At 40.6% G+C, this 72,089-nt stretch overlaps 1 protein-coding gene and 1 pseudogene across 1 annotated transcript; one reads left to right on the top strand and one right to left on the bottom strand.

The window, feature by feature from the left end:
* Nucleotides 1–22,569: 22,569 nt before the first annotated feature.
* Nucleotides 22,570–47,181, bottom strand: SMIM13 (small integral membrane protein 13). The gene is made up of 2 exons (XM_021697025.1): nucleotides 46,724–47,181; nucleotides 22,570–24,218 (listed from the first exon to the last, which is right to left on the bottom strand). The coding sequence occupies exons 1-2, from the start codon at nucleotides 46,797–46,799 to the stop codon at nucleotides 24,031–24,033; spliced, it is 264 nt and encodes an 87-aa protein (XP_021552700.1). The 5' UTR covers nucleotides 46,800–47,181; the 3' UTR covers nucleotides 22,570–24,030.
* Nucleotides 32,623–33,469, top strand: LOC110586893 (annotated as a pseudogene).
* Nucleotides 47,182–72,089: the final 24,908 nt, after the last annotated feature.

Genomic DNA, 72,089 nt, shown 5'->3' with positions numbered 1-72,089 from the left:
TTTGACTTTTATCCATGTTGTAGCATGGAGCAGTATTTCAGTCCTTTTACTGCTGAGTAATATTCTAGTGTATGGTATACCATATTTTGCTTATCCATTCATCAGTTGATGGACAATTGGTTGTATCCACTTTTGGCTATTATGAATAATGCTGCTCTGAGCATTTACATACAAGATTTTGTGTGGATGTATGTTTTTCTTTTTTAAGATTTTATTTATTTCTTTGACAGAGAGAGAGAGAGAGCACAAGCAGGGGGAGCAGCAGAGGGAGAGGGAGAAGTAGGCTCTGCGCTGAGCAGGGAGCCCAGTGCAGGGCTCGATCCCAGATACCCTGGGATCATGACCTGAGCCAAAGGCAGACGCTTAATGGACTGAGCCACCCAGGTGCCCCGGATGTATGTTTTCATTTCTTTGGGGCAGATATCTGCCTAAAGGAATTGCTGAGTTATATGGTGTTTAACATTTTGAGGAACTGTCAAACTCCTTTCCAAAGTGACTGCACTTTGTGTACTTACACTACCAGCATACAAATGAATTTCCAGATTCTCCCCAGTTTCCTAACCTGCTCCCCCATTCCCTTCCTCCCTTCCTCCCTCCCTTCCTTCCTTCCTTTCCCCTCTTCCTTTCTCCCTCCCTCTCTCCCCTCCTCCCTTCCTTCCTTCTTTCCTTTTTCCTCCCAGTTGCCCTGGTTAGGAGCTCTAGTACAATACTGAAGTGGCAAGAATGAACGTGCTTATCTTATTCTGAACTTATGCATTTTTATATATTTGGTATGTTTCTATAAATTGCAGCCATTATTCTCTTTTTGAGCTAAAATTTTCCCATTTTTGGTCGGTGGGAGCCTATTCTACTTAATTTCTGTGAACTTTTAATATGATTGCATTAGTCTTTGATTGCTTTCTCACTTTCTGATATGATAAGATCCCAAATCCAACTAGTATTTCCCTGCTCTGGTCCTGGAATCATCAAGTTTCCCAAAATGCTCTACTTTAAATGGGAAATGATATTTAGAGACCACAGTCTGGGCATTAGGGGTAACCACTGCTATGAGTCATCATTTCATCTAGTCTTCATATTTGACAGAATTAGGAAATAAGATTTTTTATATAATAAAGGGAAAAGTCACAAATCCATATTTATATTTTAATTTAAATATAAAATTACAAAGTTTTACTTAAAGTCTTTGATTTTTTACTTTTATCTCATTTCTCTTACACTGAAAATCCTGATGCCTTTTAAGGGTGATATACTTAGATATTTACTTTATCCTGCAATATTTATATAACAGTTTCAAAGTAATAATAACAATAGTATTACTAAAAATTAAATACTGAATACCATTTGAGTTTTTGAGGGTTTTCTGTAGTTATTTTTGTCATTAGGATATATCCCATGAGAGATATACAAATTACTGTAATTTAAAGTCACATAGAGTAATTCTTTTATCTTTGTGATTATGGTACCAACTTGATATACATTTAGGTTTATTTGCTTCAATTAACTCACCATTTTTTTTTTAAGATTTTATTTATTTATTTGACAGAGAGAGACACAGAGAGAGAGAGAACACAAGCAGGGGGAGAAGGAGAGGGAGAAGCAGGCTTCCTGCTGAGCAGGGAGCCTGATGCGGGGCTCAATCCCAGGACCCTGAGATCATAACCTGAGCCAAAGGCAGACGCTTAACGACTGAGCCACCCAGGCACCCTTAATTCACCATTTTTATCACTTGCTTTCACTCCTTCTTAATTTTTGTATTTTAATTATATAAAACATTTATAGTTCTCCAAAGTCCAAACTATCTAAGAAGATATTTTCACAGAAGGTTCACTTCCATCTATGTCCCCTCAACCCTACTCCCTCACTCCCCTGTAGATAACTTTATTCGTTTTTGTTTAGCCTTCAATTTTTTTCTTTTGAAAATTATCCTCATACAGTATGGAAATGGCAATAGTTAACAATCTTGCATACTTATCTAAACCCAATAGATTGGGTTGTATTATATTACCATTTTCCTATAACACTAGCTTCAAGCTGCCAAAATTTTGTTTAGAAATTTTGCATCCATGTCCATAAGACAGACTAACTTGTAATTTTCCTTTCTTGTAATTTTCTAGTCAAATTATGCTGGCTTCATAAAAATAGTTCACGAGTGTTTCTTCTTTGTCCATTCCTTTTATGTAGTGAATTAAACTAATTATTTTTAAAATAACAACCAAGCATTATTCTTGGAATAAATCCAAACAAAACAGCATACAGTTATGTTTTGTTCTTAAACCTATCATGACAATCTTTATTTTTTAATTGGAGTGTTTAGTACATTCATATTTACTGTAATTACTAATTATTTGTTGTTTACCTCATTTGTTTTAGGTTTCTTTTTCTTTCCTTTCTTCCCTTCTTTTAAGTTAAGTAGTACTTACTATTTTTACCTCTCCATTAGCTTTTCAGTTATACATTCTTTTACTATTCTTAAAGTGTTTCTTCTACTATTCTTATATAAAGTGTTTCTTAGATTACTGTTATACTGTTTATCTTCAAGTTTGCAACATGAATTCTTGACTTGCAAGAGTCTAACATAAATTAGTATTTACACTTCCCAAAAATGTTCATTTGTTAGAACACTTTTCTCTATTTACCCCATCCTGACTTATGTGTTATTATAATATATTCTGAATCAACATAAATTTTTTAAAAGATGCTATTATTTCTGTAGAGTCAATAACCACTTAGATTTTCCTATATATCTATTTTTTTCTATTGCTCCTCATTCCTTCCTGCACTTCTGGATTTCTATCTGGGACTATTTTCCTTGTGCTGAACGCACTCCTTTTTTAAAATAATTATTGACTTTTTGATGTACAGTTCTATGAATCTTAATGCACATATAGATTTGTATGCACCACCACAATTGTGATGCAGAACATGAAAACTCCATTTAATACTTCTTTTTTTTTTAAGATTTTATTTGACAGAGAGACACAGCAAGAGAGGGAACACAAGCAGGGGGAGTGGGAGAGGGAGAAGCAGGCTTCCCACTGAGCAGAGAGCCCGATGCAGGGCTTGATCCCAGGACCCTGGGATCATGACCTGAGCCGAAGGCAGACACTTAATGACTGAGCCACCCAGGTGCCCCATTTAATATTTCTTCTAATAAAAGTCTATTGGTGACATATGTAATATATACCCTCAGCTTTTGTTTTCCTAGAAATACCTTTATTTTGCCTTCATTTTAGGTTATTTTCATGAGGTATAGAATACTAGACTGGCTGTTACTTCCTTTCAGGCTTTTAAAGATGTCATTTGATCATTTGGTTTCCATAATTTCTTTTGAGATATTAACTTTCAGTCTTGGTGGTTCTTTGAAAGTAATGCATCTTTTCTTTTCTTCTATTTGCTTTTATCATTTCTTTTTATTTTTAGTAATTTGATTATCATGTGCCAATGCATAGGTTTTTGTTTTTGTTTTGTTTTGGTTTGGTTTTTTTTTTCCTTTATTCTGCTGAGGATTCTTAGTAATTTTTGATTCTGGGACTCACAACTTTCTATCACTTTGGGGAAATTCTTGGTTATTATCTCTTCAAATATTGCTTCTGCCACATTCTCTTCCTCCCTTCTTGAACTCCAATCACATATGTTAGAATGTTTCATATGATAGATCATGTCTCTTAGACTCTTTTCTGTATTTTCCATCCTTTTAGTACTTCAGTCAAAATTTTTCTACTACCCTATCTCCACCTCACCAGTTCTCTCTTCAGCTGTGTCCCACATGCTGTCAAACCCCATTTATTGAGTTCTAATTTTGATTACTATATTTTTCAGCTCTAAATTTCTATATACTTATTAAAAATATAGATTCTTGTTCTTTAACAAAAGTCTTCCTTTTTCCATTTATTTTCTTGATCACAGCAGTTATAATTATTTTTAAATCTGTTTCCGATAACTGTAATAATCTGGAACACCTGTGGGTATATTTCTATTATGTTTTTCTCTTGGCCCAATTTCTTGGATCCTAGTAATTTTGGATTGAATGCTAATCACTGTGCCTGAAAAAGCATAGAGGCTCCAGATGAAGTGATTTTCCTACAGGGAGGGAATATCTATGGTCTGGCAAGCAGCTAGAGTAGGGACAGTTTATCTCAACCCAATCAGGTACTAAGATGAGTCAAGGCTGAGTTGTAACAAGGCTTGATCTACCCTAATGTACCCCCTCGTAAGGGTCTCAGCTGAAAGTCTATGACATTTACTAGATGCTGCCTCCTAGTCAGTTCCTGATTTCCAGTTTTACCTCCACAACAACCTAAGACTGCTAAGAATTCCACTCTGCATTCCAGCTGCTTTTCTTGGCTTCTCAGACTTTTACTTTATGGACTAAGAGTCACCAAGTACTTCAAAGAGAACACCATCAAATGTCAGGCTCACTTCTCTGCACCTCCCTTTTTTTCTGGAACTTTGGCTTCTTGAGTCTTGGCTGATTTGGAAATCTACTCCAAGTGTTAGCTCCTCAGACCTATAAGACTGCCGGGAGCTCTGCCGATTCTCTGCCCCTTAGTGCCTCACCTCCCCCCGCGACCCCCCCCGCCCACCAAAGCTCTCAGCTTCTTTCTCAGTGCCAAGGATCATGGATGCCAAGAGGAGGAAAGCAGCTTTCAGGATGTTGGGCTTACTTCAGTGAGGTTCCCTCACTCTGATATCTGGACCCTTCACCTCCAGGCTGTCCCAGAGGCTCTCGGAACACTTCAAAAAGATCAATTTCAGTTGTATTCATCTTTTCCAGTTGTTCTCCACAGAAATCATCAGTTTTCCACCACCTACTCCATCATATCTGGAAATGGGAGTTGCCCCTTTGTTTCCTTCAACAACTGCATAGTACGTCACTTCATAGATATGCTATAGCTTTGACCAGTTCTCTGCTGAGAAACATTTAGGTTGTTCCAGCCTTTTGCTATAACACATAAGGTCACAGTGAATAGCCTTCTGTATCGATCTTCATATATTTGCAGTTGAATATTTGAGAAATGCATATGAAATTTTGCTAGACATTCCCAATTTCACTTCATAGACATTGTACCATTTTGTGTCCCCATCTACACTGTGTGAAAGTGCCCGTTTTCACATAGCCTTGTCAAAATTTACATTGTCAAACTTTGTAGATTTTATTTCAATCTGATAGACGACAGTGTCTCAGTAGTTCTGAGATGCAGTTCTCTTACTGCAAATGAGAGCCATTTGTGTACCTTTTCTGTGAACTCTCTATTCATACCTTTGCTTATTTTTTAAATCAGGTTGCGTATCTTTTTCTTCTCAATTTTTAGGAAATCCTTATTACATTAAGCATATTAGTATTTTGTGATATAAGTTACAAAATTTTTCTCAATTTGTAATTATCTTGTGACTCTACTTATTTTGTTTTGTTTGCAATGTTGTCAATTTTTTTCTTTTATTGAATTTTTTTTTTAATTCAGTTAGAAATTTTCACTCAGGTTATAAAATAAAATTCACCCATAGTTTTCTTCTAGTATTTGTGTGTTTTTTTGTTTGTTTGTTTGTTTCTGCCTTTGTTTTGTTTTCATTTAGATCTCTAACACATTTATAATTTATCCTGGACTACCTTATGAGAAAAAGATCCTTTCTTTTTTTTCTTTTTTCTTGCAGTTATCTATTTGCTCCACCAGTATTTAAAGTAAAATTTCCCCTCTGATTCAGTGCCTCTTTTGTCATACACTATATTTTTCTTAACTGTATTCTGGGCAATCTATTATGATCCTTCAGTTTAAAAGTCTTTTCCTGAGCCAGGATATCAATGTTTTAGAGGATTTTAAATGTTTTACTATATTCTAAGAGCATTAGCCATGCATCAGATATTCCTTCCAACTATTTCCTGGCTATTCTCAGTTGTTTATTCTTCCATATAAACTTCATAATCGACTTGTCTAGTTCTGAAGGAAAAAATCTGAGGAAATTTTTATTGAGGTTACATTAAATTTATAACTAACTTAGGGAGAAATAACATCTTTATGACGTTAAGTTTTCCTATTGAAGGATAGGTATTTTTTCAATTTGTTCAAAGCTATTTTTATATCTTTCAAGAATGTTTTACAGTTTTATTATTTTTGCATATTTCTTATTAGCTTGAAGTCTAGGTGTTTAAATGTTTGTTATTGTATACAAGGTCTTCTCGTTCATTATATCTTCAAATTGCTTATCAGTTATATATGAAGGCTAATGATTCCAATGTGCTCATATTACTACTATCATACTACTTTATTATCTCATGCTTGGACTTCTCCATTGATTCCTTTGGTTTTTCCAGATACACAATTATATTACCAACACAGGGTTTGCCTCTTCCTTTCCAATTCTTAGGAGTCTAATTGTTTTTGCCTGTTTAATGGAAGTAACTAACATTCAAATGCAATGTTAAATAATTGTAGAGGTAGTGGGCATCCTTGTCTTCTTCCTGACTTCAGGGAAATGCCTCCCTAGAGTGTTTGACATTTGACAATCATAAGGAAGCTGGTTTTTGGACTGATACACTCACACACACACACATACACAAATTTTATTAGGCTAAAAAAAGTTTTTCTGTGCTATTTTTTTCATTATATGCTAGACATCTGTATTTGAAAAATTATTTGTAGAAATGAGGCCTAGGATGATATAGCTTGCTCCAGAGAGTTTTTGTTGCTTATGCCATAACTATGAGGGCACTATTAACAATCTAGACTAATCCTATTCTAATTTTAGGTTTTAGAGTTTCTAGGTCTTTCAAATGACTTGAAAAGAGGCTGTGCTCCATATGAGGGCCAATTTAGTTCTAGTCCACCCTTACTTTTAGGGGGCAGCTCTTCATGGTTCTGATCCCAAAGTACAGGGCATGACCCAGGGCCACAACCTTGTCAAGCCCTAGACCCAGAGCTCTTTTGATATAGCCTCAAGAAGTTTTTAAAGGTGTAGCTCAATATTTCAGTTCCCCCTTCAAGACCTGCAAATGTTCCCCAGACAAAGGTAGCTCCAATACTACTCACACTCTTGATTTCTGTCTTCTCCCAGATCCTGACCAGTAATTTCTCACTACCTTAATTCTTTGATGATTTTAAAACTGAATTTTTATTTTATCTAGCTTTACTTTAGTGTTATCTTTAGCAAGAGGGTTGGTCTGAATCATTTCATCCTCTGTTACCAAGAGTAGCGCTCCTAGTTGATGACAACAAATTAAAAATAAATTTAAATCAATAAAGAGAAAAATGAAAGAAAGCAGACTTTTTGAAAATCACATTTTTCAATGTGTGGAAGACTTCCAGGTGTGTCTGAACAATCATTTATAAACAGATACTTCTCCACAAACAAATAACAGCATGAACTTCTTATGACTAAAAAGTAATAAAACAATACAATTTATCTCCACAATATGCCCCCCCAAAGTAGCATAACTCCGTAGTCATACCTTACATTTTATCCAGTTTATATATCATCTAAGCTCTGCTAGGCTTACCTTAAGCCACATGAGATGTTACGAAACATCTTTGCTCAGAAAATGCTGAGCTATTTCTTGATTCTTATCTGTTGCCTAAGCAAATCTTTCCAGGGAATAATTTCTCCTCACATACATAAGCAAAAAAAATAAGCAAACAAAAAGAAACAACAACAAAAAAAGCATAAGACACTTCCAGCTCCTTGCTCCTTTACTGCTCTGCCAAATACAATGTGATGTGAGATCTCTTGACTTGACCACATACTTCTGTGGGACTCTATCCCCACGTTCCTCAATCTCATTTCTTTCAGTCACTCAGAAGCATAACTCATTGGTTTAACAACAGTACTTAAGAATTTGAACCAAGTACTTTTGTAACAGTTTGCAAAGCAACGATGCAGGGCAGGCTGGCTAATATATTTGGAACAGGATCTGACATTTAATGAGAATTGGCAATGCTGAAACAAGCACTTGAAGGCAGCCACTGTAGGGAACCTCGGGAGGGATGGAGAGTTAGACCCATTTCAGGCAAGGCCTGGAGGTGCTATATATTTGGCTTCCAATGTTCAAAATATATATCCATTATTGGGGATCTCTTCTGGGAACAGAACAAACTAAGGTGATGCAGACAAGCCTTCCTTTCCATTGCAAACACACAGAAGAGTTGGGTGTAATAGCAGTTGTTTTTAAATGCAGTATTTCATAATTCAGCTACAAAGAAAGTATGGGAGATGACCAGTGAGAGGGAGCTGAGGCAGCACAGGGGTATGGAGGCCCACTATAGACAGAGTCCTGACAAAGGCCCTGGGGCCTGGAGTGTGAAGGTCCAACATGGGCAACAGACTTGGCCTCCAAACTGCAGGGGGTGGAGGAACTGGAGCCAAGCTCAGGCATGAATCACTAAGCCTCATTTGTGAAAGGAGAACTGGCAGTTTCTGTGTACTGGCCCAGGAAGGAGACAAGAAATTTGGTCTTTTGTGCATCTTGGGTGGGGGAAAATATTACCCTTGGGGAATCAAAACCTCAGGCATCTGCCATATATGGGTATGAAAGAATATACACCCATAGCACTATCTTATACTGTATAAAAATAATTTCAAAATCAATTAAAGACTTAAACATAAAAATTAAATAAAAATCCTGCAAGAAAATTGAGGCAACTCTGCATTCAGAATAAGGATAGTAGAGACCTTCTTAACCAGGACTGGAAACCAACAAGTTACTTAAGAAAGATTGGTATATTTGGCTCTGTAGTCTTTTAAAATGCTTTATGGCAAAAGATACGATAAACAAAATTAATAAAAATAGACTCAGAAAAATTTTTGTCACAGATGACAAAAATTCAAATGGCCAACAAACATATGAAAAACTGGGCAAACTTAATAATACTAAAGGAAATGCACATTAAATTTACAGTGAACTATTTGTTCCATAGCCATCCGACTGGCAAAATTTTTAAATATTCATAATATCTATTTGTTGTTGGGATTCAGGGAAAAGGGTAATTTTAGATATTGGTGAGGGATATGTGAATTATTATAGCTTTTTTGGAAAGCAATCTGGTCACTACTATTACAAATTTTAAAAATATACATTATATCTCACTTCTGATCATCCATCCCTGGGGCCAGCAAACTATGGCTGTGGGCCAAATCTAACCCACTACCGGGTTTTACAAATTCAGTTTTATTAGAATACATCCACTCATTTGTTTACATTTTGTCTATGGCTGCTTTGGGGCAAGGCAGGGGAGGGGTAAGAGAAGACTGCATGACCCACCAAGCCTAAAATATTTACTATCTGGCCTTTTTCAGGGAAACTTTGCTGACCCTTGATCCATCCCATGGAAATAAAAGCACAGGTCTATAGCGCTATTTGTACAACAATGCATATTGGAACACTGCTTATAAGAACAAGCAAAATGAAAGTCCATTGTTGGAAAGTGTTTCAATAAATTATAGTATGTCCACACCATGGAACAGTAAGCAAGTCTTAAAGCCAATGAATGAACATTCTACCAGTAGATTTGGAAGGATTTCCATGGGGTATCTTTGAGTAATATATCAAGAAGCAAGTGTACAATTCTATTTTTTTAAATAAACAATAACCATAACTATGTGTCAATATATTTGTATATAAAGGCTTAGTTTAAGATGATATGACCAAGGCAAATACACAGGAGAATATACACTGCATTACTCACAGGAGTTACACAGAATAGGGAGAGGATGAAGAAAGGGGAGGGCTGAAGGAAAGAAGCACATATAAGAGAGAGAAAAAGATTACACACACATACACACACACACACGTATGTCTGACAAGGTCACATTGATGTATTTATATAAAATATAATTTTGTGTATGCATATAAGCAGACAATGAAATGAAGATTTAAATGGAACTCAATTGAAAGGTTATACCAATTAGACATGGGTGAAGAGAGAATTAACAAACTGAAAGGGAACTACGAGGAAATCCAATAAAATGGAGCACACAGATAACGTTGAAAAATACAAAGGATCCAGCATTAGTCTACTCAGAAGCCCAGGAGAGAAGAGAGAGGATAGGGTAGAAATGATTTCAAGGCAATGAATGAGAATTTTCCAGAAATAGGGAGGCCCTAAGAAGCACCACAACTCCAAGCAACATGAATCAAACACATCTACCCCTAGCAACTTGGTGGTAAAACTGTAAGACAGCAAAGTAACTGGTGTGTGTTGGGGGAAGGGGGCCGATAGCTTACAAAGGGATGATCATTTATAGCTTTCCTAATTTCTGCAACAATACAGCCCAGAAGAAAATGGAATCATAACTTCAAAATGCCAAGGAAAAATACTTCCAATCTAAAATTCTAGATGCAGCTCATGTCATGAGGGAAGGCAAGATAAAGATATGTCCAGAGCAAGACAGAGTGTGTACCACATGAAGACCTTCACTGAGGGAATTTCTTTTCTTTTTTTTTTTTTTTTAAGATTTTATTTATTTATTTGAGAGAGAGAAAGCATGTGAGAGCATGCGTTTGGGGGATGGTGCAGAGGGAGAGAGAGAGAGAGAGAGAATCCCAAGCAGACTCCCCGCTGAGCGTGGAGCCCAACGCAGGACTCGATCTCATGACCCTGAAATCATGATCTGAGCTGAAACCAATAGTCAGCTGCTTAACCAAGCCACCCAGGAACCTGCCAAGGGAACTTCTGAAGGAGGTAAAGTCTTGGGTGAAAATAAACTGAAGCCAGAAAGAATAGATTGCAAGACACAACGAAGAGTAAAGAAATTGGTAAATATGTTGGCATAAGGAAAGAAGCATAAACTCTTAAAAAGCTATAATAATAACGATGACTAATGAGTGATTAATAATAATTTCTTAGTTAAAACTAGGGCAGAACAGGGCACCTGGGTGGCTCAGTTGGTTAAGCGACTGCCTTCGGCTCAGGTCATGATCCTGGAGTCCCAGGATCGAGTCCCACATCGGGCTCCCTGCTCAGCAGGGGGTCTGCTTCTCCCTCCACCCTCTTCCCTCTCGTGCTCTCTGTCTCTCATTCTCTCTCTCTCAAATAAATAAATAAAATCTTTAAAAAAAAAAAAAAACAAACTAGGGCAGAACAAATACACTCAACCACAATGGCATGAAAGATGGGGAGGACGGAACACTTACCTACTCCCAAGGTCCTGCCACTGAAGAGGGAACATTACTGTCTAGCTTTAGATTTTGTTGAACACACATCCTTGTTTTTTTCAAAAAAAATTAAAGGACAAAGATTACAAATGCCCACCCACGGACAATCAGGCCTTTAAGCTGCTGGCAATGTAAAACACCTGGGGCTGAGTGAAGCAGGAAAGAGATGGATTCAAAGAACGTCAGACCAGAGTGAGGGCTCCCTGAGGTAGGGGGCAGGGCGGGAGGCAGGGGAGGGGGGCACCCACCGTGGGGCCCCGAGCTCCCACCCAGGTGACAATGCTAGCACAGCAAAGCTGCCCAGGGGGCAGAGGGTTCTTTCACTTTTATAGAGTGGCCTCAGCCTCCCAAAGACACAGGAGGGAAGGGACGTGCCCCAGGAGATCATCCACGAGTCCACTGAACAACTTCACACAGACGCACTCTAACACTAAAACAATCTGAATAGGAAGTATAACTTCCTGTAGCCAGAAAGGGGAAAGGAAGACAGTTTAATCAAGACAATGGAAGGTAGGAAAGGGGAGGGTGTTATCCATTTCCTAGGGTTGCAGTCACAAAGTACCACACGCTTGAAGGGCTTCAAACCAACAGGAATGCATTCTCTCAGGGTTCTGGGGGCTGGAAGTCCTGAAAGCAAGATTTCAGCAGGCCTGATTCTTTTTTTGGAGGCTTTGAGGGACATGCCGTTCCATGCCTCTGTCCTAGCTTCTGGAAGTTGCTGGCAATCCCTGGTGTTCCATGGCTTGTAGATGCATCACTCCAGTCTCCGCCTCCACCTTCCTTCCCGTGGGGCTGCCTCCGTGCCTTTGTGTGTGTGCATTTCCCCCTTCTTACAAGGACACCAGTCCTTGAACTAGGGCCCAACCTAATCTTGTATGACCTCATCTTGGCACGATTACATCTGCAAAGATCCCACTTCCAAAAAAGGTCTCATGTGCAGGCCCCAGGTGAACATGAGTTTTGGAGGGACGCTATTTGACCCAGTACAGGGTGGGGAGGCAGGAGGTCGGAGGGGTCAAAAAAAAAAAAAAAGATAGTAATCACCTGGGGGAAAACCTGTTAAAAATGCAGATCCTTAGTGCCAACCTCCTCGAGACTCTGATTCAGTAGACCAAATGAGGAAGGGCCGAGAATCTACATTTAGCAAGCATCCCCGTGATTCTTGCTAAAAACACTGGTTGGGCAGGACACACAGAGGGGAAGGGCTCTACTAGAGGAACCCACACCAGGCCCCAGGAGCACGGGATCCAGGGAAGGCTACGTGGGACAGGTGGTTTTGGGGGGGTAATTAAAGGACAGAGAAGGTCTCCGGGCCGGTGATAGGCTTTTGCAGTAGCACAGAGCATAGTGCTAAGAACCGATGGTTTGGGGTAGCGAGGAAGGTGAGAACCGCCAGCGCCTTGGGTTTCTTTCCTTGTTTCTTTTTTGGGTCTGAGGAGGAGCGCAAAGAGCCTGTTGTTACATGTCATCATTAATGAGGATGAATTAACGTGACAACACTCAGGGCAAGACCTGTTATGTATTTTGTTTTGAACTGTTTTGTGTCTAAATCAAATGTCTGAGTCTCTTGGCCAGGGCTGGTGAGACATTCGGTATTAGTCATGATTGGCAAACACATCTCCCTCCCTGAGAGCCCAAAGGGTCCTTCACAATCCAGAAAAGTTAGCAAAAGCCTTTATCCTTCAGTGCAACAGGGCTGCCTTCAAGAATGCTCATCATGAGGCACCCATGAGAGCCACACACAGCATCACTATCCGGGCCACGGAAAACCTGGTTGCAGTTTTCAAAGCTGGAACTTAGAGCTCAGATCCCCAGGACCAGCAAGACACCCCCCATCAGACACCTGCCACCTTCCAGGGATCTGTGAGAATGGGGTGCAAGTTCCTGCTTCCAATCCTTGGGAATCCAGCTGCATTCCCCACAGGCCCCTGAGTCACTTTCCCTGAATGTCTTTTCCCTACCAACCCTTTGCAAGGCTTGCTCCCTGGCGGACAAGCCAGATTTAGAGCCCTCGCAAGCCCACACCTGCGGTGAGGGAAAGCCAGCACTAGAGGACACAAAGACCCATTGTCCCACTGGAGGAGTGGGGAGGAAACGGAAGAAAAGAGACACTAGGACTTTCTCAATCTATCCTGCCATCTCTGCTCCCATAAATTAGGGCTTCACCTTGTGTTTGCCTTCAAACACGTATTCATTTCCCTTTGTGCTGAATGACCTCAGGTGATTTGGTTTTGCTTGTTTGGTTTTTGTATTATGTGGATGCTTTATGTGAAAAATCAACTGTGCTTCCTTTCTCTAAGCAACAAGGCAGAAGCCGGGGTTGGCATTCACCACATCCATGGCCAAGCTATCTTACCTCTCTGAACCTCAGTTTCTTTACCTGTGAGGTACCGCTAATATTTTCCCTGACTTCCTCGCAACTCACAAAGCTGTGGGGTTCGAGGAAGGCATATTAAAAAAGGATGGTGCACATCGAAAGCACCACCAACACAGAGCCTTACTATTTCCAATAACATCTCACCCATCCATCACTCATTTTCTGAAACTGTCTAATTTCTGGGCCCAAACAATGGGAAGTGAAGTTCAAATGCGATGCGTGAGTGCTCCTTTCTCTCTGACTTCCAGCCCTCATCAGTAGGAATCAGCGGGCCTAGAAATATTGTCTCTTCAGCTTTAGATGGAGAGAAAAGATGTCCCTGTGTGACCAGAACGGCCCTGGTTTGTATCTGTTGTCCTGGCCCCATGATGAATAACCTGCCCTCCTCCCCTTCGCTCTCAAAAGTGTTCCAGTTTGATCAATTTATGTGCTCACCCTAGCTGCTTTAAGTAAAGAGGATTAAGTAAAATACCTGTGATGCAAAGCAGGGTGCCTTGTAATTACCAGACCCATCAACGCCTGCCCATCTAAACACACGCCCCTGACAGGAATAGAAAAGAACACTCCCCTAATGCTTGAAATCTGTCGCCATCTTGTGGCCAAAAGCTGCTCTTCCGACAGGATCTTTTGACCTTCTCAGAAGGGATGGAGGAGTAACCCACCCACCCAGCATACACAGAATTAGGGGCTTACAAAATAAGTATCTCATGAACATACATTTTTTGCTTGCTGATTAAAGATACCAGTAACTGTTTTCAGGAGAATGTGGACAAGGCAGGAATTAGGCCTCTGATTTTACACTAAGGTTCCAACTAAAAGATTGAATATATATGCAGCCTGCCGGTTAGAATGTAATTTCGATAGAGGTTCTGCAATTGAAATACTGACAAATTCAACACAGTGGGGATGATGGTGCTTAATCAAATAAATCCACCAGCGAATGTTTCCTTCTTGGTGGGGCCACTGAAGGAGAGGAAGACGTCCATGAAACGAATGAACCGCCTGGAAAGGGGTCCTACTTCCCTGAGATTCCCTGATGCTTCCCTGAGAAAGAGACCTGTGAGGAGAAATCTGGTGAAGGACCAGGGGACAAGGGGAGGCGAGGCAAGTAGTCAAGTCAGGGCAAAGAGCCAGAGGAAGGGTCCAGGGGCAGCCCACAATGCTGTCACGGTAGAGAGGGAGGGGCCGTGGTGTGAGATGAGGCTGGTCAATGAGGTCTTGTAGCAGGTCACCGGGCATGTGAAGGACTTTTCACCCCTTTTCTAGGAGCACTGGGAAACCATTCACATGTTATAAGCAAGGAGACTACAGGGTCACATTTGAGTTTCAAAAAGATCATTCTGGTGAGGATGAGGAGCAAAGACTTGAGAGGGGCTCTCATGGATTTAAGACAACCACTACTGCAGTTATCCATGTGAGTATTACAACCGTAGAGAATACTCAATATACACTGGGCACTGTTTCTTTTTCTTTTTTTTTTTTTTTAAGTAGGCTCCACGCCCCAGCATGGAGTGTGACATGGGGCTTGAACTCACAACTGAGAAATCAAGACCCAAGCCAAGATCAAGAGTAGGATACTTAATCGCACCACCCAGGAGCCCCCACTGGGTACTGTTCCTAAAGGCTTTGTTTGTGTATTCACTCATTAATCCTTACAAAAACCCTGTGAGATTGGTACCATTACTACACCCATTTTATAGATGCAAAATGAGCACAGAGAAGTCTAATTCCAGAAGTCCCTCCCCCTTGTGACCAATACACCCCAATGCCTACTGATGGTAATGAGAAAATGAGAAAAACAGGTGGTTTCAGGACTATTTCAGAAGTAAAACCAACAAGATACGAAGTGCTAACTATGGGGACTGAAAGAGGGGTCAAGGATACCTAGGCTGTGGACTTAGCAACTGTGCAGGGACACTGGAAGAACCACAGGCTACGGACTTGACTTTGCAGGTGTTGAGTTGGACCGGTGTTTAAGACAAGCAGAGGAGATACTGAGAAGGCAGTTGGCTCAAGAGATAGGAATGTGGTCCCACTGGTGGAAGAGATGGTAACTGAAGTCACAAGTAGGATTGCCTGAGGAGACAGCACAGGGTAAGGAAAAGGGGACTACAACGTAGCCCGGGGGAACTCGGACATTTAACTGCAGGATAAGCCTGCAAATGAGATGAAGGGGGCAGGGCCAGACAGGGCAGTACTGAAACCTGTAAAGCCAGGAGAATTCAGTATCCTGAAAGCCAAAACAACGTTTCAAGGAAGGGATGAGCAACCACAGCAGATGCGGTCGGGAGGTGAGGCCAAGTTGAGGGCTGGAAAATGCGCTGCGGATCTTGTGTGCTGGACATCCCAGAGGTAACTACTCAGAGAAGACTGCCGCCCAGACAGAAGAGTGGCTGGCCACCCAGGGGAGAGAGAACAGGCCTTTCCTTCTTCCAACATAGAATGTGCTTAATGCCATTTAAATGTGGATGAAAATGATCCAGCTGACAAAGAGCCTGGATATGGAGAAGAAATACGGTTTGCCCTTTGTACAACTCGGGTTTGAACTACGTGGGCTGTCCACTTCCACAAGGATTTTTGTCAGTACAAACAGCACCGTACTGTAAATGTATTTTCTCTTCCTGATGGTTTTCTTACTGGCTTTTCTTTTCGCTAGCTTACTTTCTTATAAGAACACAGTATATAACATAAAACATATTAACAAAGTATGTTAATCGACTGTTTATGCTATTGATAAGGCTTCTTGTCAACAGTAGGCTATTAAGTTTTGGGGGAGTCAAAAGTTATAAGCAGATTTTTGACTGACACATTGTTCAAAGGCCAACTGTAACTTACAGCGTCAATTTGCTGAGAAGGTAGGAGAATAGGATCCAAAGCACAGGAGGGATTATTTCAGATAGGCAGAGGGGTCTGTCCTCTAATGGACCAGGCGGGAAGGAGAGGGTGGGAATAGATACACAGTTATGAAAACTCTGTAGAAGGGTGCCAGGCTCATACACTTCTGTTCTCACCAAATGACTCTGTTTAATCAAAATCGTTCCCAAACCAGCTTATTTCCGTTGTCTCCGATATTATAATTCTATAATTAAACACTACAATGAAATATGAGTGTAAAAAAGGTTGCTATTTCTATGTAAACTTAGTTGGATGTTTTGTGAAAAGCTGATAAAGGCAAGATACTGATAATCCTATCCATCTAGGGACAAGTGAGGCAACTGTAAAAAATGGGAAAATATAGTGAAAAATCTTTGCTCTGCAAGGTTCTGGTCTTGTTCCAATTTTAAGAGAACAAAGCCAGAAATCGCAGGATTATAAGTCTAAACATTTACAAAGAAAACAAGATTGAAACTCTAATGGATCTCTATTCAGTGAGAAAACAGCCTTGGTGTTACCTCAAATAGCGTAGGATGAATGTGTTTTCTTGATTCCCCATTTCAACTGACTTTTTCAATGGACTGACCAACCCTAGAGCAAGCTGGCATTAAGAAGCCTTCTATGGTTACAAATGCGAATAAGAAGGAAGAAAAGAAGAGAGGGAGGCTAAGTAATGGGTTGCCTACTCTAAGGAATATGCTTAACTAGGTTTTTTTTTTCCTTTTTTTAATGTACTCCTTACAATAATCCTAGATGTTATCATTCCCATTTAGTAGCTCGGGAAACAGGTTAAGTAACTACCAGGTATGAAGATAAAGCATGTGGGTAGGAATTCAGTTCTCCTGACTTCATCCTACGTTTCAGATGGGCCATTTCCACTGGTCTTACCCGTACCTGGACTTTTCCCCAAACTATGCTCCACCCGCATCCTCCATCAGCCACCCATCATGCGTTCATCCTTATCCTTGACCTCCCATTGTCTATTCACCCACCAAACCCTGTCACATCAGTTCCCGTGGATATTTCTTCCACATGTCCACTACCACCAGCCCTGCACAGACTCACATCGTCTTCTGCCTGGACTACTGCCAAGAGTCTCCTGTTGCTACAGTTCCTTCGTGGGCAGATGTGAGCAATATCATTCTACATCTATATAGCAGTGGAACACTTGCTCTTCTTTCGAATTCTTTTTTCAGTTTGCTTCTAGCACATTACTTTCCTTCAGGTAGGTTCCTGGTTTTCTCCCCAGTCCTTCTCAATGTCCTAATGGTCTCTTTTTCTTTCACCTGCCTGTTCAATATTAGTGCTCTTTAGGGGCCACTCCTTGGGTCTCTTCTCATTCTATCCTCCTCCCCCGGTAGATCCTATTTTTGTCTTCAGCTTCACCTGCATTCACATACGGATGATCACAGTCCGTATTTTCAACCCTGCCCCTCAGACCACTTTTACAACTGGTATTTCTGTCCACCTAATGCCCCATAAGCACATCCAACTCAAATGTGTATACCCGTAACTGGACTCTCATCCCCCAACTCCCTGTGGCTGATCACAGACCTACTTCTTCCATATGCATCCCTCAGTGTGACCAGTTTCAAACTAAACTCAAAGCTTGAAATCCTTTACTTATCCTTGTCCTTCACTTGTCTTCACAATCCAATCTCAGGTCCTGCTGATTCTTCATATTTTCACATTTCCCACGGTTGTCACTCTTTCCCACTTTCTATTTTCTTTAACTTAGACTACAGTAAGATACATCCTGTTTCCACTGTGCCTCCAAAGCAATCCTCCTTGATCCAGTGAGCATGAGCTTTCGGGGTCACGTGTACTTAGTCCAGGTGCCTGCGAGAGTAGTGACTCAATATATGTTAAACAAGTGAATCCATGCTCTCGCACAACTCAAAGTATTTCAATGTTTTCCAACACAATGCATGCACTTCAAAGCCCTTGCCATCACATACAAGGTCTCTTGTGACTTAGATCTTTCCTACTTCTCCAGTTATAAACCACTATGCCCTAGAACTATTCTCTATTCCAGGAATAACCAACCATCTACCATTCTCCAAACAAAGCATCTTCCCGTAACTCTGACTTTGCACATGTTTTTCTTCTGTCTGGAATCCTCTTATCTTCTACCTGGAAAACTCCAACTCCTCCAAGATTTTTAGAGCTTTTGCTTTCTTTCCGTCCATTCTCCTCCCGTTCCCCCAACATTCTCCAGCATCATTTTTATAACTGAAGTACTCACTTGCATGTAACACACGTAACAATCTCATACTGGCCTGTAGACTGTAGAGCTGCCGGGGGGACCAGAATGAAGAGAAAGCTTTCTCACAGTTCTCCAAAATCATTCCTCTTTCATTTTCAGGAAACCCCTTCCTCCTTTTAAGGGCCATCTAACATCCCAGACCTCAAGATCAGTCTTCCAAGTCTCTGAACTAATCCCCAGTGCCTGGTCCTCTTCTCCATCCCAACTCCAACCGTCATGCATTAGTGATCATATCGATAGTCCACATATACCCTAGAATGAGTCCCCAGTTCTGATTCCTTTTCTGTGGCTGTATTTAGTGACACCGCTCAGAACTGCTTCACCTCTAAAATTCTAATCTCCACCCCAAACTTCCTTCTATCCATTACACACAATGTCACCTCATTTTATCTTCAATCTCTACCCCTTCCTATTCACCCAATTTATCAGTGTCTTACTGATCAGACTTCTCTTACAGCCCAGCCCAAATCCCACAGCCGATCTCCAGCAGTCTCTAACGGCCTTGCCCTTTAGCCTTTAGACACTCCTACCATCCGAAGCCTGACCCTGGCACGACCCACTTTTCCCCACTCTACATTCTTGGCAGCTGAGCACTGCCCAAGAAAAATGAAAAACTTGGCTCCTAGCTACTGCAATTAATGATTTCCCATCTCAAACTGGTTTTCAAAGGCATTCCTCAATCTTTTCACTTGGCTTTGGTCAGTGTCCTCACTTAGTCTTCCGGATGGTTACTACTAACAAAAACGTGAGACATGACTATGGTAAACAGAGTATCAGAACAACCTCGAGGGTGCTGGATAAAGTATGAGAAGAAAACCAAAGGCCACAGATGGTCAAAGCAATTTAGCTCCAATGCTGTATGTCCTTTGGGTTCTAAGTCAATTATTTTCATGGCACTAGGAATACTACTGCTGTCTTCTTATAGATCCTTCGAGTTTGAAAAGTGTGGTGAAGGGTGGACCACAGGTAAAAATGACTGCTTTCAACTCCCCTCATGTCCCCGGTACCTTTCATACTTACTAAACGTCATCAATGACACATACCAAACTTTTGTTTTCATTTTAATTTATTCTTTGCAGTTTAAAGTGAAAGTTAAAACATCAAACAAACCACAGAAGCTTTGGGCATAGTATTGACCGGTTTTGAAATAAAAACAGTGAATGATCATTTACACACATTCCTTAAGTCTAAATTTACATTTTGTTATATAAGGGTACTATTACCACACACAAGTCTAATTCCATATAAACCTATTTGTCAAGCAGCAGGATGACAATGCATCATAGCACAGCACAGAATGTTTCCATTAAGAAACCACAGCAGCAGTATTTGGTGAATGGTTATGCAAAGAACTAACCTGGAGGGTAATGTTAAAGGCGGGTCATTAGACAGTCAGCACACATTAACAAATGGAAAATGTAACTTTTATTAATTTAAGATAAATGTCATTCTTTGCTTTAAAAGCTATAGGATACTTTAAAAGCAGACCATACAAGTTGCTTTAATTCTAGACTCAGTAACAAAATACTATTCCATTAGTTGCTTGAAAGTCTATAACCTTTGAGTACTGCTCATTGGCTTTTTAAAGTCAACTTCAAATATAAAAGCACTTGAAGTTTACCAGTCAAAAATCTAAAGTTACACTGGCTACATGTTACATTAAAACATACCTTGTAAGAAAGACAGACTTTAAAAAATACTGCATTGTTGACTTAAAATAATTTCGAAATAGGTTGCTCCTAAAAATAAAAATGCACCACTTTCAAATCTTTCAACACATTTTGGTTTAAAATAACATTTTGTGAAATCATTAACATGGTTCACCCACCTGTCGGCAAATATATTCCCACCTTTCAGCAAAGCAACAACTGGAAGTGGTTTTTAAACCTAGTATCATCTAAAGAAATGGGTCAGCACATATGTGAATTAGCTATTCACCAAAAACAATGTATTTAATGTTTCCACCATGAAAACAACACTACAAAATCCATTGGATGAATTCTATTTTTAGCTTAATGAATATATTAAAAACCTCACTTAACAGTGCCACACTAATATTTAGCGGGTTTTTTTGGCATTTAAATCAGAGCAATGCAAACCAGTATGTTTGATACAGGCAATTTGCACAAAAGTTTCAGAGGCAAAGAGATGCGGGAATGGTAAATTGGTAAGGAAATGAAACAACCCTGCTAGAGTCCTCGATTTTAGAATTTATCCTCAAAAGATGGCATAGTTAATCGCCATCGCTGTTTGTGAGCATTCAGACAAGACGGATACTTGTATGTGCTCTTAATGCTCAGCACCTTCTAAACTTCAAAATTAATCACAGACAAGTCAGTCTTTCACTGAGAAACTGAAAAGGTACTTGGGAAATTCTGGCTGAGCGCAGCTACAAAAGCACCAAAATAGGCAAAGGAACAGTAACATATACCACATAAATAATTCTGTGTTAATATTCTTCTTGCCTTTCTTAGTGGTCTTAGAAATATGTACTATGTTGAGTGTTAACCGGGCGGGGGGGGAGGGGGGGAAGAGAAAAATACAAGTTTTAAAAAAAGGAATAAGCTTGTAGAATTTTCATATTGGCACCAGTGATTTCTTTTTACTCTCCGAGGAGTTAAAATATGGTAGGGTGTGAGCAATTAACATGCTTTTGGATATATTTCCCAATAAACAGAACATTTCCTTAAATTCTACTAAAAAAGACATCCTTGAAGCATAAATGTTAATAAATAATACCAACAAATACACCTTTCCATGGATTCTTTGTAGTATTGTGGATGACCCCTGCAGGTTGTGTGGGGTTATATGAGCCATCATTCCTTAATACTGAAACAGTATAGAAGCTCACTGGTTATTTAAGGTTTTTCGACAACTATTATTACCTAAACCTAAGGTATTCCCTATAAAGCAGAATCCACAGCTCAAAGTTTTAGACTATGAAAGATCTAATTAAATATCCTCCCAGTACCAAGAAGCTTTTAGGCATTAATTTTTCTAACTGACGACAGTTTTAATTTGATATCCAGCTAGTATGAAGCACTAAAATGAATGCTTGAAACTTATGTCACTGTTCTGTTAATCCCTATAGGCACAGAATCATAGAAAAATGCATCCAGTATGGAAATGAAAGATTATGCCCCACTCTCAGCTGCTGGTTAAAACTAAGTACATGCTCTATAAATTCCCTTTCGGTATATCCAAAGGACGAGGCATACCTCAGGAATGCAAGTGGACTGTTGACAAAACCATCAGCATGGAGTATGAGGTATCATAATTACACACCGTCATAACATGGAGGTGATATCCTGGGATGGCTAGTTTTTGGGAAAAAAGGGTAAACACAAAAAAACAGAACTTGGAATTCATAAAAGAAATTGGCTTTGCAATTCAGTCTTGTACAGAGTGGATAACACCAAACAGGAAGGGTCTTTGAATCCGTATCTCTTCCCTGGTGAACACTCGGTCCAAAGTTCACTGAAGACAAACATGGGTACCCGGCAAGCTATTTTCCAGTGAAGCGGGCATTTTCACCCACTCTGTTTTATCCTCGGTACCTAGGACCTCTGAGGTCTTGTCACTGAATTGTCTGGGAAGAAGTACTTTCTCCACAGCACATGCCTTGAGCGTGAAGCCCTCCCATACAAAGGGAGAGACTAATCCTGCTCTTCTGAAGTAGAACTTCTAAGGCTAAGTCACTACTGTAAAATCTTGAATATGTTGCAAAAAAAAAAAAAATGTATCTCATAGAGGATAACTATTTTTTTTTTAAAGATTTTATTTATTTATTTGTCAGAGAGAGAGACAGAGCACAAGCAGGGAGAACAGCAGAGGGAGAAGCAGGCTCCCCGCTGGGCAGGGAGTCCGATGTGGGACTCGATCCCAGGACCCTGGGATCACGACCTGAGCCGAAGGCAGCCGCTTAACCGACTGAGCCACCCAGGCATCCCGAGGATAACTATTTTAACAACATTGTAAGAGACAGGATTAAGTACCCCAATAAATAATTTCTAGCTTACAAGGGAAAATAAATTTACAAGCTATTTTTTATCTAAGATACCATCAATTGTAAGATGCACCATATATATAACTAAGAAAAAACACAGGCATTAAACTGACACAATGCTTTTATACCACGTAGGATGTTCATATTTATTGAAACGGTTTTTTAGAGTGAAGCAGATGTTTAACACATCAATCTTGTGCATACCCAAAAGAAAGTATATGAAGTTAACTGGTTAGGTTATAACTATCACCTCATATTCTGAGTCCAGCTCTTCTGAATCACTTCTCAAATCACAGCCATGGATGTCTGCTTTCGTCCACGTAAGAGCACCCGTGGGGTGATCAAACGCACTGGGGATACGGTGTTTCTTGAAAGAGTGCTCCACCACCATCTTCTGCTTAATATCAGCTGAAAGTTCTGAGCAAAATGAGGTCTGCCCCCTTAGAGATAACCCTGCTCAGCGCATGAACCGGTCACACCAGCCTCTGGTTGCTTTGAATTTTGTTTTGTCTATCCCCAGGGCTTTGGCGTTTTCTCCTGCCTTCGATCGCATTGCTTGGCGCGTGACGGGCAATGCTTTCGCACGCATCTCGCTAACAAAACGTAGTACAGCTTCATCCACCTGTGGGTATCTTCCTTTCTTAGGCCCTGTAAAGCACTTTGTTGTTGCTTTACAAGAAAATATGGAATGGCGGTCACTCCTCCAGCGCCGGATATTTGCTTCACTAATCCTGAACATTCGCCCCGCTGCCCTATTTCCATGCTTTTCTGCGTACACAATCACTTTTCGTTTCAATGCTGAATCATAGTGCAATCTTTTTGAAGACATCTTTAAATGCCAATTACACCTGACACATTTGGTACCAACAATACAGTGACGATGCTGTGACAAGCCGTTAATAAGTTCCCACCCACGCAGGCTGCAATAATTACGTCACGACCCTCTCCTGGTTCACAGTAATCATGAGACACATCCCAATTTTGGACAAGGTAAAATGTGAAAACAAAAACAAAAATACAATATACATTACAGAATTAATAAAATACGGTTTTCTCAAGCCTGTCATGTTTACCAGATTCACACCAGTGCAAGAAAATAAGCCCAGGAGCCAGAGAGTTAAGTATGTAAGTAGAAAGCTAGTGAAGCAAAAGATTATCTTTAAGATGAAATCTGCAATGGTCTGGTTTGGTTTTAATTCCCTTTATTTTCATATGGCTTACATATAAATCTTTTTCTTTTAATTGGACTTAACATCCAAGTAAAAATGTTCTTCGATCTTTTACCAAACTGCAAAGCCAGGTCATTAAAGACAGAGGCTCCCCACTGCCTTTCGTCATTCACTAGTATGGGACTAGGGCTAGGGTCAGTGGCCTTCATCAGCGGGTGCCCTCCTTTGCCGAGCAGATCTGATCCTGTATGAAGATGATGAAGTGTCTTCTTCGGTCTCAGAGCCTGACAGCTCATGATCTCCCTCCTGAGATCCTGTGTCTCCCACCAGTTCCCGCAGAAACTTGAATTTCGATAAAAAAAGGTGCCATACAAAATACCAACCTAAAAAGGGAGAAACATGAGGAAAAACTATTACACACAATATTATCAATGGAGGACATGCTAGTTAATTGTGTATGTGTCGGGGGAATATTACAAAACAGTATGTATAGTATCAATATATATGTGATTACCAATATATATTTATATAACAAACACTTACTAATCATTTACTATGGACAGGCACAAGAATAAACTCTGACATTATACAAGGAAGGCAGTAAGTTTCTGCCTTCATGGAATTTAGAATCCAAGCATGGTCTATCTACATTAAAATTATGATGACATTATGATATCTAAGTCAAAGTGCTTATTATATTAAAATCAAATTTCTGAGAGAACTTCACTAGGGAAAAAAGAAGATACTTTGCATGTCCTTGGGACAGTCATGTCTCAATGCTAATACTTACTAAAAGCAAGTCTGCTCTGATTGCAATGTGAAACCATTAAATGGCAGGGGTCAACTGCACTTCACTGAGAACTTCTGTCAGAGTGAAGCTATTCATAGTTTCTAGAAATAATACATTTTTAAAGAAAATTAATACATTTTCTTTAATTACATGATGAAAGAACAAAGCCAGACCACTAATATCTGAAGTTCAAGATTTTTAAAAATTCTGTATATTTTCATGTCAAAGTCATTAAAAAGTCTGAACTCTCCTTAAGAATAAAAATTACTAACCATGTTTTGTTTTTGCAAGGAGTTTGAAGTTCACTACATTTTAGACAGCCACGAATAAGGATCAATAAAATGAGTACACAGGATAAAACCTCTGAACCCATGACTAGTTGCTCTGAAATGTCAAGCGCATTTTAAAACAAACAAAAGTAACCACTGTAACAAAGTTTTCCAGGCTAGTGTGCTTTACTGATGCCTTCTGCTCTAAACTCTCTAGTTTAGTAGAAAAGCAATGTACCATAGCATGGTCTGATGAGTAGCAGTTTATGAAGACAAAATCCAAGCAGCTTTTCTACCCCAGCACTACACCCAATCAACATGAATGACCATTAAGGAAGTTTCTAATTCTACTTGTTTCTTTCTTGCAGTCTCTGAAGCAAAAAAAAAACAAAAGAAAAAAGACCAACATAAGCTCCTTGGTATTAAAAGACTAACTTCAGGGGTTTAACCCTATTTCTCAAGGGTTTGCTTTCCCTGAAGCTTGAGCGCTGAATGCTAACTGAACCAAGCCACAAATGTACTTCGGTCAACCGAAAGTGTGAGTAATGCACTTAACTTCATAAAATAGTATTTTCATAATATTCCAAATTAGCACACTCCCATCTTCACCCACAATTCTCTGTAAAAGTGGGCACACCAAATTAGCAGAAAGAACTCTGGAGGAGTCAGGAGCCCCAGTTCTGAGAGAAGAGTCAGAAGCTACTGTGGGAACTAAATGAGAAGGGCTCTACAGGGCCGGGAAACCATCCACATGATCAAAGCCCAGAACACTTGCATCAAACCCAAAAGAAACCCCATATCCATCAGCAGTTACTCCCCATTTCCTCCTCCCCCACCCCTGGCAACCAGTAATCAACCTTTCTGTCTCTACGGATTTGTCCATTCTGAGCATTTCATATCAATGGAATCACAATATGTAGTCTTGGGTCTGGCTTCTTCCACTGACCTATACTTTCAAGGTTCATCATCCATGTTGTTACAGGTATCACTTCATTCCCTTTTTATCACAGAATAATATTCCATTGCACGAATAGATCACATCTGGTTTAACCATTCAACAATGAATGGCCATTCGGGTAGCTTCTACTTTGGGGTTGATATAAAACAGTTTCTGCTTTTTGGCTGCAGTGACCATTTGTGTACAAGTTTTTGTAGAGACCTACTTTCATTTCTCTTGGGTATATATCTAGGAGTAAACTGCTGGATGAGGTGGTAACTTTATGCTTAACCATTTGTGAAACTGCTAAACGGTTTTCCAAAGCAGCTGCGCCACTTCACATCCCCACATTTGGAGCTGCATGAGGCTCCAAATTCTCTACATCCTCACCATGACTTTTCATTGTCCACCTTTCCCATGACAGTCACCCTAGTGGGTGTAGCACTGTGGCTTTTATTTGCATTTCCCTCGTGACTAAAGATGTTGAGCATCTTTTCACATGTTTATTGGCCACTTATATATCTTCTTTGGAGAAATATCTATTTCATTCCTTTGCCCATTTTTTAAATCACATTGTCTTTTTAATGAGTTGTAAGAGTTCTTTATACATTCTTGATACTAGACCTTTATTAGATATATGATTTCCAAATATTTCCTTCCACTCTGGGTTGTTTTTTCACTGTCTGATAATGTTATTTGAAGTACAAATGTTTTTAATTATGATGAAGCCTAATTTGTCATTTTTTTTCTGTAATGAAATCCAACTTACTGATTTTTTCTTTGGTTGCTTGTACTTTGGGTGTCATATCGTATCTAGGGAACCACTGAATAACCCAAGGTCATGAAGATTTACACCTATGTATTCCTCTAAGGGTTTTAGTTGTAGCTCTTACGTTTAGGTCTGATCTATTTTAGTTAATTTTGGTATCAGAGAGAGATTCAAATTCATTCTGCATGTGGATATCAAGTTGTTCTAAAACCATTTGTTGAAAAGGCTTCTCTTTTCCCCATTAAATTGTCTTGACACCTTTGTCAAAAATCAAATGACCTGGGCGCCTGGATGGCTCAGTCAGTTAAGCATCTGCCTTTGCTCAGGTCATGATCCTGAAGTCCCAGGATCAAGTCCCACATCCGTCTCCCTGCTCAGTGGGGAGTCTGCTTCTCCCTTTGCCCTTCACCCTGCTCATGCTCTCTCTCGTTCGCTTGCTCTCTCTTTAAACCTTTAAAAATCTTTAAGAAAAATAAAAATAAAAACAAAAACAGTTTAAAAAAATAATAAAAGGACCATAAATTGATCTATACTATCTCTATGCCAGTACCACACCATTTTGATTACAGTAGCTTTGTACTTAAGTTTTGAAATTGAGGGGCGCCTGAGTGGCTCAGTTGGTTAACTGCCTCCGGCGCAGGTCATGATCTCAGGGTCCTGGGATGGATTCCCGAGTCAGGATCCCTGCTCAGCGGGGAGTCTGCTTCTCCTTCTCCCTCTGCCCGCCCCCCACTCCTGTTCTCTCTTGTGCTCTCTCTCAAATAAATAAAATCTTTTTAAAAAGTTTTAAAACTGAGAGTTAAAGTCTACTATCTTTGTTCTTTTCAAGATCATTTTGACTCTTCTGAGTCCCTTGCATTTCCATGTAAATTTTATAATTACGCTGTTGATTTCTGCAAATAAGGCAGTGAGAATTTTGATAGGGATTATGCTGAATCTGCCGATTAATGTGGGGACCCTACACAGTTTTTTTTAGTACCTCCCTGTACTTACAAGATTTTTCCACAATAGACAAACATGACTTTGATAAATAAAAAAATCAGGAAAAACAAGTCAGAAACTAATAAGTACATCATGAATACTCTATAAACTTATGTTTTAAATATGCCAATGCCACTAATTGGCCTAAACTATTAAAGCCAGTTGATTTCAACAAATACTAAAGAAAACCGTTAACTCTTAGGTTAGTTTTGACTATCAAAGTCTTGACCTCATAAAGAACAAAGACTCCAACAGTGGCTACAAGGGTAAAATGACCATAAAGAAAAGTAGGGGAGTACTCTTCTGACTAAAAAGAGACTATGGTGAAGGGCTGGCATGCTGGAGTCCCACCATAAAATACTAGAGTGCCCCTGCAGTGATGGTTAAGAGCTGTCTCCTAGCACAGAAATCTACACAATAAGGAACTAAGGACAGCTGTGGCAGTCAGTTTGGGAAGGCACAAAAGCATTCAGATAGATCACAAACTCTTTCTCAACTTTAATGAAACGAACCGCCCCCCCTTAATTTTTTTAATCACTGCCAACAACCTATGCAAGGGATTCAATCTCAAATCAAAAAATTCAGAATGTGGTTGCCAATGAGGTGCTGAGTTCAGAGCAGTAAGTTATGGCTACTACTACCTCCATACACACAGCTAAACCACTCCGTTCCACACCTCTCCTTTGTATCCCCCAATCTGGGATAAGAAAACTTGAGAAGCATGCTCATTTTCCCTATTTGGTCGGGGTGTTCAGATATGCAAGGGTCGGGAGTGGAAGGGGAGTGTGTGGTCAGTGACACTGCTTCCCACAAAACATCGTAAAGTAGAGAAGTCCCCTGACTGAGATACAGAGTTCGTCCGCTGGGCAGCCAAAAACGAAAGGATAAACATTCACCGGGCCGGTGTTTTATGGACTAGTGTAACAACAGGGTGGGAACGCAAAGCTAAAAGAAAAATAGTGTTGATAAGAACTGCAGAGGTATTTGCTAAACTGAGGGAAGTTCAACAACCTGTTCTCCAAGTAAAATGACTCAAGTTCTAACAGCTATAATTTTTCAGAGACAGATGGCAGAAGGAAGTGGGGGAAGGAAGTTTCCATATCACAGTACCTACGATTAGTAAGATCTCATGCTTCTACAGAGTATTATTAGTCTGAACAAAGGAGGATCCTAAAAACTTCAGGCAGTTTGATTAAAAAAAAAAAATTATACACACGATCATTTATTTTAGGGAAAAAACCATTATTAAAACCCCAATGGGTATATACCAAGGAAAGCATGACACAGCAAAGAAGAAACTAAGAGAGGAACTACTACAGTGCCACATAAAGCTGCTAATAAGACAGTTACTATGTTAATTACACATTTTTTAAGTCTGGGACAGGTACTGCAAGGAAATGCTTTGCACATATAATGGCCGAACTGTCACTCAATTTAACTAAACTGTCCATTCACATACTTTTGGAAGTTGATTAATGGGGGCCCTGCTCTATTCATCTATAGTATTTTAGTTATACTGGTCTTATGATTAAAAACAAAGTAGAAAGTCATATACATAGTTCATCTCCTCTTCTTTTAATAAAGCAGCTTTTAGGTCAAGTAACAGAAACCTTGACTTATCTTCACCAAAAAGTGGGAATTTATTGTTAGCTTACAGGAGAGTAAGCTTACAGAATGCAAGGGAAGAAGTAGGTTGCTGGGACAGAACTAGAAGGCTCTTGGGAATGGATGTCATTCTCACAGCATTATTTGTTTCTCTCTACACACTTGCTTCACTTTCTTCTCAGCTTTCCTTGCACATAGCTGCTTCTTCCCTCTTCTATGGAAGACTTCTTGGTTCATAACCTCAAAAAACAAAACAAAACAAAACAAAAAACCCACCCTGGATTTCCATCCCAACTTGGGTCTAGTGTCAGCCCCAGACCAGGGTCAGTGCGCATTACCTGCGTCAGGTATGGCCAGCATGGCTGTAGGGCTACCCCGGGGAGCTAGAGGGTGATCTTAGAGATTGCAGGGGAGTGGACAGGATAGCCTAGAAAAAGAATCCAGGAAAGCTGTCTCCTCTACTTTTTTTAGCAACAGAGTCCTGGAGGATGGTCTCCACTAATGAGTCACTCAGAAACAAAACATCCCTGAGCTAGGCAGGCAATTCTTTTGTTGGATAAAGTCTAACCAAAATCTTCAATCTTCTTGCCTTGATTCCTTCAAAACCACAACACAGTGTAACCTTTAATGAATGTCCACACTGCAAGAGGTCCTCAACCTCTTGAACTCAGGAACTACTTATGGTGGGGGTGAGGTGAGATCAGATGAGGCTGGGAGTCATATTCTCCCTTTTAAGGGAAAAGAACACAAGTAAGTGTAAGGCCAGTTCAAAAGCATTTATTATCCAATGGAATGACCCTAAAGGTATATGATTACCACATTACAGCCATTCACAACAAAATCACTCCAACTGGCTACTCATCATACTCTGCTAGGAAGCTTTGAGAAATACAACTCTTGACTTCCCATATGACTAGACCAGCTCAGTTTGGACTCTGGGACCTACTGACTAACTTCTATCAGGTATGTGTTATGTATCTTTGTGGGGCAGTGGGATGAGAGGAAGAATTATCACTAAAAAAGCTACCTTTTACTGAAAAGGACTTACCCTGTACCCTGCATGCCTACAGCCAACAAGAACTCTCATGGAAGCAGAGCTCATACAATTCCTCCACTGACAACAAATGTGAAGACACCAGAAACTACTTACCTAACCTTGCTCTATGGGATGTGTGTCTCCTACCTTGTTCTGGGATTTAGTAAGAGAGAAATGGGAAAGAGGAAGGGAGAGAAGTGGGGGAGGAGAACTGTCCACAATTGTATGTATACAGAATCAGAAATTTACACCGATTGCTGAAACCAGTGCTGTAGTTTTTCATAGTTTAAAAGGCAAGTGTGTGCCTTGCTCCAGTCTCACACAGGTAATTACGCACTGTATGTCAGAAAAACTGGTGCGGAACAGTGGGTGTATATTCTGGGATAAGCAAAGGAGCACTCACCTGTGTGTGCCAATAACTAAGCATTAGTTCAAAGGATGAATTTCATGAAACACACTGTACATTGTTTTTCTCTGCAAGATAAACGTGCTGGCAGCAGAAGGGTGGTGATAGCAGATGAACCTGAGAGATGAATCAACACCATCAACACACCACAAACCCAAGGGACAGTTGTAATTATAGAGCTCTCAGTTTACAAAGTGCTTTTCTATTCAACAGCTCCTGTAATCCTCCCAATTGTCCTCTGAATTAATGAGACTAGGAATCATTATCCCCAATTTCTAGATAACAAAATAAAGGCTCAAAGTGACTCAACCATTGAAGAAGGCCAGCTAGGCAAGAGAGCAACGATTTTTAAAAGTGTATCAGATTTCTCAGATTTTCGTGGTGAAAGTATGGCTAAAACCCAAAACACTAATTAGAGAATGAGAATTTGACTTCACTACCCAAGATCTTTTCAGGTCAAAAGCCCAGCTACAGTATAATCACAAATGTTTGTCTCTGTGGAATCATTCCAACGGAGTTACATAATCCCACCTTCATGATGGCATCTAAGTGGTTAACTAATTGGCTCAATACCAATCTCAAGCTGTATAAAGCTCTTTTCCATTTTCAATCCTCTTACTGATTTTTATTTTTCTCTGAAGGTAGCTAAGGCTCACTTCTAAGATAATATATCCAAGGCCACAGACAAGACTAAGTAAAAATAGAGCCATGCTCTTCCCCTTCTTGCCACAATATTCCCTCTATGGCACACCCCTTTTGTAATGACACACTGGGTAACACTAGATGATAAGCCCCTGGAGATACCATTACTGAATCAACACCATGTTGAACCATAATAGCTCCACATCCAAAACTCTTTTATCCAACAAACAGGACATTTTTTAAGTTGCCTTTTTAAAACCTCTCCTCTTATCTTTTCTATTTTCTTCTCTCTTTGGTGACAACACACCCATAGATCCAAATATTACCTCTATGACAAATGATAAGCACATTTTCCCCCCATACTTCCCACCTTTCTTGAATCTCTGCGTAGTTCGCTTGACAGCACCTTTAAAAAATATATACATTCCACAGCTCCTCCTTCTGATTTTCTTATTTCTGTAATGGGTATTATATCCTCTCCCCAGGTCTCTGGTGAGAAATAGTTCCTTTTCAGCACATGGCCCCTCCTCTACTTTACCTCAGTGCTATATAGATTCTACCTCGGTAAACCCTCTCCCATCTGTTTGCTTCTCTCCATTCTCAGTGTCATTCTCGAGCCTGTATCAAATCCTTATTATCTGCCAACTGGATTATCAGCATAATGGCTGACAGCTCACATGCAAGTTGGAGCCACACTGCTTGGCCATGAATCCTAACTCAACAACTTACCTGCAACTTGAGCCAGTTAACCTCTATGTGCCTCAGTTTCCTCTTGCATTAAATGGAGATAATAGTACCCATTCTCAAAGGGTGACACTGGTAATAAAAGGAATACACATAACATGCTAAAGAGAATGAGTGGCACATAATAAACACATATCAAACGTTACCCATTGTCACTGTCTCCTAGGTTCCAGTCCCTTCTTCTTTCGGGCAAATGCTACAGACAAAAGGCTACTACCACTGTTACTAAGAATTTTAAGCATCACCAATACATAATTTTTACACCTTTCTACTACACTATCTCTTGAGTATAATGCTGTCTTGAGTGACTGCTTTAGCACTTCATGCTCACTTCCATCTTTCATTGCATTAATAACTAATTGTCTCTCATTCCCTCTAAGACACCAGTTTCTGAAGACAAGGAAATGTATGGTTTACCAATGTCTTTGACTTCATTCCCTAGGTCTTGAACAGTACCTGGCACAGAGCAGACCCTCAAATCAACCAGTCCCCATGCTCAGCCCCTCAACATGCAGACAAAACTACCCATGAATTTAAGGGTATAATGACTTTCACCAATTAACCCATTTCGTAGCCCTGAAGATGCCTGCTACATAATGTAGTTATAAATGGAGAACTGCTTTAAGACACTGAACAACCTTATCAACCAAGGTGACCTGACACATAAGAGTACGCTCTATTCAGTAACTATAGAAGAATCATTCTTCTCAAGTGTACAGAACATTCACCAAAATACACCATCAATCAGTCTTATTAACTTCAAGGGTAAGCCCTCTTAAATTCTACTATACAAAATATATTTTCTGACCATAACAAAATTAAACTAGAAACTGATGACAAAATGGTAATTGGGGGAAAAATTCAAATATTCAAAGTTTAAACAACATACTCCTAAATAATCCACTCCAAAGAGAAATCACAAGTGAAACTAAAAAATAGTTCGAACTGAATTACTTTTTTTTATTTAAATTAAAGTTAATCAAGATATAGTGTAGTAGTATTGATTTCAGGAACAGAATTTAGCGATTCATCACTTACATATACGTGTAACACCCAGTGCTCATCACAAGTATCCTCGTTAATGCCCATCACCTACTTATCCCATTCCCCCCACCCACCCATCCACACCTCCCCCTGAATAATTTTTTTAAATCAAAAGCAATACCCAGGACTTCTGGCGTAGCCACGGCACCTAACGCTACCACTAACCCCTCATAGCTGCTGCCTCTAGAGCTTGTGGACAAATGTACAGGATCAATAATTCACATTATGATGAAGAGTGATAAAGAAATTGTTGGCACACTTTTGGGATTTGATGACTTTGTCCGTATGGTACTGGAGGATGTCACTGAGTTTGAAATCACACCAGAAGGAAGAAGGATCACTAAATTTGATCAAATTTTGCTAAATGGAAATAATATAACAATGCTGGTTCCTGGAGGTCCTGAAGTATGAATGGATTTCCTTGACTTACTCTGTTTTGTCCTATAATAGCAAAATAGAAAAAAATTTTTTAACCTTTTAATGTTTGGATTCTGTAAAGCTAAGTTTCCCGTTAAAGGGGAAATATTTTGAAGATGCACTGTAAATGCTCATTTTTTAACTTAATCATTATTATCTTGGAAAAAGAACAGTTTGTTCTTCGAAGACTAAAATAAAAATGTTTTCAGTTAAAAAACAAAAGAGAAAAGCAATACCCACAAAGAAATTTATTAACTTTTTTTTTAAAAAGGAAGGCCCAAAATCAATAGTCTAAGCTTCCACCATGAGAAACTAGAAAAGAAGTACAAATTAAACTCAAAATAAGTAGAAGAAAATAAAGATAAAAACATAAAGCAATGAAACAGAATATGGATGAATAATAAAGGGGAAAAAAACCCACAATGAAACCAAAGTTGATTCTTCAAAATGATCAATATAATGTATAAACCTCCTGCCAAACTGATCATGTGAAAAAAAAAAGAGACACAAATAAGGAATGAAAGAGAAGACATCACCATAGATCCTACAGATATTAAAAGGATAATGAGAATATTATAAACTTTATTCTGGTAAATTACACAATTCAGATTAGAGTGCTTAAAAAGCACAAAATATGAAAGCTCACAAAAGAAGAAATAGATAACTAAAATAGCCCAACATGTAGTAAAGAAACTGAATTTGTAGTTAAAACCTTCTCCAAAAGAAAAGTCCTGGCCCAGATTAATTCTACCACACATTTAAGAAAAAGTATATGAACTATGGCAGACACAGCTTAGTAACCTCAATGAGTCAGGCCATGTGTAAGTAACTCTTGTGTGACCTGTCCCCTTGAGGGTGTATGGAACCTGTGATCCACTTCCAACCAATAGAATTCAGCAAGGGTGATGGGACAGGTTATATGATAAAGGTAAAAGGATTTTGCAGATACAATTAAGGAATCCATCAGTTGATTCTGAGTTACTGAAAAGGGAAATTACCATAGGTGGATCCAACTCAATTAAGTGTAAATCATTAAAAGAGAGACTTAGACAGTCCTTGGTATCACAGAGATTCTCCTGCTGACTTAAAGCAGCAAGCCACTGTTAAGTCCTACAGTCAGTCACAAGGAACTGAACTCCACCAGCCGTCCTAAGAGGCGGGCTAACACCCTGAATGCACTGTGAGATGGAGAATAGAGGACCCAGCTAAAGCCATACCCAGACTCCTAACCTGCAGAAACTGTGAGCTAATAATTATATGTTGTCGGAAGTTGTTAAGTTTGTGGTAATTTGTTATGCAGCAATAGAAAACTAATATCGTAATTCTAAGCAAACTCTTCAAAGAAATAAAAAAGGAATAGTCCCAACTCACTTTTGATGAGGTGTTGCATGATCCTTATGACAAAGCCAGATAAAAGCATTTAAGAAAGCTACTAATACTCCTCATGAATGTAAATGGAAAAACCTCAAATATTTAGTAAATCAAACCCTGCAATACATAAAAACGATAACCCATCAACATATAAAAAGGGCATATCTGAGGAATGTGGGGTTGTTTTAACATTCAAAACTCAATGTAATACACCATATAAAGAGACTTAAAAACGCCATGACTATCTCAATGCAGAAAAAGCATTTGAAAAGAAATCCAACATCCATTGCTGATTTTTTAAAATATTTCATAGTAGGAATAGAAGGAACTTTTCTTTTCTAGCCTGATAAAGAATATCTACAAACTCAGCTAACATTAAACTGAACAGTGAAAGACTGTGTTTCTCAAAGATCAAGGAGAAAGATCTGCTCTCACCCCCTTCTTTCAATGCTACACTGGAGGTACAATGAGGCAAAAACTTAAAAGACACATCCTGGAAGGAATAGGTAAAACAATCATTGGCAGTTAGTATGAACCTCTGGGTAGAAAATTCTATGGAATTTACAAAAAAATAAAGGTAGTAAGTGAATTTTGCAGTTCTGTAGAATATACTGCCAATATACAAAAATCATCTGAATTTCTATATATCTGCAGCAAACATTAAATGAGTACCATGCACAATAGCATCAAAACTATGAAACCTTTACAGTTAAATTTGACAAAATTAGTGCAAGAACTGTATTATATACTGAAATACATAAAATGTTGCTGAGAGAAATTAAAGCCCCCCCCCCCCAAAAAGAATAAAGAGATACAATATGGTCATGGATTGTTAACATTAAGATGTCTATTCTCTCCAAATTCAATAGATCTATTTTAACAAGCTGATTCTGAAGCTTATAAAGAAATGCAAAGGATCTAAAATAGTAAACATTTTGAAAAGAATAACACTGCATAACCTACACAATTGGTGTCAATGGAACAGAATAGTCCAGAAATAAACCTATATATATATATATGAGATATATATATCATATGAGATATATATCATATATATATCTCATATATATATATCTCATATATATGAGATCAATTGATTTTCTTTTTTTTTTTTTTAAAGATTTTATTTATTTATTTGAGAGAGAGAGAATGAGAGACAGAGAGCATGATGGGGAGGAGGGTCAGAGGGAGAAGCAGACTCCCTGCCGAGCAGGGAGCCCGATGCGGGACTCGATCCTGGGACTCCAGGATCATGACCTGAGCCGAAGGTAGTCGCTTAACCAACTGAGCCACCCAGGTGCCCGAGATCAATTGATTTTCAACAACTGCCTTCAATAAATGATGCTAAAACTACCCTTATGTAAAAAAGAACCCTGGATCCTTAACTTAAACCAAACACAAAAAATTACTTCAAAGAAAGTATTTATAAAACATGTATCTGATAAGAGACTGTACCCAAAATACATTAGAATTGTTACAACTTGATAATAAAAAGACAATGAAATTTCTTAAGTGGACAAAAAATTTAAACAGACGCTTGACAAAATGGCTGTTGGCAATGGAAAACACATTTGGCAATTTCTTATAAAGCTACCCAAGAGAAATGAGAACCTATATCCCCACCAAGACTTGTAAATGAATGCTAATAATAGTAGTAATACTTGTAATAGCCCGGGCTCCCTGCTCAGCCAGGAGACTGCTTCTCCCTCTCCCACTCCCCCTGCTTGTGTTCCCTCTCTCGCTGTGTCTCTGTCAAATAAATAAAATCTTAAAAAAGGGGCGGGGGGCGCCTGGGTGGCTCAGTCGTTAAGCCTTCAGCTCAGGTCATGCTCCCACGGTCCTGGGATCAAGCCCCTCATTGGGCTCCCTGCTCCACGGGAAACCTGCTTCTCCCTCTCCCATTCCCCCTGTTTGTGTTCCCTCTCTCACTGTGTATCTCTCTGTCAAATAAATAAAAGCTTTAAAAAAAAAAAAATACTTGTAACAGCCCAAAACTGGAAACTCTAATAGTTATCAATAAGCAACTGGATTAACAAGCTGTGGTATATCCATCCAGTGGAATATTATCCATCAATTAAAAAAATGAATCACTGATACATACAACAACACAGATGGATTTCAAAAGCATTATGCTAAGTGAAAGAAGTCAAACACAAAAGATTTGCTGCATGATTCCACTTACATTAAATTCTAGAAAAGGTAAAATTATGGTTATGGGAAGCAGTGCAATTGTTGCAAGGGCTTGAGGACTTACTACAAAAGGCCATGAGAATCTTCTGGAGTGATCAAAATGTTCTGTATCTTGATTGTGGTGGTGGTCACACCACTACACACATTTGCTAAAACTCATCAAATTTTGTACTTTCTCTTCACACTTTTTTGTGATCATTTTGAAATGTATGTTATCCATGTTAAACTAAGGACAGTTTATAAACTACTTCTAAGACCAGGTTTAATCTTCGAAAAACTATTTTCCACACATCAGTTAATTCCTATTTCTTCACTTGTACCTCAATGTGAGCTAGATAAGCAGATATGTATTGATCTTCAGTATTCCCAGATTGTTATTTGCATTTGTTTGATGGCTAAAATTAAGAGGTTGCACGCACTGTTCAAGACATACAGCTAGTAAGTGGCAGTGCTGGTCGTCTGTAAAGCTAGATCCGCCAGAGTCCTTGTGTGGCACAGTAGGAACCCAGGACTGGGCACTAGACAAGGCCTGCAAATTTCAGTCTATCCATGGTCTGTTAAGCCAGGTTGAACTAGGGAGCACAACCAAGCCAACCCCTGGAGAAGGGAGAATCTGCACACCAAGACAACTATTTCTCTCTCATGCAGGCCCACAGTGATACTCTCCTATGACCTAAAAACTTCAATCTCAAATACTCTTTAGATACAGGGGCAGGTAGAGCCGACAGAAGTGGCATCACTGTTTTTGGGTCAGGCTACAATCAGACCAACACCACTCTCAGCCCCTACACACCAACCCTTAACACTAACTTACCTGGTTTCCTTGCTTCTAGCCTCCCACTCCTCACACTATATCTAGGACAGCCTACAAAATGCTAAGTTCCTGCTAAAAACTCTTAGACAGCTCCACTACTGCCTATCAGAAAGCATAAATTCTGCAGGAGATGCCTATAAAATGCCACAATCTGGGTGCTTCCTGCCTCCATCTATAACCTCAGCCAATTCTTCAAGGACTGAATCATTCATTTGAATATTCATGGAGTACCTACTATGTTCCAAATACCATCCTTAGTGGGACATATTTGCCCCCAAGGAAGAACTCTAGGCAAAAATAAAGCATTGTAAGGGAAAAGGGAGCAGGTGTGTGGGAGACTCATGTCTTACGGAGAGGTCAGTGAATCCTCAATGACAACTGGAATGACAGTGACTAAGTTGCCATTTACTGAGATGGAGAAGGCCCCAAGATCAAGAATGTGGCTTTAGGTATGCTTATTATACTCATTCTTCAAGAGTGTTTATGACCCCATCTCCAGGCCCTCTCCCTCCCTGGAGGTCAGGGGGTGTAGCTGAAACTTCCCATTCTCTAATCCCAGTTAGTCTTTTTAGTGACTAGCTTTTGCCCTCAAATCACCTAGGGGCCCCACCCTGAGCAGAAATTCAGGCATGGTCCAAAAAGGCTTGCTATGAATAAAAGAAGATGCTATCACTCAATAAATTCTACGGGTTTGGAAAACTTTTTGCCAGAAACGTGGGACAAAGACCAAATATAGTATTATCCCACTGAGATGAACTCAATACTGGATGATTGCTCCTGGAGCCATGGGCAAAAAAAGTTTGTTTCTGTTTGAAAGAAAGGTAATTATATCATAAAGGCCACATACAAAAAGTCCACAGTGAGTATCATTCTCAATGGGGAAAAACAGAACTTCTCCCCTAAGGTCAGCAACACAACAAGGATGTCCACTCTCACCACTGCTGTTCAACATAGTACTGGAAGTCCTAGCCTAAGCAATCAGACAACAAAAAGAAATAAAAGGCATCCGAATCAGCAAAGAAGTCAAAGTCACTCTTCACAGATAACATGATACTCTATGGGGAAAACCCAAATTGCTAGAACTCATACAGGAATTCAGAAAGTGGCAGGATACAAAATTAAGGAGTTGATCCCATTTACAATTGCACCCAAAACCATAAGATATCTAGGAATAAGCCTAACCAAAGAGGCAAATGATCTGTACTCAGAAAACTATAGAACACTCATGAAAGAAACTGAGGAAGACACAAAGAAATGGAAAAACATTTCATGTTCATGGATTGGAAAAACAAATATTGTTAAAATGTCTATGCTACCCAGAGCAATCTACACATTTAATGCAAATCCCTATCAAAATACCATCCACTTTTTTCAAAGAAATGGAACAAATAATCCTAAAATTTGTATGGAACCAGAAAAGACCCCGAATAGCCAGAGGAATGTTGAAAAAGAAAAGCAAAGCTGGCGGCATCACAATTCCGGACTTCCAGCTCTATTACAAAGCTGTCATCATCAAGACAGCATGGTACTGGCACAAAAACAGACACATAGATCAATGGAACAGATTAGGGAGACCAGAAATGGACCCTCAACTCTATGGTCAACTCAAGGAGTTGTTTTAGGTGAAGATTCTGAGCTCTATGAAACAAGAAAAAGGAGTAGAGTCATGTATGTGAAACTGGAGCTTGGAAGCATAGGTTTTACTAAAGTTACCTTGTATGAGTGTCTTCCGTATTGGAGTATAAGGTCCTCAAGAACATGGATTATGCTTTGTTAATTTTTGGATACCCATGAGCACTGCCACAGCACGTGAACATGAGAGTTTGTTGAGTGTATTTTGAGTAATATAAGAGTTATCCATCTTGAGACAACCTTGGTTTGTACCACACTTAAGACTCATTTGTAATTTGTAATGAATTGAATAATTTGTATTCAGGAATCTTTCTTCATTCTTCAAATATGAGGGCCTACTATATGTCAGGTGCTACTCTAAAATCCAAGGATAGAGCAGTGAACTAGCCAAACAAGGTCCCTGTCTTCATGGAGCTTATACTCTAACGGGGGAAAAAAAACACATAAAATAGCTCATTTCAGAAAGGCCTAAGTGCTCAGAAAACGAAGAGTCAGTGAGATAAAGAGTAACTGGATGAGTTACCCTAGGTGGACAGGGCAGTTGATGTGAAACCTGACTGAAGAAGAACTAGTCATGTGAACAGCCAGAGGAAGACTGAGGGCAAAGGCCCTGGGGAGAGTACAAGGTTGGCCTGCTGGTGGAACGATGAGAGTAGTGGGGAGGAAAATGGAGAGATGAGTGGAGATGCAGGAGGGGCTATATCACTCAGATCCCATTGTATTTCAAGGGAAATGGGAAGCCACTGGAGGATGGGTTTTAAGCAAGAAGTGACATTTTTAAAAGAGTGGTAAATGATCTAGCAGTACAAAGGAAACAAAAATCTGGATGGCAGGAAAAAGGGATAGCAACTGGAGCCAAAATTCAATCTAGAACTATGGAAAAGATCCGGACTTGGGGCGGGAAGAAGGAAGGACTGAGGAAGGAAGAAAAAAGGATGGGATGAAAGTCTATTTACAAAACTGTCATGCAGGCAGCCAAGCTTATAACACCCAAGCAGAAAATGAGAGGATTCTCCTCTGAAAAGATGGAATGCCCAGAGAAGAGATCTCCAGATACTAACCATTGGGGTTTCTCCCAGGGAAGTGGCCAACTTGTTGCCCAGAACTGACACTGAGAATTTATTACCATCTTTTACTTCCTCACCCTTAAATATGAATACAGAACAGAGCACTGGCCATTTGTAAAAATCTTTAATCACAGAGTCCAAAGCAAACCATAAAAAAATACATGGAAGAAACAAAGGCAACTGCGCAGGGAGAAGAAAAACACCTTACTAAAAACTACAGCTGACGCTTATTAAACAACACAGGTTTGAACTGTGTGGGTCCATTTATAGACAGAATTTTTTAATAAATATAGTACAGTACTATAAATATATTTTCTCTTATGACTTTCTTAATAACATTTTCTTTTCCACTTTATTGCAAGAATACAGTGTATGCCAATATACAAGGTATGTGTTAACTATGTTCTCAATAAGGCTTCCAGTCAACAGGAGACTATTAGTAGTTAAGTTTTTAAGGAGTCAAAAGTTACCCACAGATTTTCAACTGTGCAGGGGTTGGCGTCCCAACCCCCATGTTATTGAAGGGTCAACTGTATAACTAATATGCTTATAGAGATAACATATTACATAATGTAAAACAGATGCTGGCAAAGCAATCAGAAAACAAGAAAGTTCTGAAATTAAAAACATAAGAGAAGATAAAACCCAAAACATATTCCAGAAGGGAGAGGAGAAATGACAGAAAATAGGAGATAAACAGGTAATACCAGGAAAATCAGCCCATGAGGTCCAACATGCAACTAACAGTAGTTTTTTTTTCATTGAAAGGGCCCAGGAAAACAGAAGGAAGAGAAATATACCAAGGCATACCATTAAGCCATTTCAGAATAACAATAGAAAAAACTACCAGAAAGCATCTAGAAAGAGAAATCAAGTTACTTATAAGGACAAAGAAACAGAAGGCATTAGATTTCTTAAAATCAGGCCTAGGAAGCCAGACTTCAGTGAAGTTATCATTTTTAAATTCTGGATGAAAATTACCTATCACTTGAACAAATTATCAATCAAGTATAAGGGTAGATTTTTCTAGAAACTCTGACATCAATAAAAGACATTTTGACAGGGCGCCTGGGTGGCTCAGTTGGTTAAGCAACTGCCTTCAGCTCAGGTCATGATCCTGGAGTCCCTGGATCAAGTCCCGCATCGGGCTCCCTGCTCGGCAGGGAGTCTGCTTCTGCCTCTCACCCTCCCCCCTCTCATGTGCTTGCTCTCTCTCATTCTCTTTCTCAAATAAATAAATAAAATCTTTAAAAAAAAAAAAAAGACATTTTGACATCAGTGAAAGACATTTTCAGGCAGGCATTAGCTCAAAAAATTATCTTTCATGCATTCTCCCTCAGAAAGCTACCAGAAAATGTGCTCCTGCAATACAAGATTATAAACTGAGCAAGATGATGACATGAGATCCAGAAACAGGGTCTACAGCAGAGAAAAGTGAACGGCAGGCCGAGCAGGAAGGAGAGCTCTGGGATTGGGTGGGGAAGTGGGGTCAGGGGATAATAACGGGCACATACAAAAAAGTAATACTGGGTAAATTAAAAAGGCAACTGTTAACTTAAAGAGAAATGAAGAACCACGTAAGAAAGTAAGTGTAATCAAGTTACACTGACCAGCAGGGACTATTTACACAGTTAAAATATTAAATCCCGGGGCGCCTGGTGGTAACAGTCAGTTAAGCGGTCCAACTAGCAATTTCAGCTCAGATCATGATCTGAGGGTTATGAGATGGAGCCTCAGATGGGCTCCGCGCTGAGCGTGGAACCTGCTTAAGATTCTCTCTTTCCCTCTGCCGGCGGCCCCCCCACCCCCATTAAAAAAAAAAGTAAAATATAAATCTTGACTCTCAAATGAATCAAAAGTTGTCATTACTAATGACATGCAAGTAAAGAACTGGGGACTCCACCATGGTTAACAAATAATGTCTAAAGTTGCAAAACCAAGAACTAGCTATGAATAAATTATTTACGAATATGGAAGTAAATAACTAGGGGAAACAGTGGAGCCGAGGGCTGAAGGGAACTACTTTATGCCTTTAGTACTATCAACTTTTGAAACTTTCTTTTGTTAAAAACATTTGAGAAAACACGGTCTTAATACAAGAGTGGATTATAAATGATGTGGTTTTGGAATACAGGTGAGGTTCAGCGGGGTGAGGGCCGGAGCCACCAGCCAAGAAAGAATTCTTGAGACTCACTGGTGCAAAAAGGTGGTTTTATTAAAGCCCAGGGACAGGGCCTGAGGACAGAAAGAGCTGCACTGGGGTAATCTATAGGGTTGGGGGAGGTAAGGAAAAAGGGAGGTTTTCAAAGAACTTTCATATGCTAAAGAGGACCTACAGGATACCAAAGGCCTTGCCACTGTCAAGTTAAGCTTGTTTTCCCCTCTAGCAAGGTATTAACATTAAGATCATTGGGAGCTTCCTGAAAGAATGTCACACTTATCCCACCCAGGAGTGGGGGGGGGGGGGCGGGGAGGTTGCAGGATGTCAGCTTATGCTTTATCTTCAGCTAGCCTTCTGCTCCTTCATCATAAAGAAAAGAGGGGGTCAGCACTGGATATTGGATGTAATTACTAAATCACCAAATCCTAAACCTGAAGCTAATATTACACTGCATCTTTACTAACTGGAATTTAAATAAAAACTTGGAAGAAAAAAATAAATAAATAAAATGTTATTTAATTGGAAAAAAAAGAAAAGAGGGGGTCAAAAGATACTAGTTAAGAAACCAATGCAAGCCAAAGATGAGGACGATGGTGGTGATCACAGACGTAGAGAACGTATTTCAGATTTCTTAAAAGACATAAAACTGAAGTCATTTCCAGATAGAGCTGGTATTTGTAAGGGAAGAGGGATGGGACAAAAGGAAAGGACAAAACCAAAGATGACACCCACATCCTTGGCTGCTGGTAACATCTGAGACAGGAAGGGGGCAGGGGGGAAAACAGGTGACAGAAATCAAGAGTTCTGTTTTAGGTATATTAAGTTTGAGATGCTTTTTAGATCTCCAAGTGGGGCTATCAAGAAAAAATGGTTGATTCATGAGCCTGGAGTGCAGGAGAAAAGTTGAGGGCCAGAGATGTCAATTTGAGTCATTAGTTACAGTTAATATTTAAATCTCTATGGCTGGATAAGATACCATGCAGAGAGAACAGAAGGAAAGGGAATAGAAATATACATTTGTACTATAATATGTCATAGAAATACAGAAAATAACTGTATCTCATGGAGTAAGGACAAGTACTAGTCCATAAAATTTTTATTTCAGAGACAGAAAGAGGACAGATAGATGTATAAATAAGCTGATGTATGTAATTTATATACTTTGAATGTACTGGGAATAATGTAAAATGTATTTCCTATCAAAGACTGTGATCCAAAAACATTTAATAGGAAACTCTAGTGGGGGGTGCCTGGGTGGCTCAGTCGGTTAAGGGTCTGACTCTTGGTTTTGGCTCAGGTCATCATCTCAGGGTCATGGGATCCAGCCTCATGTCGGGCTCCATGCTCAGTGGAGTCTGCTTCTCTCCCTCTCCATCTGCCCCTCCCCTCACACTTTCTCCCTCTCTCCCTCTGTCTCAAATAAGTAAATAATTTTTTTTTTAAGATTTTATTTATTTATTCATGAGAGACAGAGAGAGAGAGAGAAAGAGAAGCCCAGGGAGAAGCAGGCTTCCCGCTGAGCAGGGAGCCCGATGCAGGACTCAATCCCAGGACCCTGGGATCATGACCTGAGCTGAAGGCAGACGCTTAACCATCTGAGCCACCCAGGTGCCCTGTAAATAAAATTTTTTTAAATAAATAAATAAATTCTAAGGGATGAGAAGCCAGGAAAAGATAAACAATTAGGCACTATGGTAGGAAGGACACTGAAAATACAGTGTACAAAAGCTAAGAGAAATATTTCATAAAAGGAATGCTTACCTGTATAGAATGAGTATGAGAGGTTAAATACAATTAAGACTAAGTGACCATGGACTTGGAAATATGGAGGCCATTTGTTACTGACCTTGACAAGGGCCACTTCAGTGAATGGTTAAAGTGGAAAACATTGTAGCATGGATGAGAGGCAAGAAAGTACACACAACCAATACACACAAGAGAAAGAAAATCTCCCGAAGAACCTGAAATTTCAAAGTCGGCATTCACTGTGTTAAAGAGCCAGTCAGTTCTACAATAAAGCAGGTGATGAGTTTCTCAGGGCGGACTCATGTCACAGGTTTCTAATCTCCAATTTGACTGTATTTGGATAGGTCCTTTAAGAGTTAATTAAGGTTGTAAGAATTCATAAGGGTGAGGCCCTAATCCAGTATGACTGGCACTCTTTTTAGAAAAGATTAGGGCACAGGCACACATAGAGGAAGACCAGATGAGGACCCAGGGAGAGGACAGCCATCTTCAAGGCCAGGAGAGGGACCTCAGAAGAAATCAACCTTGCTGACACCTTGCTCTTAGACTTCTAGCCTCCAGAACTGTGGAGACATACATTTCTGTTGTTTAATGTCTGTGGTATTTTGTTGCAGCATCCTTGCAAACTAATACAATGCCTGAGATTCTCCAGACTCAAGCCTAGCTGGATCCTTCCCTTCTCTCCCCAAGCCCCAGGCCCACCCTACTCAAAACATGAAACTACTCCATCATTAGCTCTCCCAACAAAACAGTGCTTGAATTACTTTCTTCATAAAGCTATTAGTTCTGGACCACTCCAATCAAAATAAGATGTTCTTTTACTTACCATACCTCACCTCTCATGCCAAAATACTTTCTGAAACCAAAGGCAAGACATTTTTAGAAAAATGAGTAAAATCAAAGTTAACTAGCTATTGGGAGATGAGAGAACAAGTAAGATGTAAGTAGCAATGGGGAATTTTGATGCCCCAAAGGCAAGTCTGGCAAATATTCTATGCAAGGTTTTGTAGGGTCTACATGCCACACACATCCCCACCTCCAAGCAGCTCGCATCTTGGGATTAGAAAGAAAGCATATGCTTTCCTCCTTCCTCGCACGCAAACAAATCACACAGATCTGGTTTTCCTTACTTCCAGAATCTAATGTGTCTACAATTAGCCCCAAATCCTGCCATCACAAGCAGGAAATGGAGAAAGGCTTTTCAATTGTTTTGTTACCAGAAAAGAAAGGCTGTTAACTCTGGTTCCTTCCAATGGCAAGAAAATTAAAAATATACATATAAGTATGTAAATACAAATACAAATATATACATTTGCAAAAGTGCACACCATCTTCTCCAAACACAGCTGATACTGAGCAGTGAGTACATTAACCATGAAATGAATAAGACCTATAGCATTTATTTTTATTTCTGACAAATTACTGCATCAACCTGAACCATCCTTCAATAGATTGGAATTATGAAAAATGAAACTCACTGACACCTGGTTCTCAATACTTCCCAAATTTTCACAATCGCTCAGCCACTTTGCTAAGGGACCTGTGGTTATCAGTTACTGTATATAAAGAGATCAAGATCTCAAATTGGGCTACTATTACCCTGAGAAGAAAGTTTTACATCCTCCCATCCCGAGAAAGAAAAAACATCACAGCAAACAAAATAGCACCATTATTACAAAACTGAAAGTTAGGTTACCTGACCCTGGAAGTTTAATATAGCCGGTGTTTTTTAAGTTCTGCCTAGCCTCAACATTTCTGTCTGGAATTCAGTTTAAGCCTGAACTCGAAGTAAACAATTTCCTGAGTGCTTCATACCCAATTCTGTCCCTACTCCTGATTAAATGAAGGTAGGGAAACCTCTCGTTATCATTAGGGTCAGAACCTCTGAAAAAGGAAAAGGAGTAACCAATCACTTCACCTTCGAATACAGGCCAAGGTTAAAAATCTGGGCAGAGAGTGGTTAAGAATGGCAATCAAGAGCAGACGGTGCGCGTGAAGCAGTATCTGGTTTACCCCTGAGTCAGGATGCCCAGCCCTGGATCCTGCTCCTTCCCTCTCCAGGATGCCGGCGGGCCTCTCCTGGGGCAGGCGCACGTCTCCCCTGACTCAGTCCTTAGAGCTAGGTGGACAGCAGATGATTTTAAGACACTTGTCCATCCACGCCATTTAAAAAAAAAAAAAACACAGACAAAACAAGTGAGCACCCCGAGTCGCGCCGGCGTGTGTACTCCCGTGTGGAACTGCCCCGCGGCGGATGCCCCACTCACCGCACACCATCAGCAGCAGCACGATCAGCAGCGTGGCCACGAACACCAGCAGGGTCAGCCCGACGTTGTGCCACATCTTGGGGGGAGGACGGCGGTCGGCGCCTAGCTGCGGAGCGGCGGGCGCGGGCGGGCCGGTGGCGCGTGCTGGGCTTCAGCGGCGGGCGCCGGGGGCTGCGGATCGCCGGGACGACAAGAGCGGCGGGCGCCCCTCGGCAGCGCCCCCCGGGGGCGGAGCGGGGCGGTGCGGGGGCGTGCACCGCGGCCGGCCCGCTCGGCGGACCCTCCTTTGCTCCCCGGCCCGCGGAGCGCGCGGCAAGGCGCGACGCAGGGCTCCCCTACCCCCTCATCGTTCCGGGGAGCCGGGGACGCGCCGCCCTGAGACCCCGGCGACAGCCGGATGTGCTTCCATGGCGGACGCCGCGCGCCCGTGGACAGGAGAGAGGGCGAGCACAGGGACGCGCGGCGGCCACACGGCCCTCGTCGCCGTCCGCCCGGGGGGATGGGGGTGGGATATCGGGGGGGGGGGTCCCTCGGCCCGCAGGGACAGCGGCTAACGTCTCCCGGCAGCGACCACAGCAGCTTCTCGACCCTAGTCCCCTCCCCCAGCAGAAACTCAGCACCGAGCACGCCCACCGCTCTCCGCCTCCGCGGCGCGGGTCCGGCTGGGAGATGGAGTGCAGAGCCCAGTGAAGGCCTTTGAAGGCTGCCCTGCAGGGACTACAATTCCCACAATGCACCGCCAACTTGGTCGCTTTGCTTCGCCCTCCCTCTGCTTTTGGTGTTTCTGGAGCCACAACCTCTGTCTACCGACCGCGGGTTGGTGTTCTCTGAACCCGCGTAGTTGGTTGCCTGTGCTGCATTGTGCGAAAGCGCCAGAGTGATGGCAACCATTATCCCACACATAAAATCGTTTTGTTCCACGATCGACAAAGCACGAAGAGGGAAGAAAGGGAAGGCAGCTGCCTGGAAAACTGGTTGCATGTGAACCTAGCCCTATTGCTGGGGGTACACGTTAGGTACTTGGGATTTTGAGGAAATGCTCACGTCCGTGCCAAACAGGCGAGCCAGAGGCACGAAATCTCCCTTTTCCTCCTGTAACAGATGTTGGTTTGTGTTTTCGTGAGTAATGTATTTAAGAAATGGTCCGCGAAGGACTTAAGTACATCTGCTTAGCCCTTAATTCACCCGACTTGTAAATTTAATTCAGGGACTTCTTGAAACCAAGCGACACATGACCCAAAGCTGAAGATTTTGCCGCACTGGCTTGAACAAATCACTGTGAGACAAGACAATTTTAATAATCTCAAGTACTCTATCTCTACCTGCAATCAAAACTCTTCAATTCTGTCAGATTCGATTCATTCGTTAAAGATGTGCCCCCAGAAGAGAGGATAAATGTGTATGTAGCCCACTTTTAGAAGGTACCAGAAATAGCCTTCCCGTTCTCCTGTGACTCTGTCGCACCCTGCAATACCTTTCTCTTCTTCTACAAATTCCTTTCCTCTGTTCTCTGTCTCCAAAAACAAGCCAACAAAATCTGAGCAGAAATCTCTTGATTTAACAAATATATCTTGGCCATAACCCAGCTGCCCCACCGTCAATTTTATTCCCTAAGCACAGTATTATGAGCAAATACTGCATATGAAAATACATTAAGGGATAATGACTTTGCAGAAGATTTAATACAGGGGTCCTATTAAGAGAATGAATCCAGTGCAATTATGATTTGTTGATCAAAAAAAATCAATCAAAAATCAAAAAAATTATTTTGCATAAATAAAACACATTTTATTAAAGCCCAATTGAATAGTTGAAAATAACACAAGAACTGGACGAATTTAATTTAAAGCTTTTTATCTTCCCTTCCATTCCCATGTATTGAATATATAATAGATGGCAGACACTATTCTAAAAGCTGGGGATACAGCAGTGAATGAGACAAAGGTGTTTATGCTCAAGGTGCTTATATAGGAAGATACGATAAGCATAAATAGGGAAATCTCCAACCGCTAATTCCTATAATGAAAACAAGCAGGAGAGCATGATAAAGATAGGGGTGTTATTTTAGATTGGGGGTGGATCAGAGAAGGCCTGTCTGACTAAGTGACAATCTGAGACCTGAAGGATACAGCCATGGAAATACCTAGAGAAAGAATGTCCCAGGGAACAGGAGCAGCTAGAACAAAAGGCACAAGGAGCAAACAAACAGCCATTCCGCTATGCCTTGGTAGTATTTCTCAACATTTCGAATCACTAGGGAGATTTAAAAATTACAAATGGCCAGACGAAATGACTCAGAATCTCTAGAAGTAATCCCAAGCACAGTACTTTTTAAAAGCTCCCAAGCTTTTAAAAAAGCTAAAGCAGTGGTTCTTGTTGAATGGTCTCTGGACCAGCAGCATTAGGATCACCTGGAACTTGTTGGAAATGCAAGTTCTCAGGACCTATCCCAGACCTACTGAATCCAAAACTGGGGTAATCTCGGAAAAAAAGAAAAGAAAAGGTATATTGGATTCGGGTTGTAATCAATGGAGTAGTGACAAGTGGAAAGATATAGGATATGTTCTGGAAGGAGAATCATATCAGGATTAGCTGATAGACTAGATGTGAAAACAGGTGAGGAAAAGAAATCAAAAATGACTCCCAGGTTTGTAGCCTGAGCTTCTAGGTGAATGGCTGTGCCCTATCTTGAAACGGGGAAGACGATGCAACCATCTCCCTAGAATGCTTTATGAACTTCTCTCTTTACAAACGATCTTTAGCTGTCCAGGTGAAGGATGTAGTGACTGTGGTGAAGTCCCACAACCAAGAACCAAAGTCTTTTAGCTCTCAAAAGTCCAAGGGCTTTTCCACTGAACCGTGCTGCCTTATGTCTCATCATTTGCTGTATTAGCACAGATCATGTTTCCAAGGATAAATTCTGTAAGGATTTTCAAGGATAAGGTTTTGAAGTTACTCTTGAGCTATGGTAATTTCTGGAGTCTACTTACTGTTCTCATCCCTGTATAAAATGCTCTACCCCCCTCCTTTCTGACCTCAAGCCTACTTATCTTTCAATGTCTGTCCAATTTCCTCCTCAGTAAGACCTCCTGATTTCTTCTTCACTGGTCTGTCCAGCTCCTCTAAGCCAATGGTTCTCAGTCTTACCTGTACATGGGAAGCTTTAAAAGCAGATTCTCAGGTTTCATGCCAGGCATATGAAAGGTGGGCAGGGGGATATAGAGGGTCTGTAACTGTTTAATACCCTCTAGGTTTTGATGAACAGTCAGCATTGAGAAGCACTAGTGCAAACTATATTTATAAATTAATTAGGCACCTATCTTATAATATTCCTTGAATTGTTTTATGTTGTTATTTAGTATTTCATGCATATATATATATATTTTTAAAGATTTTATTTATTTGAGAGAGAGAGAGCACATGAGAGGGGGGAGGGTCAGAGGGAGAAGCAGACTCCCTGCTGAGCAGGGAGCCCAATGCAGGACTTGATCCCAGGACTCCAGGATCATGACCTGAGCCGAAGGCAGTCGCTTAACCAGCTGAGCCACCCAGGCGCCCCTATTATTTAATATTTCATATGTATATTTCATATATATATTTCATACACACACACACACACACACATACATATTCTGATTCTTAGAGGAGAACACTTACTCCTCCCCTGCTCTTTCGTTCCATAAGGGAGGAAACTCAATTGGTAATAATATGTCTAGTCTCTCTGTGCTCCTTTATTCCCTCTGTCCTTGGTCTGGGGAGGAGTGACTTACCTAATTAGTGCATTTAGGAAAAATAAAGTGGGTTTGCTGAGCTTGTCTCCTCCCACATTCCTCTTGGGTGTGAGCTGCCTTAAGCCTCTTATCTGTGTAGGCTTTCAGCGTAGGGAGGTCCCCCCTAGTTCAGCATTGCCTCAACTTAGGGTTTAATTAGTAGGCCTGACTGGCTCTCACATTATTATATGTTCTCTGACCTAGTCTTTATTATTAATAAAGGTGACATTTGGCCTCCATGTCTTACTCTTTTCTTTAATTTCTCAATTTGGCAACATGATTCATGGTTCCCTTTTAGCAATCCCAGACTGCTTTTAAGATAATTAAGGGAAGAGTCATGCATTCAGCATTTATGTAGTAACACATAGTAGGTGCTAGTCAGATATTGAGTGGTCCAAATACTTTCTCTAAAGCCTGGCAATAGGCCTGGATTTTACTCATTTGATCTCTAAGTGTTGTGGGAAGAATTATGCTAAATGTGGGATGGATACAAAGTAACTAAGATTCCTGCCCTCAAGGAAAACCCCGTCCTAAGGTAAGTGTTTAGCAAATACTCCTTTGTACTAGGCACTGTGCTAGCCAGGAGCAATACAAAATAGATCAAATATGCTCCCTTACATAAAAGAACTCAAACTGGCTCAGCCTTTTTCAACACTGACCCTTTTGAGCTTCAAAAAATCAACTGAATCATGATCAGTACCTTAAAAAATAGAATAAAATAGAATAGAACAGAAGATACCACTGTGTATTAGAAGTACTAAGGGCAAGCACTACTCATGAAACTTGTTTTAGTTATCTATGTATATGGGTGTGTGTGTGAATTGAATTACAATGCAAAATATATTTACTGTAGGTCATAGTTTTTAAAAAGTTGAAGACCTAGCATCTAGCAGAAGAAGGCAGACATGTATGTAAGTGACTATATTGAATATTATTGTAGCTGTAACAGGAATTTTACAGATGAGATCAAGGCTCAGGGAATCTAAAAATTTGGGAGGAGGTAATGGGTAGAGCTGACATTCAAACCGAGGTCAGTCTGATTTAAAAGAAAATTTTGTTTCCATTGGACCACAAGATTGAGGATGACACTGGGCAAGTTCTTAGGAAAAGGGGAAGATATGGGAAAAGACATGAGCAAAGTCTTGAAGTCGTTAAAATGCATTTTGTGAGTATATATGGGGGAGGGTCAGGGTCCTTAAGATTCCATGGAAAATATACAATTCCTTTCAGTTCTAATGAACTTGGAGTGGAGGTATAATATGGTAGTTGAGAACTCCTGTTCTATAATTAAACTCTGGATATGAAACCTGACTTGGTTGAATTAGTTCCACTCTCTAAAAGTTCAAACCACTACCACATTTGTAAACATTTATAAAATAGGCATAATAACAGTCCCTTCTTTGGAGGGTTGTTTTGAGCAGTTAGTGAGATACTATAAAGAGCTTGCTTAGCATAGTACCCTGAACTTAGGAGGTCTTCAATAAATGTTAGCTATTAATTTTAATAACCTAATGTATTCTAATATAATGGAAGGAACTGGATTACAGAATTGGTTTCATTCAATTCATTTATACTTAATTTGGAAAACAGTCTGTTAGAGTTTCACCAGAGAAGCAGAACCACCATGTGCAGTATGGAATAAGGGAATTACTCTAAGAATTAAAGGCAGTTGAGTGAGGTGAGTAGTGGACCGTCTATGCAGGCAGTTGCCCCCGTGTCTAGCGTTGATCCTACAATCGCTATACTGACAGATGAGAAGCAAAGTTGGATGGGAAAGAGGGCAAAGGGCAAACTAGGACCAATGAGCACAACTGTTACCCAGAAAGACTAACTAGAACTCACATCTGCCTCTCCCTGCCTCCATCCTCAATGCCACAGTTATGGTAAAGAGAAGCTGGGGCCCCTCATTATGGAGCCAGACACACTCAGTCCAGGAGTTGGAGAGGAGAGAAGAGGAGATTTGCCAGGAGCTGGAGTGTCTTAGTGTCCAGGGGCTGCCAGGACAAAGTAGCACAAACTGTGTGGCTTAAACCCTCAGAAACGTATTCTCTCACAGTTCTGGAGGCTGGAAGTCTGAAACCAAAGCACTGGCAGGGCCACACTCCCTCTGAAGGCTCTAGGGGAGAATCCTCCCTCGCTTCCGGGGGGTGGCTGGCCATCCTGGGCTTTCCCCAGCTTGTACCTGCATCACTGCAGTCTCTGCCCGTCTTTAACAAGGCTTTCTTCCTATGTTTCTGTCTCTCCCGTGTGTCTTCAGATGGCTTTCTTATAAGGACACTAGTCATTGGATGTATGGCCTGATCTAGAAGAGCCTCATCTTAATATAACTGATTACATTTGCAAAGACCCTATTTCCAAATAAGGTCCCATTCTGAGATTCCAGGTGGACTTGAATTTGAGGAGGGGGAGGGGACAACACCATTCAGCTCAGCAGTCGAGGAACTCCGGTTGGATGTTTCTCCATGACAATAGGAGGGTTAGCGGCAGGTCAGAGCCAATGTGCCTGGCACCTCCGGCCAGCCATTAAAACATTTTTTAAAAATTGGCAGTTGTTTGATGTTGGCGGGGATGCGGAGAAAGGGGAACCCTCCTACACTGTTGGTGGGAATGCAAGCTGGTGCAGCCACTCTGGAAAACTGTATGGAGGTTCCTCAAAAAGTTGAAAATAGAGCTACCCTATGATCCAGCAATTGCACTACTGGGTATTTACCCCAAAGATACAAAAGTAGGGATCCGAAGGGGTGCGTGCACCCTGATGTTTATAGCAGCAATGTCCACAATAGCCAAACTGTGGAAAGAGCCAAGATGTCCATCGACAGATGAATGGATAAAGATGTGGTATATATATACAATGGAATATTATGCAGCCATCAAAAGGAATGAGATCTTGCCATTTGCAACGATGTGGATGGAACTGGAGGGTATTATGTTGAGTGAAATAAGTCAAACAGAGAAAGACATGTATCATATGATCTCACTGATATGAGGAATTCTTAATTGCAGGAAACAAACTGAGGGTTGCTGGAGTGGGGGGTGGGGTGGGAGGGATGGGGTGACTGGGTGATAGACACTGGGGAGGGTATGTGCTCTGGTAAGCACTGGGAATTGTGCAAGACTGTTGAATCTCAGATCTGTACCTCTGAAACAAATAATGCAATATATGTTAAGAAAAAAAAAAAAGAAGAAGAGGAAGGTAGCGGGAGGGGAAGAATGAAGCGGGGGAAATCGGAGGGGTAGACGAACCATGAGAGATGATGGACTCTGAAAAACAAACTGAGGGTTCTAGAGGGGAGGGGGGTGGGAGGATGGGTTAGCCTGGTGGTGGGTATTGAGGAGGGCACATTCTGCATGGAGCACTGGGTGTTATGCACAAACAATGAATCATGGAACACTTCATCTAAAACTAATGATGTAATGTATGGGGATTAACATAAGAATAAAAAAAAAATTGGCAGCTGTTTCATTCCTACCTTCCAAATAGCATCAAAAATGTCTCTGTTGGCCAACACTGACCCAGAACCACACCAGAAAGGAAATTCTGGGAAATCCCAGCTTAGCTAAATTGACATAGTACAGAGTCACAACTCAGTAAGTCATTGGGGACTTTCTTTTTTTTTTTTTTTTTTTTTGGAACAGGGAAATATCAGAAATGTTTTTAAAAAATTGATCTGGGGGTGCCTGGGTGGTTCAGTCAGTTAAGCATCTGACTCTTGGTTTCACCTCAGGTCATGATCTCTGGTCAGCTCCGTGCTCAATAGGGAGTCTATTTGAAGATTCTCTCCCTCTGCCCCTCCCCCCACTTGCTCTCTTGCTTGCTCTCTCTCTCTCTCTCAAATAAATAAATAAATCCTTTAAAAAACATGGATCTGGCAGCAGAGGGGAGGAGAGATTGGGGGGAAGGGGATTGAAGATGTTAAGAGATCATTGGCATAATCTAGGAGTCTCTAAACTCTCTTTGATTGTGCTTTTGGTAATTATAGATGAGATAAATAGGGCCAACCCTCTGGCAGAATACAACTTAAAAATCTGTATTGAGAAAAACTCTAAATGTCAAAAGAACTAATAAGATAATGAAGAATAACCGGTCCAAGATTGGAGAAGAGACAGACTTGGAAATCCAGAATCGAGCGCTAGCATGTAGGGGCTCCTTTACCCAGAGGTGCATCCAGAGGTCCTGAAGAGAATGCTGAGTAGCTCTAGCCACCACCCTGGGTGGGCAAAGCTGGAGTCCTGGGCTCAGGGCCCTAGAAGACTATCAGGCCCATGGGGCTGAGACACCAGAGAGTCACACTATAGGAGTAAGGGGAAAACCAAAAATAAACAGGCAGCCTGGATCAGCTTTGCCTGATCTGCGCTGACCCAGAAAAGTTCAAATCCTGAAATGGGATTAAGGAAATCCCCAAGGCCTGGCAGAAACAAATTAAGAAACTCAACATTCTTGGACTCAAATTATTTGTACAAATAACTTTTCAAACACAACTTCTAGCACATACTCAAGCTTTTTTCCTCCTTTTATTGCTTGCCATTCTTAGTTTAAAAAAAAAAAATTAGCTCCCCTTTAACACATGTGTATTTGCTTCCAAAGATGAGAGAGACAAAACAAAATATTTACGTTTTTAACATTTTATGTCTAATGGTTAGAAAACATTTTAATATCACAGTTTCGTTTACTAGGGCCAACGTAACATAGAACCACAAACTGGGTGGTTTAAAATGACAGAACAGTAGTCTCTCACGGTTCTGGAGGTCAGAAGTGCCAAATCAACACGTTGGTTGAGCCAAGCCCCCTCAGAAGCCTCTAGAGGAGAATCCTTCCTTGCCTCTTCCAGCCCCTGACATGCATTAGCTTCAGGCAGCATAAATCTAATCTCTGCCAACTCTTCACAGGGCTGTTTTCCCTCTTGCCTTTGTCTTCTCTGGTAGGGACTCATCATTAATTTAACTGAAGTTTATCTTCAACAACCCTATTTCCAAATAAAATCATTGTGAGGTACTGGAGGTGAGGATTTCAAATTATCTCTTTGTGGGACACAATTCAACCCATTAATAATCACCAAATAGTCCTCACTGCTATAAAAAATCTTTTGAAAATGGTTAATGCTTTGAGATGCAGCAGCTCTATGATCTAAATTCACTTTATCTTACAATTAATTTTAATGTTTGTCATAATTGTAAAAGATGCCTCCAAAAGATCCGGATATCCAAATGAAAGCAGAGCATCTCTGCCTGACTTTCTGAATTGTGATACACGTTCATCAATCCCATCCACATAGTATACAGAGATTTTCATAAATATTCAGTTAGCAAATTTCCATCTTTCCTATGTTCGTTGTTCTTGAACATTCATTGGAAGATGTTGCATTTTTTTTTTTAAGATTTTTATTTATTTATTTGACAGAGACAGAGACAGCGAGAGCAGGAACACAAGCAGGGGGAGTGGGAGAGGGAGAAGCAGGCTTCCTGCTGAGCAGGGAGCCCGATGTAGGACTCGATCCCAGGACCCTGGGACCATGACCTGAGCCGAAGGCAGTCGCCCAACCAACTGAGCCACCCAGGCGCCCTAAGATGTTGCATTTTTATCATTTTTACAAATAAGTTAAAAATCCACGAGCACTCTTTGTTTGGACAATTTTGGACAAGGGAAAAAATTCTGGTTTCAAGTTTGTGTGTGACACAACTGTGTAGTTTTGGACAATTAAGTCATATAACGGTGGACATGTTTTCAAAATATCCTCTCCATAGCGTGCATTTCTTTTAAAAGTAATTACATTCTCCTTTATTAAGATATCCTCTTTATCCTGAGGTAACAGATTAAATGTGGTTATTTTCCCAAACTGTCAGCTACGTACTATGCCATAGAGAGCCACTCTATCATTTCATTGCAGAAAAGACCAGCAAACTTTGTATAGTTGGCTTCTGGGATGGACACTGATCTACCATCCATATTCACCCCCCTCCCAGTGTCACCCAGTGGCTCCAGCTATAAGGGTTGCTGATCTACCATTCACGTCAGGGATTGCCTCTCCCACACCCTTCCTGGGGTGGCCACATCCAGGGACTGATCCACACAGGAACACAAAGATATGTCCATCTGAGCACAACTCAAGACAACTTGGAAGGGCCATTCTGGCTCCAGAGCTCCCATGAGGTCAGCCCCAGAGTCACCGGCCTGCAATGCAGCTCGACTTCTCCCTCTGATGTCTCCTGCCTCCTTCTTTTTCTGCCTTCTACTCTGGTTGAAACCAAGGGCACGGCCTTCATAATCATCCTACAGGCTGTGTCTCAGGGTTTCCTTCCCAGGATCCCAACCTGGACACCATCATTTATTTTTTTTTTTTAAGAATGTTGGTGGCTTTTTTTTTTTTTAAGATTTTTATTTATTTATTTGAGAGAGAGAGAATGAGTGAGAGAGAGCGCACATGAGAGAGGGGAGGGTCAGAGGGAGAAGCAGACTCCCTGCTGAGCAGGGAGCCTGATGTGGGACTCGATCCCAGGACTCCAGGATCATGACCTGAGCCGAAGGCAGTCGCCCAACGAACTGAGCCACCCAGGCGTCCCTGGACACCATCATTTAAGAGAAAAAAGAATGCGTAATACTTTGCAAAGAAAAAAACCAGAAAACTCCTGTGTGGTACAAAATATTTGCTGGCCAATCTGGTGATGACATATTATTTTTAAAGTCTTACTTTTACAAAATTAAGCCCATAGAAAACCACTCCTAGCAAGGAAACAGCAATTCCACTGAGAGTGGAACCTCTAAAATGCCCTCAGGATACTGGCTGTTATCTATTTGATGCGTGACCATATAGCATAAGGACAAGTGAGGGCCTCAGTGTCAATCCTTATAGTAAATATTAGGAAAGCTTACCTCTTTTTTTTTAAAAAAAGGTATTTATTTATTTGAGTGAGAGAGAGAGAGAGAGTGAGGCGAGGAGGGGCAGAGGGAAAAGGAGAAAGAAACTCAAGCAGACTCCATGCTCAGTGTGGAGCCTGATGTGGGGCTCAATCTTACAACCATGAGATCATGACCTGAACCGAAACCAAGAGTCGGACACCCAACCAACCGCACCACCCAGGTGCCCTGCTTACTCTCTTATTAAAATAAAAATATACACCTTCTTGTATTTTCTTGTTATGTTCTTAATGTATTATATTTCACATTCTATTCATCTGAGCAAAAAGCCACAAGAACTGAACATAGGGTTCAGCAAAGGAAGGGCAGAAGGGGCCCACAACGAGGAGACAGGATCCATGAGTTGTCTGTATTGCTGAGGACACAGAAAGAGCCACTGGTAACTTCCAGATAGTTAGCCCAAGTGACTGAATGGAAGTCAGCACCCTGAACAGAAATCTTTGACTTGGGGAACCAGGTAACGTTTGCCACGCTGGCTTCCAATCATGGTGGTGGGACCTCTGGATAAAGACGTTCAGCAGGAAGATCTCCAGGGGCATCTGGAGGTTGTTCATGAGAGCAGTCAGGCCTTGTTGGAAATGTGAAAGCTTAAGGAGGAATGAAAGTCTGAGAAGAGAAGACGACAAGATCAAAGTAGTGTTTTGAAAAGATTATGCCTCAAAAAGGGGCAGGGGAAGAAATCTTGGGAAAAAAAGAAAGAGAGAGAGAGGGAGGGAGATTAGGTCTAGCAGTGGAGTTAAGGATATGTTGGAAAGACCTTAGGTCTTATAGGGCTTCCGAGCATGATACCCCCAAATAGGCCACTTTGGCATATTGATATTTTGAATTAAAGGCACATGAAAAACAGCATGTACAGGGGAGGCATTCTGATCTTCCTTTTTCCTCGTGAAGCAGAAGAGAAAATTCCCATGGGAGAGGTGCCCTCCCTGTACCAGGAGGAAGGAAGCCATTCCTATCACCAGAGAGGAGAGTTGAGGTCAAGAGAAATCTGAACAAACAAACCTGGTTCAACGAACCCTGATCTTCTAGATACTTCTCCACCATCAACTGCCCTGGCCCCAAACCCTTTGTCTTGTCACATTTTCACAACTGACTGCTCTTTGTCCACACTGTAAGCTTGGACCCTAACTGCTCCTTGGGGGGTCTTCATTTTTCTTGCAAAAGCTCCCATGTACATCACTAAACAAAATTTGCATGCTTTCCTCCTGTTAATCTGTCTTATGTCAGTTTAATCCTTAGGCCTATCTGGAGACCCTAAGAGAGCAGAGGAGAAATTTCACCTCACCTACAAGCCTCAAGGTGACCTCAAGGAGGCTGCAGAGGTACACCTCTGGGCTAATATAGTCCAAGGCCAGGGCATGGGGAGGGCATGGGGAGGGAAAGGAGAAGATGGGTTCAAGAGATATCACTAAGAAGGGCAAACTGTATGAGTAAAAGGAGTGAGGAACTGGGGAGAGGAAAAGAGTTCAAATTCTCCCTCTAGACATTACTTGGAAAAATATCTTCATTTCAAATACACTGTCCCCTACTCTCATCCTAACCTCCTGGAAATCCACATAAGCATGGTTGAATTTTTAGAAGTGGGTGAAGTTATAGTTAGTCACTGAACACACACCAGTTTCTCTATGGCAACTAACACAACTAACAATAGTAATAGATTTTTATCTATGCAGATAGCCGCAACTTGTCACAAGCAAGAAGGTGCATATGGCTGATACTCATTTCTTCCTTGGTCTAATCATTCTCATGACAAATACAATATTTGGCTTTATAGATTATCAGATTAAAAGATTATATTGCCCCTGATTAGGTTAATGTGTTAGTTGTTTTCTTTTAAGGAAAGCCTAAACAATTTAGAACTTTAAAAGATAGCTATACTATTATTTTCATGATATAATAGATTGAACATTTATAATGGATATTGTCTCAGTCTGTTTGGGCTGCTATAGCAAAAATTCCACAGACTGAGTGACTTAAACAACAAATATTTAGTTCTCACAGTTCTGGAGGCTCAGAAGTCCAAGACCCAGATACCAGCAGATTCAGTGTCTGGTGAGGGACAATTTTCTGGTTTATAGAAGTCCATCTTTTGGGGCACCTGGGTGGCTCAGTCGTTAAGCATCTGCCTTTGGCTCGGGTCATGGTCCCAGGGTCTTGGGATCGAGTCCTGCACCGGCTCCCTGCTCTGCAGGAAGCCTGCTTCTCCCTCTCCCATGCCCCCTGCTTGTGTTCCTGCTCTCCGTATCTCTCTCTCTCTGTCCAATAAATAAATAAATAAAATATTAAAAAAAAATAAAGTCTGTCTTTTCATTGAGTCCTCATACGGCAAAAAAAGAAAGAGGGCTCTCTGGGGTCCTTTTTACAAAGGCACTGATCCCATTGGTGAAGGCAACACCCTCATGACCTGATCACCTTCAAAAAGCCCTGTCTCCAAATACCATCATTTAGGGGGTCAGGATTTCAACATATGAATTTGGGGGGGGGACATAAACATTTAGTCCACAACATACCATGCTTCTTTCCTTTGGCAGCTCAGCCTATCTTATTTCTAAAGTACCACAGCCATTTCTACCGACCAGAAAAATGGGCACTGACAGAGCGAGGCATTAATAAAAAAGAAACAAATTCCTAAATTATGTTTTCCTTGGTGATACATTGACTGGAGTTTGCATCCTTCAATTTGAACAAAAAAGCCCCAATTCTTGTGTTTCCAGAGAAATGTGACATTTTACCAGATCTTTCTTTTCTACTACACAAATTTTCATTTCTGGTAGAATCTTTTTTTCCCCCCAGGATAGATTTAGGATGTTAATCAGTTGAATAACTAAGTTATTGCAGGTCTATTTGAATCAGGACTGGGGAGAATTGCCTTGGGTGATTACTGAAGACACGCTTATTGGACTTATTATGGCTCAAGTCACTATTTTCAAGCCACTGTTTAGAAAGTACTTGTCAAGGAGCACCTGGGTGGCTCATTCGGTTAAACATCTGCCTTTGGCTCAGGTCATGATCTCAGGGTCCTGGGATCGAGCCCCATGTTGGACTCCCTGCTCAGTGGGGAGTCTGCTTGAGATTCTCCCTTTCTCTGCCCCTCCCCCACTCATGCTCCTCTCTCTTTCAAATAAATAAGTAAAATCTTTTAAAAAACCTGTGAACACAGTACTTTTCTACCTTATTATGAAAATGTGAAATTAGGTTCAAACTTTTTACATTATAACTTAAGTCTAACAGTAGCTGATAACATTACTACTGTACCTGTCTACGATGTTAACTCATTTAATCTTTTATTCTTTTAGGTAGAAACTATTATTAATCCCATTTTATAGATGAGGAAGCTGAGGCAGGAGAGGTTAAATGCCTAGAGCAAAATTACCTAGCTGATAAATGAGAGAGTCAAGATGCAGACCAGACCGTCAGCTCCAAGTCTATGCTCCTAACCACTCTACTATCCTGCCTGTGTGAGTGAGGGGTGCCTGGTTACAGGGGAAAAAACACTCTGGCTTGCCTCCATAAAGTTCTAAGAATCAGACATCAAAAAATCCTGAAAAACATCACAGGTCTTGTCTGCCATCCAGCCTACCCTGGAATCCCACTTCCAATATTCCAACACACACACTAAGAAAGAAAAACACATGAGTTAGGAACCTAAAGGCAACATAGTCTTAGGACCTTTCGTTGGTGAAGAGTCATCAAAAACACAAAGACAGAAAGAAAGCTGAGAGTGTCCTCGAGTTCAAACTTCAAGTCGCCACCCATTCATGAGTTGTGAGAAGCATTTTTTGAATGGATTGCAATAGAATAAACATATCAGAGTATGTTTCGTAAAGATACTATTTTATTTATGAAACTTTAATTTTTATACAGAATCACAACTTAAACACATATTTCTTACTGTGGATTGCAAACAAAAAACTTTGATATCTACTGATCTAGTCTATATTCCCTTTCCTGAGACTAGGAGCAAATCTTCACTTAACAATGGCTGTTCATCTGATCTTAAGAGCACTCTTAAAAATTCAGGCCTAGCACTTACCACTTAGTTTGGCAGTTTTTATTGCCTTAAGAATAACTCTAGATTTATATTTAAGACTGTTGTTTTAATAGTTGAATCTTCTGCCTTGCAATGTTTTGTTTTTTACCTAAAACTATATAGATTAAGCTGTAAGTGATTTATAGTTGAGTACTTTCAAATAGTAGAGTTTTGTTTTGTTTTTTAAGATTTTATTTATTTTTTGACAGAGAGAGACACAGTGAAAGAGGAAACACAAGCAAGGGGAGTGGGAGAGGGAGAAGCAGGCTTCCCGCGGAGCAAGGAGCCTGATGCGGGGCTCCATCCCAGGACCCTGGGATCATGACCTGAGCTGAAGGCAGATGCTTAATGACTGAGCCACCCAGGCACCCCTCAAATAGTAGAGTTTTTACAACAAAATAATTGCCAAAGAACTGGAAAGGACTATCAGAAATCATCCAGTTCCTTGCTATTCAAAGTGTGGTCCATAGACCACCAGAACTGGCATCAACAATCTCAGGTCCAACCTCAGACCTACTTAATCAGAATCTGCAAGATCCCCGGCTGATCTCATCCTTGCATCCCTACAAATCAGGACTTTTAGGTATTAGCAGGAAGAATATTCATCAATTTAGATTTAATAGAGCTTTCCCCCAAATCAGGAAATGGGAAGAGAGAATAGTAGGCACAAGTTATATCTTGCCACATATTTATGATTTTACAAGATACATCTTGCCATATATACATACATATGTGTATGTATATATGTGTATATATATGTGATTTTAGCTTTATAGACAGGCACGATTATTTATGTCCTCATTTTCTGGGCACCTCACTTACTACTTACTTACCATCTCACCTTCTTGCCCACATGCTCTAATTCACCTCCCTATTCATTCCCACCTCCTCTTCCTTTCTCTACTTTCTACCCCTCTCAACCTAAGCAAAACATTAATTTTGCCCTTTTTGCTTTCAGGATTGCCTAAATGTATTTATGTGCGTAGCTATACCCCTATGAGTGTGTATCTATAGTAGATTTAATAAAATTTATTAGGGGGTCTAATGAAATGTATAATGAAGTTTCACTTTAAAATGCATTTATCGAGCTTAGCCCAATGATCCAATAAATATGGGGAAGAAGTACAAAGATGAAGAGGATATCGTTCCTATCATATTTTTTACAGTCTCACGGAGAAAGAAGTGTGAAATGTGTTGTGTAGAAATGCAGATCCTATGTTATGGAAGTAGAAGTGGAATTCATTTTGAGGGACTCAGAAAAGTTCCCCCAAAGAGGTGGTTTTGCACTGATCTTTTAAGAATGATTGGCATTTCAGGGCACCTGGCTGGCTCAATCAGTAGAGCAGGTGGCTCTTGATCTCCGGGTCATGAATTTGAACCCCAAGTTGGGTGTAGAGATTACTTAAATAAACAAACTTTTAAAAATGATTGGCATTTCTATAGGTGGAGAAAGGAGAGGGGAGAAGAAGAATGTGCATTTCAAATGAGCGTGGTGGGTGTTCTCAAGGAACAATAAGCAATCATAGAACCTATGAAAGGGTGAGATTGGAAAAATAGACAGTGCCTAGTTATGGAGAACTCTAATGCATTGCTCAGCCACTAGGTTCAATTCTAGAGTCTAAGGGAAACCATTCTTGTTATACCCAATGTTATTCCTTCTCCAAAACTCCAGAGGAATAATTTCGTTTTGAGACAGAGTCGATGGTGCCCTGCCAGTAGCATCTACCCTACTCACCCCCAACCTCCATTCACCAGCCCCCAGCATTCTTAAGTCCAAGAGCAAAACTCCCTCCCTTGACCCACAAGCCCTTGGTCTGACCCTGCCACCCGTCCCTCCCCTCGCCCCCTTGATCTCTTTACTGGAACCTTACTGTCTTTCACTCCTGCAACCAGCCAGGCTCCCTCTCTCAACATGGAGTATTACACCTGCTGCTTTCCGTTCCTGGAATGCTCCCCCACCTCCTGCCCACCCTGCTCTTCAGCTGGCTGGCATCTGCCCATCGACTTCTGTTCATTTCAGCCCAATCACTGCTCCGTGACTTAGCGGGTGTAAGTTGGGTCCTCCTGCTGCATAGTCACAGGAAACTGTATCCTTTGAAATCACACGTTACAGTCCATAATTAAACACTATCTGTCTTTTCATTTGGTGAAAAGTCAGCTCTGCAATAAGATTGTAAACTCTCAGAGGACAGATTTAACACCCGTTTAGCTGACAATGGAACTCTTGCCCTTAGCACTGTGCCTGTCACATAGTCTGTTGAATGAATAATGGAGAGTGACATAATTTGTAGGGGGATTTGGCAAATAACTCAGAAGACATTATGGAGAGATTGGAAGCTCATAAGCCCTATGTGAGCATGGGAGGCAGGGGTGTTGCCACGGAGAGAGATATGGTATTACAAATGTCTAATTTTCACCAGGTATATTTTTACATTGCGAATGTGTAAATTATATACACATTAATGACTACATGTCTATCTGCATTTCCTTTGCTCCATGATCTGCAGAAGACACATACCATTGGTAGGTGAATAGCTTATCAGAAGGGCATTTGTTTAAAGGAGAAACTTCTTTTAGTACAGAGTGTAAATAATATATTCTCCAGAGCCTCTATTTGAAAAGCCCAAGTCAAAAAAGATCACCGAGGCAGGAATCACCCATACTGATCAAAGGTGCACATAATTTCTTCAGTAGAGGGTGCTAAAATATAACTTTGGCACAGTGAAGCTTGCTTAGCCAAAGTTTGTTTAGTTGAGTAATAGATTTGCCTATTCTGTTCTAACTGTCACGTACAGCAAATATATCTGAAAAGGGCTAGTCTTGTAGAATATGGGCATAGGAGGTCTTAAGAACCAAAGTTTAAAAGTTTTTTCAATATTAAATACAAGGTTAATTTCCTCTGTATTGTCTTGTCACTTCATAAAATGTTTAATGCTCCAGGGGAAAAAAAAACTTGTTGTAGGGTACCATATTATACATGTTATATAACATACAATACAATATATATTATATGTATATTATACCTTATGCAAATTACCAGAAGGTTGGAAAATGAGCCTTTTTGGAAAGCTTGGCAAAATTATCATTAGTCCCTCAAATTTGTAGAGGGTGTTTTATCACATTCATCAACCCAAAACCTTTTTGAAGGTTATCTTACAGGTTATCTGGAGGCTCATTTGTTTAATCCTCAGAAGCTTTTAAGAAACCCTATGTATCAGTCAAGCAAGGCTGGGTAACACTCCCATAACAATCTCAGGGTCAGTGACTTCGACAGCAAAGGTTTATCTCTAGCTCATGCTTTGTGTCCATCATGTTGTTGTCCCGGGGCTCTGCCCACTGTTCTTATAAGGGGAATCGGGTTGATGGAGTAGCCACCACCTTGAAAGTCACCAGTCACCATGGCAGAGGGAAGGAAAAGCATGGGCAGTCATGCATTGGCTCTCAAAGCTTGTCTGGAGGTGGCACCCATTATCTTTGCTCACATTTTCTTTTTTAAAAGATTTTATTTATTTATGTGACAGAGAGGGAGAGCGTGCACAAGCAGGGGGAGCAGCAGACAGAGAGAGACGGAGAAGCAGGGAACCCAACGTGGGACCCGATCCCAGGACCCTGGGGTCCTGACCTGAGCTGAAGGCAAACACTTAACTGACTGAGCCACCCAGACACTGCATTGGCTCACATTTTCTTAACTAAAGCAAATCACACGGCCGTGTCATCTAATGTTGAGTTTGGGGAAAAGGATAGGTGCATACGGGAGGAAAACCAGAAATATCGGATAGATAGCCTTAGTCACTACCACATGCTACAAATGTTATAATAATAAAAGTCACTGGAAATAATTTAGCCACATTGACTTTGAAGTTCTTTGATCTTCCAAGTAAGGGATTGTAGGCAATGATGTTAACTTTCCTCCTTAATTGTAGGAACTGCTAGCATGGATTTTGCTTTCGGCTTTTAAATTCATTGCCACATATGATTTGGAGGGGAGGAGTGGATAGTAGATTTACTTCTCTACTTAGGATTTGCTTTGATTAATATTAAAACCTATTTGTCTTTTCTGAGAACACACTAACTCCTGTAGGTGGGAGGAGATGAGAAGGGAAACAACCAGGCTTGGGAAAAAGGGTCCAGCAGCTGGAGGCTAACCTTTTGCAGCTGATGAGTGACAAAACAGAAATGAAAATTTGCTGCTCAGCTATCCCTTTCACTTAACCTTCTAGAGCCAGAAAAACAGGTTTCTCTAATAAAGATGTAAAATGAAGTCATCCTTCCAAGTGCTGGAAAAAGGAGTTCTGTTTCCTAATGTAACAGACCTAAAGGAATTTCAGATGGATCTGCCACTAAGCAGAGGGTTTGACGGCCTCCCGCTGTGACAGCCGTCACCCCTCACCAGGAACAATCCAGCGTTGTGATCAGGTTGTAATCAGGGAGGCACAAAATTAGCTCTCCCGGGAACCCAGGCTCTCCTTCCAAGGAGCTGGCAAGTTGCCTGACCTCAGCAAAAGCTGAAGGATGCTTTAGGTCAGAAGCAGGCTGATAAGCTAAATGGCAGCCCAGGACACAAGGGCCACGGCCACTAGTAATCCTAACACAGTCCTGGGCTTTTTAAAACGGACCAGCAGGCGTGCCTGGGTGGCTCAGTTGGTTAAGAGTCTGCCTTCTGCTCAGGTCATGATCCTGGGGTCCTGGGATGGAGCCCCACATCGGGCTCCCTGCTCGGCGGGGAGTCTGCTCTCCCTCAACCCCTCCCCCTGCTCATGCGCTCACGCTCGCTTTCTCTCTCACATGGGCTCTCTCTCTCTCTCAAATAAACAAATAAAATCTTAAAAAAGGGACCAGCAAAGAGTTGATTAGCAGTTGATATGGATGATCAATATGCCCTTCCTATCACCACCCTAACCTAGATCCTGCCTAGAAAGAGGGTGTAAGCAGGTGAGGAGTTAGCTCCCACCTACCTATGGTGCAAGTTGCTGAGTTGTCGGAAAACCTGCAAGGAATGTTTTATGCATCTCCACCAAATCAACAGGGGGGAAACAGAGGCCCCAGGTAAACGTCATTAGAATGCAGTATTATTCTTTAGTATTCATCATCTTTACTCTCCAGCCGCCTAAACTGTTTGCTAATATCCTACTCATCATTCAGGGGCACTGAAGCTCCCGTGTTCTCCGAAAGCTTTTTCGAATCTCCCAAGTCAGAATTCTTTTTCTCTCTCTGTTCTGCATCGCTTCTCACCGGTAGCTCCGTGATGGCACGTACCGCAGGCCACTTTTCATGGCATCTGCTTGTGTCTGTCTCCTTCCGCCCCAGCCTCCGGATTGAGAGCATTGGCAAGGCAGTGATCAAACACAGTTTACCTGCTGATTCTGCCCAGCTCCTACACAGTTCCAGGAACACAGAAGGTTCTCAGTACATGCCTGCTGATTTGGACAGACCACGTGGACATTTTACAATGGCGTTCAGTTTCTGTTAACCTAAGAAATATTTTGAACATCCACGGAAGTACCAGAATCAGAATGATATGGTATTAAGCCTCAGCAGTTTCTTATTAACTATGTGTTCCCAGGCAAATTACTTCATTTCTTGACCCCTCAGTGTTCTGTTTATAACATGGGGCTGAAAGTATCTAACTTGCTGGCTTAGTGTAAGGATTAAATGGGATAATATACGCAAAGCACTTACCACCATGCCTGGTTCATAACAAGGCTTCAAAAGGCAGCTATTGTTAGTATGAATGTATTACCACAAGCATAGGAATCTGGACTCTTCTGGACTCCAAGCATAGGAATCATGAAAGTCAAAAACTATACTGTATAGTTTAAAAACTGATGAGAATCACTATATTGTACACCTGAAACTAATAGAACACTGTATGTTAACTACTCTGGAATTAAAAGAAAAACTAAAAAAACCTAAAAATTTTTAAAAATTAAAAATCTCATCAATCAAAACTAAATCAATAAAAAATAAAAACTGATGAGCGAGAACCTATAGACCAAAAGAGAATTAAAAGGTATATCAATCAGTTGCAATGCAGGGCATCTATTATATAGATCCTAACTGAAACTAACTGAACACTGACTTTGTTGGTATTAGGGAATTACTGTTCATTTTTTAAGATGTGATAATGGTATTGCACTTATGGTCTTTAAAAAGAAGAATTCTTACCTTTTAGGGATCTGTCCTGAAACAATCACAGATTAAAATTTACGGTTTCTGGGATTGGCTTCAAAATAAACTAGGATGGGGGGGCAGGGCGCCTGCGTGGCTCATTTGGTTAGGCGGCTGACTCTTGATTTTGGCTCAGGTCATGATTTCAGGGTCATGAGATAGGTCCCCTAAGTTGGGCTCCACCCTGGGTGCAGAGTTGGCTTGAGATTCTCTCTCCCTCTCCCTCTGCCCCTCCCCCTGGCTCTCTCTGGAAAAAAAAAAAAGCTAGGGTGGGATTAGGGGAAGTCAGTGAGGGTTCAGATGAAATGCAATTGGCTACTGGTTGATAATTGTTGAAGCTGGGTAATTACTTGTTGTCCATTCATTTGAAATTTTGGAGTTTTCCATAAATATTCAGCTACTCCTTCCCATGGGTCAGTTTTCCCCTGGGAAGCAGTCTCTGGGGAGAAAATTCTCTGGGGAGTGTTCTTGGGATCTGAGTCTGTGAGGGTGTGAAGGAAGGAGCACCAGGCAGTGGGAGGAGGATTCATTCACTTGATCAAGGATAAATATTGGTCAATAGCAACAAACAAACAAAAAAACCATTTTTATTCCATTTGAAGTACAATGCCTGCATCTTTCATATCCTTAGCAAAGACGGCTTCATAGCAGGTGTTTTATTTTTGTATGTTTTTCTGGAAGTCATTTTTCTCTTAATCATTCTACCTACCAGTTATAGCCTGAGGAAGACGTTTCTGTCATTCCATGGAATAGATGCAAGTAAGAGGCACATGTATGCTTATACACTTCTTCTTCAGGTTGATGAGTAGCTTTCTCCTGAAATCTTCCTTGAGAAGGAGCCAGAGGAAGTAAATAAAAGCACTGAAAACTCCTAAATAGTCACATTAATTAACACATTATCGCAACCAGTTTTGTTTTCTACTAAGGCTGAATGGCAGGCTTCTGATTTCATCTCACAAGGGAGTGTCCTCTCCCCAAAGCCCACACACAATGCCCTGGCCCTCTGTGTGCATAACCCGCTAAAGGTGTGCGGCCAGAGAGCAGGGACTTGGTTTCAATGAAGGATAAAGCTTAGTCCTTCCTCCCTTCTGCTGCAGTATACTTTAAAATTTGAATGGAGAAAAAAAATGCAAGTTTTTTTTCAAGATTTTATTTATTTATTTGCCAGAGAGAGAGAGGGAGAGCACAAGCAGGGGGAGCTGCAGACAGAGGGAGAAGCAGGCTCCCTGCTGAGGAGGGAGCCCAATGTGGGAATCGATCCCAGGATCCTGGGATCATGACCTGAGCTGAAGGCAGACACTTAACCGACTGAGCCACCCAGGCGTCCTGCAAGTTTTTTTAACTGACTAAAAATGCTAGGTAGATACTGAATATCTTGGTGAGTGTAACTGAAGAGGAGGTATAAACTATATTTAATGAAACTCTGTTAGTTGCATATACATAGGAAGATTATAATTGCTAGCTAGTCTATGCAATTTGCTAGTAGACACCTGATAATCATGAATTACTAGAAAGGAGGAGAACCAGTGCTACGTAATTTTAAGTTTTTCACTCTTATTAAGTAGTCCGTCAGCGGAGTAGGGAGCCGTTCTATCTGGGTGCAAGCAATAGGGGGGCGTACTGTCTGACAAGAATGGAAAAAACATTTTTTAAGTGAACTAAACATCTGACTTTTGTTACCGCTATGTGAAAGTATTGGGAATCTGGGCAGGCAGGGATAAGATGGGTGGCTTTCCAGCCGTGTGGAGAATCAGCTGAGGTCACTCAAATGAATTTAGCAGGTAGCTGGGCTGGGATGGAAGGTCCGATACAGTTTCACTTACTCGTCTGGTGCCTAGCGTTCCTGCATATGGCTTCTTCCTCTTCAGGTGGTGTCTCATAATTCAGTAGTATGCTTGAGCTTCTTTACATCCAGGTGGCTGGTATCTTCGAGCAATAGAGAAGTTGCCAGTCTTTTTAGAGGCGAGACTCAGAACTGGCACGTGATCACTCCTGCCATATTCATTGGTTATAGCAAGTCACAAGATCAGCCCAAGTTTAAGGGGAGGGGAAATAGATTTTACCTCTTCATGTGCTTACAGGAAAAAAAAAAAGTAATTAATGACATTCATCTTTAGACACTTCTACCTCAGACAAAATATTTAAAATTGTACATAAATACAGAACAAACAAAAACATAGAATTCATTACCAGAAGACCTGTCCCACAAGAAAAGGTTAAGGAAATTCTACAGGCAAAGGAATATGATGCCTGACAGAAAGGTGGATTTACAAAAAGAAATGAAGATCTCCAGAAATGATTAAACTGAAAGTAAAGTATAAAAGACATTTTGCTTTTAATTGCTCTAAAAGATAATTGATTATTTAACAATGAATCGTAGAATTGTCGCATATGTAGAAGAAAAATCTATGCCAACAACAACACGAGAGATAGAAATGGGGAACTTACAATTTGGGAATTTCCAATGGGGAGTTGGAAGTATACTGTTATAACATTCTTATACTATGTGAGAAGCAGTAGAGTATTATTTAAAGGTAGCCTGTGGTTAATGGAAGATTAGGGCCACCTAAGTATTTCAAAGACATAATACTGTGAACCAACTTGCTTAGCTAACACTGGGTGAAGCCAACATTCCACCCCAAAATGCAGAATGCACATTCTTTTCAAGTACAGGCAGAACATTTTCACCAAGATAGGCCATATCCTGGGCTAACTGAATAGATTCATATTCTGAAATGCTTCCACAAATTTAAAAGAATTAAAAAACCACAGGAAGTATATTTTCTAGCCGCAACAGAACTAAACTATAAATCCATAACAAAGAAATATCTGGAAAACCCCCAAATCTTTGGAAAAGAAAGATTACTAAATAATACATGGGTAAAAGAGGAAATCATAGGGGAAGCAGAAAATATTTTGAATTGGATAAAAATGAAGTCACAATAAATCAAAATGTATGGGGGGTGTAGCTAAAGCAATGCTTAGAGGAAAAGTTACACAATATATGCTGATATCAGAAAACAAGAGAGTTGTAAGTCAATAATCTAAGTTTCTACCTTAAGAAATTGGGAAAGAAAAGTAAATTAACTCAAAGCAAGAGAAGGAGGGAAATAATAAAGGAAGAGCAGAAATCAATGAAATGGAAAACAGAAAAACAATAGAAAAAATAGTGAAACCAAAGCTAATTCCTTGCCTGTTTTTTTTATTTGTTATTTATTTATTTTTTGATATTTTTAATTTAAATTCAATTAACAGAGTGTATTATTAGTTTCAGAAGTAGAGTTCAGTGATTCATCAGTTGCATATAACACTGAGTGCTCATCACATCAAGTGCTCTCCCTAATGCCCATCACCCAGTTACCCCATCCATCCACCCCCCTCCCCTTCAGCAACCCTCAATTTGTTTCCTACAATTAAGAGTCTCTTATGGTTTGTCTCCCTCTCCGATTTCGTCTTGTTTTATTTTTCCCTCTCTTCCCCTATGATCCTCTGTTTTGTTTCTTAAATTCTCTTAAATTCTCACTTTTGAGTGAGATCATATGATAATCGTCTTTCTCTAATTGACTTATTTCGCTTAGCATAATACCCTCTAGTTCCATCCATATTGTTGTAAATGGCAAGATTTTTTTTTGTTGGCTGAGTAGTATTCCATTGTGTGTGTGTATGTGTGTGTGTGTGTGTATATATATATGTATATATATACATATACCACATTTTCTTTATCCATTCATCTATTGATGGACAGCAGGGCTCTTTCCATAGTTTGGCTGTTGTGGACATTGCTGCTATAAACACTGGGGTGCATGTGCCCCTTTGGATCACTACATTTGTATCTTTGGGGTAAATACCCAGTAGTGTAATTGCTGGGTCGTAGGGTAGTTCTATTTTCAACTTTGAGGAACCTCCAAAGTGTTTTCCAGAGTCGCTGCACCAGCTTGCATTCCCACCAGCAGTGTAGGTGGGTTCCCCTTTCTCTGCATGCTCGCCAACATCTGTCATTTCTTGACTTGTTAATTTTCAAAAGCTCGTTCTTTGAAAAGATCCATAAAGCTGATAAACCTCTACCCAAAATGACCATGGATATGAGAGGACTCAAATTACCAATATTAAGAACAAAACAGGCAACATCACTGCCGACCCTGCGAACATCTAAGGGACGAGAAGGCAACATGATCACGTACAACATTATGCTTATAGACTTGACAATTTAGATAAAATGGACAAATATTTTGAGAGATGCAAATTACCAGAGCTCCCTCAAGAAGAAATAAATGACTGAATGGTCCTAAGTCTTAAAGAAATTGAATTCAAATTTGAAATTTTTCTAAGAAAGAAAACTTTGGGCTCAGATAGGTCCAATGTTATATACTACAAAATATTTTAAAGAAGAAATAGGACCAGTTCTACACAAACTCCTGCAGGAAATAGAAAAGGAGGGAGGGAGGGGGCGGAGCAAGATGGCGGAGAAGTAGGAGACCTGGATTT

This window comes from Neomonachus schauinslandi, chromosome 8 (genome assembly GCF_002201575.2).
Source record: "Neomonachus schauinslandi chromosome 8, ASM220157v2, whole genome shotgun sequence".
In the NCBI taxonomy this organism is placed as follows: domain Eukaryota; kingdom Metazoa; phylum Chordata; class Mammalia; order Carnivora; family Phocidae; genus Neomonachus; species Neomonachus schauinslandi.
Note: the sequence above shows the minus strand (reverse complement) of the source record. Positions and strands in the feature narration are given on the sequence as shown.

Coding starts and splice junctions, on each gene's coding strand:
- SMIM13 (XM_021697025.1), bottom strand. CDS start 46,799: ATGTGGCACAACGTCGGGCTGACCCTGCTGGTGTTCGTGGCCACGCTG. Junction 24,219..46,723: donor GCTGCTGCTGATGGTGTGCG/GTGAGTGGGGCA, acceptor CTCCCTTTTTAG/GTTGGTATTTTGTATGGCAC.